Genomic DNA, 60,948 nt, shown 5'->3' on the forward strand with positions numbered 1-60,948 from the left:
CCAAGACAAAGGACAAGCAGCACTCACAGCACAAACCGTATGAGAATTCAGCAAGCACAGACCAGTGGTCATAGAGGATGATACCGTAGTGTGAATTCTTCACACAGCTAAGTACAACATACATCAGCTAGAATCATGCCTGCTTAAATATGAAATACATTAGAAAGCACAAATAAAACTGATAAATTAGTCTGACAATCTTCATGTGCTGACCTCCAGGCAATGTGAAATATATATTTAAAAAATTTTTTTTTTGGAAGGCAGGAGTAGGGCAGCGTCACAGCATCATGTTTTAACAGCCTGAATTTCTGAAATGTATCAACTCCCTTCAGTGTCATTTATTCCACTAGTCATTTTGTATGCCTTGAGCTTTTTTGAAAGAAAAGCCATAAGCCTCCTGAGTCTGTTTTCACTACAGATCATTCCCCCTGCCCCCTCTCTCAGCCTCGTCCCTACCCACAACTATTTTTCTTTATAGTCAGATGTAATAAAATGGTTTCCTTCTCCAGAAGTAACTCATTACCCAAGCAAGTTAAAGGAGGTTATCAGGAAGGCAGTATTACTGCACAGCGACCTGTGAAGGTTATTACTCCAAGAGAGGAGATCATGAGGACAGTACCTGAGGAGATGTCCATGGCAGAGCACAGAGTCCTGTTGCTATGCAATTAATACCTGCTTTTGAACAGGTTTGTTCCTCCATTTCGTTTCTATCCCAAAGAATTGGGATCCAACAGCCTCCCAGTATGTAAGTGCTGCCTCACAGCAGGGTGAGGAAGGGCTAATTCCCCACTGGCAACAAAAGGTTAGGTGTGTGGGCACAGCGACTGGCAGGTCCTTGGTGATAACATCCAGGTTATAGCAGTAGTAGGAAACATCTGCATTTTGGGTTAGATAGGTTAAGCAGAGCTAGCTCTGCAGCTAGGTCACTGAACAATCCTGACATTTTGCAGAGAAAGGAGGTAACCTCGGTTCTGCCTCCAGATAGCTGCAATCTGTATCGCAGAAGGGCCAGGCTGCAAATTAGGCAACCCTAATGGAGAAGAAGGCCCATGTGAGTTGGTACTGCTGAAGGCTAGGGGAGAGCGCGTGGTTATTCGGGCTTGCAGAGCCATTATAGGGCAGGTTACACGCAGACGGTGACAACCCGGTCTTCCTCCCAGGGCCCCACACACTGATGGTGAGGGCACACAGAGAAACAGCCAGGGAACAGGACTTACCGCTCTCACAGGACAACCGGGCAATCAGATGGGGGACTGCTGAGGAACAAGACCTCAACCTCACAACTGTCAGTAATTTTGTGAAATTAGAGCTTTCAAACAATAGATCTAGTCAAAACACATTGACTAATAATTTTGAGATGATGCAAACTGCTTTTTTTTTTTTTAAATGAACTCATTATTCACAAAAAGATTCCACACAGTTCAACTCAGATCCTGGTTTATGAAATGGAGACAACACTTCCTCTCTTCCATTCTTTTTCTGTTTTGCTTTGCCCAGACCACAAGCTCTCCAGAACAAAAGCCATCTCTTATCAGCCTTCTTTCTACATGCATGCACCGCACTTAACCTGAGGACTCCTTAGTCTGACAAGAGCCCCCTTCGTAACTGAAGCAACTTTGTCAAGCCACAGAAATTAAAAGGAAATAAAACAAATCCCATCCATGTTGCAGAGGGTTGAACGCATTAAGAGCATAAATCAAATAAAATAAAAAAAAAAAATCAAGTGTTAAAATTACAATTCCAGTGGCAGAGCTAACTCAGTGATCACCTCTTACAATCTGTACAGTATGTGTTTTCTAAATAATGCATATAAAAACTTCATACTTAACAGAAAAAAATATGGATAAGAAGCACTGTGTAAGTGTAGGGTTCCTTTCAAGTGTGTAGGAAACAGGCAACCCTGCTACCCTGGCCAGAGCTCCCCTAAGTGAGGGGGCAATTTGGGAACACCTTACCCTGGGGATACTGAGTACGACTGGCAGATATTGAGCTCACTTTACCTGCTATCTGAGATAACCTAAAACCTGGCAACTGCATTAGCCCAGCGCTGAGTTTATTATCCTGGTTTTGACTTTTAATTCAGGTTCTGGTTGGCAATACAGGAAAGCTGAATTTTAGATTCCTAGTAGCAGGTCAATAGCAGCATAACTGCATGATGCAAAATACTAAGGTGATGCCAGCTCAACTCTACCACTTCACACTTATACTGCCAAGAGAACTATTGGGGTAGGAAGCATAGACTACTGAGCAGCAAACCACAGATTCAGGCTCAGAGCTGGCTAACAACAGCTACACAGTTCATTTGGCTTAGGGTATGGACAATGTGTACTCATTTTGGCTTTCCGAACGCTGTACAGACATTTCCCAAAGCAGCAAAATGCCAGTTTTGCTTGCATTGGAAGACTTTCCTTCTCCTGGCAGGACAGTGTAAAAACTATCGTATGGAGTTTAATGAAACTAAGAAGGGAAGGCTCCTGGTGGAAGAAAGGATTGCAAAATCTAATCTGCTATAATGGATTAATGCTGTTCTGAAAAACATGCTGGGCTGAGCTTTCAGCCCCTTTCCTCTTAAATATCTAGGACAGCGTTGAAAAATGCATGTGCCACCATCGCTGAGAAATGGACAACTTCTTTCCATTCCTCTTCCATTTGCTGGGTAAACAGGCCAATTGCAGAGTCAGCAGCCATGGCAATTTCTGAATCAATATTTATCAAGCCCTTCTCCAAGTGCTATTTCATGCCTCATTGGTCAGAGAGCATCCTCTCCAAGTGAGCCAGAAAATCCTGACCTTGCAAATGACAGAGGCACTGCTTGAGGAGAGCAAAGGAAAGCAGGTCCCCTAGCTTAAAAAAAAAAAAAAAAAAAATCACAATTCACATGAATATCCTCATGGCATTGCACATTCTTCTTCCACCACTTCCCTTTATCCTATCCCTTCTCTCAGTGGCCACCCTTGAAGCTAACGCTTCATTTAAGAGCCTTAAACAAACAGCTTGTTCATTAGCAAAAATAAAGCTACATAAAAGGGACATTAAAACCATGGATAACCGCAAGGGAATTTGTTTTTTTTTTTTGTCCGTACTTTTAATGACAGAGGATTGATTTCTTCCTGCCCCTCCCCTAGGCACAGAAAATGCTTTCTCAATTATTCCAATCAAGCAAAAACAACCGCAACAATTAGGGGGAACAGACTGACAGAAATAAAGGTGACTGGGGACACACAGATACTATCCTCCATCTTGGCACTCCACAGAATAGACTACAGAGAAACCTGAGAAAGGCCGAGTGCTATAGAGCTACCCCAGAAAATTGTATCACCAAAAATCAAGTATCAGCTCACCAGGGACGTTTGACACGAAGAAAAAAATATAACCCTTCCTAGTGAGAGAAAGTAATTCGTTGTAAGAAACAACTATTCATATGACTCTTTGAAGAGATGAAGTGGTTTCACTTACCAGCTCAACCTCTGAAGTCTTTGGGATGCCTCCAGGGCTCCTTCAGGCAAATTAGCATTAACCATGCACTTTGGTACAGAAAAGATTCACAGGGCCACACCATCTGGTACCACAGCATGTCCCTCTGCTGCAACTTGACATGCCTGAGGTATATCAAGAAAACCACCTGTCTACCTGAATGCGCTGTCAAATATAAACTGAAAGTGAGAAATTGCTCCTGTAATTGCTCCTGAAAACAAACACAAAAGAGGCGCAAACACGGAGGAGCAGAGAGGAGTCATCACTTATTTTTTCTAAAGCAGAAGAAGGAAATGCCTCCTAGCACACAAGGAAATTGGGTCTTTTAGTTTGCTCTGGGACCCAGGCTGAGCAGAGAATTTGACCACCGTAGTTCAGATGCCCTAGGCCTTCTCTGTACAAGGCCATTATTAAAACAAAACAAAAAATAAGAGGAATGAGTTTTTGTGCACATTTTCACCCCACTACTCCCAATTATCCTTCTGGGAACCCTCCTCCTAAATTGGCCTCTCTCTTTATCATTTCCCCCCTTTCTTTGCTTACAAGCTAGTACAAAGCTGTTCTTTTTTCAGAATCTAGCAATACCTGCTCAGTTCTTCTCATCTCTCCGAAAGAGGTCCTCCCAGTTCTTCAGTCACTGACACTTTCGTGAGCTCTCACCAAAAGATCACATCACCACATTTCAAGGAGTACACTACACTCTACGTTTGAAAACGGCACTCTACTCATTCACTCTACTCTTCTTCCGGGGAGGTTTGCCATTGTGCCTCATTTGGATGTCGGCTCCAAAGTATGTAAAGGGACACAGTTTATCACCACCTTGTTCCCTGAGAAGACGCAGCTATCTGTGCAGACCCAAACTCAAAGGCTCCAATTGCCACTTTGCTCCTAACGAGCCTAAGCCCACCACTTCCCACCTCTTTTGCATGGTTTCTCTCACACAGTTTTATTTCTCCAGTTAACCCATGCTTCATATGATTTTCTTTGTCTGAATTCCACTCTATCAACTTCTGTCTGCAGAGAAGGACCTGGGAGTCCTGGTGGACAACAAGTTAAGCATGAGCCAGCAACGTGCCCTTGTGGCCAAGAAGGCCAATGGTCTCCTCAGGTGCATTAGGCAGAGTGTTGCCAGCAGGCGGAGGGAAGTGATCCTGCCCCTCTCCTCAGCCCTGGTGAGGCCTCACCTGGAGTACTGTGTCCAGTGCTGGGCTCCCCAGTACAAGAGAGACATGGAGCTCCTGGATTGAGTCCGGCGGAGGGCTACCAAGATGATTAGGGGCCTGGAGCACCTCTCCTATGAAGAAAGGCTGAGAGAGCTGGGCCTGTTCAGCCTGGAGAAGAGAAGATTGAGAGGCGATCTCATCAACGTGTACAAGTATCTGAAGGGGGCGTGTCAAGAGGATGAGGCCAGTCTCTTCTCCGTGGTGCCCAGCAACAGGACAAGAGGCAACGGGCAGAAACTGAACCACAGGAAGTTCCATCTAAACCTGAGGAAAAACTTCTTCACTGTGAGGGTGACTGAGCATTGGAACAGGTTGTCCAGAGAGGTAGCGGAGTCTCCTTTGCTGGAGATATTCAAAACCTGTCTGGATACGATCCTGGGAAGTATGCTCTAGAGGACCCTGCTTGAGCAGGGGGGTTGGACTAGATGATCTCCAGAGATCCCTTCCAACCTCAACCATTCTGTGATTCTGTACTAAAGGACCTCAGTATCTTTTACAGCCAAGGCACTCTTTTCAGCCTAGCACTCACTGGCAATGCCCAAAGCCATAGGTGAACTTCCATCAAAAGCAGAGAAGACGACTTGGTAACGGAGAGGCCATGGAGAGGGAAAGAAGGAAAGATACAGTGAAGGCTCTTCCTCTGTCACATACTTCCAATGAGACTTTTGGCAAGAGAAACAGCCCCAGCCCATTTCAAACAGGCATTGTGCTGCTTAGTGCATTAACGTTGGTAGATTTACTGATGGAAAAGCCTTTTTTTTTTTTTTGAGGATCAAATCTTTTTGAGGCACCAACTTTAAACAGCATAGTACATGGCAGAAGCATGAAGTGAGCCTTTTGAGTTTGCTATGTTAGCTCAGAGCTCTGGGACGAGGTGTTGCCTCCAGACAAATAAGCCTTACTGACTTACCTTCCCCAGATGATTCAGATACTCTGGCTGACGTACGAGTCCCACCAGTGATATTTTCCTTATTTACAATCATCTTCCTTCTTCACCTCCCTCCTTCCTCTTTGTAAAGGAGAGATTTGCTTTACCTCTCATTACAAGCTCGTGTGTCACATTTTGCTGCCCCCCCTGCCAACCAAGTCCGTCAAACAAGGCTGTTGCATTTGACCTTCACAGTCCACGAGTCAAACAGTACAGTGTGACCAACTTACAATCCACTGTTCATGAGGACATCAGTGATGAGGTTACCCAGACTACCAGCCGACCACATGACTACAGCATCCTAAATAGCTTCCAAATCAAATCAAGGGGAATAATATTTTGGTGACTTGGGAGAGAAAAGCTTTTTGTCTCTCTGAAATTAAGACCTTCTGATTTCAATTTCATCTCCTCTACTGCTGCTGAAACTTAGCTGCTAAAAGCGCAGATGACGTGCATCAATGTCCTCTTTGGGCTTAAGCGAAATTTCGTAACAAACAGATGGAAGGACTTGGCACCGCTCATTCCTTGTGAGCTCTGAAATAGGAGAGCATTCTTCTTGGTCCATTTTCTCCCATCTCAGATAACATCTGGACTGGTCAGAGAAATCTTACTGCAGACACACATTTCCTTGCTGCAGGCCAAACAAGCCTTTGACAGGCACCACATTAATATACACTTTAGTGTTATCAAACAACACTGTAGTAAGTGTGTGGAAATCATATGGCCACATATGGATGTATGCATGAGGGGTGGATACCAGATGGCCACAGCCTATGGACAAGGAAGTTGTGAGCTGGACCCAAATTCCATACCCCTGCTACAAATGAAAACACCTTAAAAGTTATATTATCCATGCTAAGAATAGTCGGGAGGGGGAAGTCGTCTAATCTCCTAGCACATGCATCTTCAGCGCGAGCTCTGAAGAGGTCTTACTTGTAAGATTCCTAGAGGCTTTTTAATGTGTGCACGCACACACATGGAAAACAGGTAACTGAAATGCTGAAAGCAGGCCTGTTGTGGCATATACACCTGCTCTCCTTTATATGCTTTGCTATGACTGCAGCATCATAATAAGTGGCGCTGAGGGGCCTTTCAGAGTGGAGGCCATATACAGAGAGATGAGCTCACCCAGAAAAAACACCAGGAACTGGATACCCTCTTGAACAACCCAGGAGCTGATTGATTTTCAAGTATAAATCAGTGAGCAGTTTTGTGCATTATAGCAAATGACAGACATACAGACTGGAAAATATTCTTTGCAATCTCACTTTGGTGTGCTGCAAAAAGGGAAAAAACAAATCAAAGAGACACATCAGAATAAAACCTGTTAGAAACCTCCTCAGGCAAGGAATACGGCAAAGACTAAAAGCTTTGATGGCATTTAGACTCCTGGTAACACAAATCTCTTCTAAAATAAAGCAGTCTCTAGAATAGATAGATCAGACAATGACAGATCAGTAGTTATAAGTTCATGATCTTTCAGATGAGACATAAAACTAGGGTCCTGACCTTGTGTGATCATTAAAGACCTCATAACACTTTTTGCAAAAAGAGCATTAATCCCACTGGTCTGGAAACAATCCAATTTAGATAACTACCTAAATCAATCTTACAGATTCATCTAAATACAGTACTCTCCTCTGTTCCTCAGGCTAAAATACTGCATGGTATTTCTGTGTGCTGTAATACATGACTAACTGAGTCCTCCCTATTTCAGCATTAGATGAAGCAATCTTTGTGTGCCTACTCACTGCCATTCCTACAAGGGACCTTAATGATTGCTAAAGGACTTGGAGATGCATAGTCCAGTGGATGAGAAATTTATTAGGGACTTCAGCATGGCTCAGTTTTCATGAAACTCTTGCTACATTGGAGTCAGAAATTAGAGCTTCCCAAATTTAGAGTGCTAACAGATATACTACAAACACAGAAGGGTGGAATGCTTATGCCTTTGCCACTGAATAAGCCTGCCCAACAATATTCAAAGAGAGAGAGGGACAAGACAAAGATAGCTCAATGTTACCTGAATAATGGCCACTGAACACATAAACGGTCAGCAAGTGAAATTATAGGCATCCAGACCTATCAATTTCCAGAACATAAGGACAGGGCTCACTGATAGGCATTAAAGGAAACACACAGGTTCATCCTAAATATAATTCCCAGCTTGCATGCAGGATGACTCATAAACATCTCTCTTTTAAAAACTTCTTTGCAATTGGCATCACTGGGGGCCCAAAACTCCTTGGGGAGAAAAGGCTTATTAAATATGGAAAGCTATAGGGGTGGCTCATGGATAGCAGAGCAGAGCAGGAAAAAAAAAAAAAAAAACAGAAGCATAACTTGTACTATTTAGTAATGAGTTAGTCTCCCAACATGGTCAATACTTATCTGATGGGGAATAAAGCAGCAGTAAGATCTCAAAGGCACACACAGTAGTAAAATAGCATGGGATTTTTACTACAGTAAAAATGCAAAAGGACAAATATGTCCATCACCAGAAGGAATAAGCGTCGAGAGATACACATCTTAACTGGGGCATGCCTGCATACACCTAAAAGAATGCTTGGGTGCATCTCGGCAAGCAACAGCAAAGGCTGGCATTTTGAATTGCACTCTCCGACCACAACTATCTGCCAAGGACACTATGTTATTATTTGCAGTTAGATGAAAAGGGGAGTTTGTTATCAAAGAAGTGCTCAAATATAGATACTCACAGCACTTATCTCTCATGATTGGAGACCATCACTCTACTCCCATGAAAATTTAAGAACAGATTCCCTAGGGAAAAGATCAAGGCTAATCTGCAGATGATTTCAGAGATGTTCTCACCTGCACCTTCCCAAAGCAGAGCATCCAAGTTTCCTCAACCAAGAAAGCCTACTAGATTTTGATTTTCCTGGTCTCCACTATAGATTTACCTCGATAGTCTCACTATCTAACAATAAACCAGATATAACTCATGGGAAAAAACAAAGCAGTTTCATTCTAAAGCTCGCTTCTTTAACAAGTATACAGAACAGGAGCATGTGACATTTTTTCTATGAAAAGGTAAAACTTAGTCCACTGAAGCCAGGAGAGCGCAACCTCAGCAGGACTGTTTTATGCTCACGCCTTCTTGTTGCTTTCACGCTGGGAGCAAAGCTGGCAAGCCAAAAAGGCATCAGTGAAGTTTAGCTTTCAGTATGCAGCAAGGAGAATGTGTGAACTTTTTTCAGTTACTGATTTAGCGCAGTTTGCTGGAACAATATGTGGTTACCGAAAATGAAGCCTGAACTAAACCACTAACTATGTTCATCACACTTTAAGAATCTTGTTTTTATAACAATTAATTCTTCAGAAAAGTTCTGTAGAAGACAAGCCAGAAAATAGGCATTCTGTTTCAGGTACAATTTTGAAACACTCACATTTAAGTTCATTGTATTATAAGAAAAAAAGAATTGGGAAAACCTTTCACATCAGAACAGCTCTTAGCCCAGTAATTGGGGTGCTTTGTCGGGGGTCTCCCACTTCACAAGAGACTACCGTAACCTCAGGATGTTGGTCTTTCTGAGGTGGATCATATTCTCTCTTTAGTTTGGAGCAGAAAACCGCATTTTAGAAAGTATTCCTGGCAAGGGTTTAATATGACTATAAAATTGCATTTTCTGTTTAAATAAAGGCCAAGAATTCCCTGCTAGCTACAGGCCTATTGCTTCTTTCTTCCATCTGCAGCAAGCTGTAGAAACGACCAAAATAAATAGCTACAGAAAGCAGTAAGCAAAGAATGCTAGCTCAAAGGAGAACTTAGATTGCATATTGAGAATAGTTTCTTAACCTCAGGAGCAGCCTGGAAGTGAAAGAGACTCTTGCAAGGAGACAATCGGTTTATTGTGCCCAAGACAACATTGACAGTGACATGCTAATTATAGAGGAGCTCTGCAGGCTGCACATGGGCACACCTGCTAGCTTGGCCAGCAGGGCAATGCTAGGCCTTGGTGTCACCAGTGCACGCTGAGAAGGAAAAGGCTTGATTCATGATAAGTAGGACTAATCATCCACAGTCACTGGTGAATGCAAATGCTCAGGTTCTGCCATGTTACCTTTAACTTGCAGATTGTACTATTAGAAAAAATAACGCCCCCTCACCAGGGGCATCTGAGCTTCAGAGATGGCTTTCAAATGTACTATTTGCTGATAAGAGCTCATTGCAAATAAGCATGGTCAGCATGCCCACACTTTCCTCCATAAATATTTCAACTGTTCCTGAAACAGTAAAAGGAAAAAAGGGCCACACAAAAAACTAGCACACTTTACGTCTCATCCCTTTTCCTCCCACTTCCTTTTATCTGCGGACAGGAAGGGGGAGGGCAACGGCAGCCCCTGCCCAAATGATATCATCGATCCAAACCTGATCAGTCTTCTGGAAGGCAGCATGAAGAACAGAAATGAGCCACCATCTGTGGCAGTACAGCTAACGTGCTGCAAGTAAGCTAACACGCGTGTCAGAGAGAAGAGACGCACGATGCTTTTGCAGAGAAGTTTTTGTATCTTTCTACATTTATTTTTGATAATCTATATAAAACAAGTATCAATGTCTGAAACAGCAAGCTGCTTTTTCATGAAGAAATATTAACAACACTCCCTGGCAGTTGCTGCCCAGCACACTTGGGTGGCTGTTGTTTCATCTTCACGCTGTGACACAAATGAACTCCCCAAGCTACAATTCACTACCAGCAACATGATACCTGAAATTAATTCAGAGCTCTTCCCTGTATTCTGAGGGGATCCAAAAACCATCCTGAATTTACACAACAAGGGTAGTTACTAACAAAAGCCTACATGCGTTGAGAAAGTCCACAACATCTTTTTGGAGAAACGCTCATTGATTTCATGAGGCAAAGTAGAAGCGATAATGCTGAAAAGTCACTTTTATGGTGGAAATGGTAACAGGGAGGAAAAGTCACTTGATACACAAGTTTTAGTTTTCCTTTCAGCAGACAGACCCAATAGATTAATCATTAGATTATCAAACAGATCAGAACCAAACTGCACAGTGTGCTTATACCACCTACGGCACAGTCAATCTAAATTTAAAAAAATAAAGTTATAGCCTTCTTTGTTGTAAGGCTTCCAAATGGGATGTCATGCACATTATTTATTAACATCTATCCAGACCTGAGAGATGCAAGCTTCCATCTGAAACCTACTGGCAGCATCTGAAGTCTCCAGTGTAACTACTTAATTACTGATTGTTTCTGCAAACAGAAGCCATAGGAGAATTTAAACGAGAAAGAAATTCCAGTAAAGGACGAGGACAGAAGAGGAAATACAGGGGGGGAACACTGGAGGAATGAGGAGGCTGGGGAGAGAGGGAATCCCGAACAGCAAAGGGGGCCCAGTGAGCACCCCCGGGAGAGCTGAGAGCTGGGGATTCAGCCCCGCACTGCAAGCGGCCCTCCTGCCTTAGGCTGCTGCCCTCCTCCTTCCCTTGGGGAAGCACAAAGCGGCCTTTGGCGTAGCCCCAGAAACGCAGCAGTCACCTCAGCAGGGCAGAGGCCTGAGCAACGCCAGAAAACAGCCACAAAAGGCTCCTGTGGGAAGCTACAGACGTATTTCTCCCCCCTGCAGGAGCACAAAAGCCCCAGCCCCCATGTAATTCAATACAACTAACCTGCTTAGTAGTTTTGAGAGTCCCTTCTGGCCTCCTGGCACGCTGGAAAGCCAATACAATGGGATAAGTCATTTCTTTCCCTCACACTACTGCTGCCACCCAGCACACGCTCCCCAAAGGCTGCTGCTGACCCCTCTCACCGGAGGCTGGGCCCAGGTGCCCCCAGTTCCCGGCAGGCGGCCGAGCCTCACACAGCTGCCGCCCCTCAGCGCGCGAGGCCCCAGGCACATCGGCCACAGGTGGTTTCCCCACCTCTGCCCGGGGACGGAGCTGGGCCCGGAGAGCCGCAGCACCCTGCTGCCACCACCCGAGCCACCGGCCCTTCGAGGGTCAGCGCTGGTCCCACGCGCAGGACCAGAGGTCTCTGTTGTCCCTGAGCTCTTCAAGAGCCCCTCCGCACGCCTCAAAGGCCTCCCAGCGTGCCCCTGCTCCAGTAATAGCCACAGTCCTTCGCGCGGTCCTGGCCCTGACAGTCTGTCTCTGCTACCGCTGGCAGCGGGGTTCAGGCACCCGCCTTAGCCTTGCTCTAGCCCTGCTGCCAGCGCGGCGGCCTCGAAGCGCTGTGTGGGCCCAGGGCCGGTTCAAAGGGGCTCCAGCTGCACTTCCCTGCCGCGTCCTCGGCCCTCGCCGTGATCCCAGTCCCAGTTCTGGGAAAGCACGGCTCACCACTCGTCTCTGCCTTTTCTTCCCTGGAAGGGAAAGGTGTCATTTGGGGAAATGAATAGCACCATGCTCAGGGCAGACTTCCACTGTCCAGGTTTCTCCAGAAAACTTCATTCCAGTCTGTATAGTTTTCCTGGGGAGCTTTGCCCACAGCGAGAGCTTCTTTGAGGATGTGTTGATAATGAGCAACTACTACCTCAACCTCAGCTTGTGCTGTGCTGTAACACGCAAGAGGTGTGACCACGTTTTGACACTGCTAGCGTTTCCAGGTCACATAACCTCCCTTTGGTTGTGGCTGGGACAAGCTGCTACTTTACCGAGCGTCACTTCAAAGGTTTGGTTTCTCATTCATGTTTTAGATTGGTGAGGGCACATAACACGCAAATGTTCCTGGCCTTTCTCATATACCTTTGATTTTATTATGATAGCCAAACACAGTACTTCCCACAAACATCCATTCCCTTGATTGGACTTTGCTAGTTGTTCAACAGACAACTCAGGCTCAATAGAGCACCGCAAAAAAGTTACAAATATATGTATGCCATTACGTCTCATGGACACGGTAAGGGATGGTGCCCTGGCCTCCGGACCAGAGGTCTGCCAACATCTGCTAGCTCTGCTGCAGCAGAAAATAAAAGACCTGGATCCAAAGATGATACAGGTGTAACTCCATCTAAAATTTCTTTTGTTCTTCTTGTGTGTAAGCTGCACACAAGAATTGCTCAGCGTCAGGGCTCTGTGGAGTCTCTCTGTGATGCTGTGCTTGCATTAGCATCTGGTCCTTTCACAAAATGAATCTGCAGTCAGTTTAAATCTGAACCCTTTATACTCTTCTTTTTCTCTTCAGATTGGGGCTGGCAAAAAATCCGTTTGCAGCATTTCTGTGACAGACATTCAAGACTCAAGTTTACCCCCAAAAGGGGGAGGAGGAGAGCACATGGTGACCATTTTGCTCATGCTTACAAAGATTCCTCACTGCACCAAACAAAAGTCCTGAAAATGCCTCCTCACAGTGGGCTCTCTGTTAACAGAAACAAAATGCCAGTTTAAAAAAAAATATATGGCAAAGGCCAATAAATTGCCATAAAGTTATTTGCACAAGGGTAGCAGAAGACCAGCTTTGTGAAAGGAGAGCTTATGAACGTCTGTAAGCTGAAGGAAAACATGCTCCCCCCGCCAATTTGATCATGAGCTAGAGGCATCACTTCCTTGATATTTGTTGAAAGAGTGCTGTAGATCTAGAAAAAAGCAAAAGCTAGAATTAACATGTCTCTCTACTCCGTTTTCTGTCTGACACCAAAAGAAATGCACTTGTCTGACCTGTAGTATATTTATAGACCCAAATCTTGTGGTTTGTTCTATCTGTCCATGACTTCATCAGCAAAGCGTTTAGGGTTTGCCTGATATTAAGTAGCTAGACAGAATGCATTAGTCTAGAGATTGATTATTAAATTCCATTGTCAAACTTAAGTGGTCAATAAAGACAATGGAATGCAAGTGCTTCAACCATATAATGCTTTGTGGGGGTATTACTGTTAGGAAATTCTCAAGTGTGGGCTTCTCACAGTGGGATTTCAGTACTATTTTGATTTCTTCCTTGCCCAACTCTTTCCTCTGTTAGGCTTTGTCCTAGCCCAGTGCATAGTACAGCCAGCTACTGAGTCACCTGTATCTTCTTTAGAAGCTGCAGCCACTCAGCAGAAGTGGGCCAAGGCACGAAATATGAATTTTAACCCAAGGAAATGAAGTGTGCTGATGGAAACACTCTTTCTACCCTTTTAAAATGGAAATAAAGATTCAATGTAATGCAGAAAATTTCTCTCTACTGTTGCCATTACAGTTACGGGATGCATAACTGTGAGAACCCCACAGTATTACCTGCCAGCTCAGCATCAATACTAGAAGGAAGTATTATCTTCAACTCATCTCGTCTCAAAAACCACATTGTTGTTGTCTTCCAGCATAGCTCTTGCTGAATTTGCCCCAAGACAGATTCCCACTGTTCCTACATGGCATAACGCCCATAACGTGGATGGAAGCAAGCATCTTTGAGCTACTATTGGCCAGATGTTGTTTCTTTCTGCTAATTAAAAGACAGCATCCATTTCCCTTTGTCCTCTGATCAGAGTTATTGGGCAGTCTAAGCTGTTCTGAGTTAGAACAGCCCAGAAAGTTAGCGTAGGTCTTATTGAAGCAGGGCTATGTTCTTCTGGAAGCAACCTTAAGCCTTTGATAAGAAGTTAAGAAGTCAACCTTGCCCATCAACCTTTGGGCAGCTCTTCATATTCTTTGTTTTCTCTGTTATTTTGATTAGGATTGAACTGGATTAACAGAAGTGGCACACTTTGTTCCTGCTTCAGACTGCATTCAGCTTAAGGTTTAAGCTTCCGTTCACTGTACTAGTATCTTTCCTAAATGCTCCTGATGGCAAAGCACTGAATGATCCTTAGCGATCAATCACATGGAAAATTGTTAAGTTATCTGCATTTTCTCCAAAAGTACTTAGAGTAATTGAAAATGCATAAAATCCAAACTAGGTGCAAGGTTTTTTTTGAGTCCCAATTGCACTGCAACCTAAAAAGTCTGTATTTAAAATAGATAAAGCAATGCCCTCTAGTGTTCTGCAGAGAAATCTGAAACAAAGCTTCCCAAAGCCTTATTAAAAATTAAAAAAAAAAAAAAAAAAAAAAATCAAAGCACAGCTAAACTTCTGAAAACTCATGGCTGTCATGCAGCCCACTTAATCTGCTCTGTACACAGGTGTGGCCTCCAGAACTATTTGGCATCCTTTTCTTTCTCCCATTGCTGGTGCTTGCAGCTGAATTCCACATCAAAAGATGTAAATATTTTCTGGGCATACACTGAGGGTCTGAGGCGCATCTGGGAACAAGAGGGGCTTTTCAAAAAGAGGCAAAAGCCTGATCCATTTTTCTCCCCAGAGTTCACAAAATAAATGAAATTAACCTCTTCTCTCATCATGCACAAATACCATCTGTGGATAGGATTTTACTATCACCCCACTTGTGGCACATGAGAAGTCCCATAAACCTCCACCCTGCACCTTCCCCAAGCGCACACAGCATTTGGCACTCTGTGTTACTGACCACCACACCAGCAGGATGCTTTTGATTTGAAGAGCTTTCTCACAAAGCAATGTTCCAAAGATGAATGGGTTTCCTTACAGTATGTAGCATTCCCAAGGTATTGATAAATTGCAAGTAGAGCTGTCCAGACTAAGAAGACTTAAACATTAACGACAGTGAGCATTCTTCGTTCCAAAAAGTACAGAATTATCAAAATGTTTATTTACACCTTATACACATTCCAAAACTCAACTTCGCATTGCAAAAGGACAGGAAGGGTTTTTTTTTTGTTTTTGTTTTTTTAAAAATAACTAGAGGTCAGAAAAGCAAGTGGCAAAATCCTTAATGAAAGATGAAAGCTGTTCTTAAATGGGCAGCCAAGGAGTCATTAAATCTCTCCACTCGTTGGTCTTGAGACACTACTGCCAGGTTATCATCCAGACAGAACAAAAACTTGATTGCCTTCAATAAAACTTTTAATCACATCAAGTACTTCTAAAATAATTAAGAAATAAAAAAAAAAAAAATCAATGTTGACCACTTTGTGCTTTTGTTACTTCATAATATTGATCTGCAACTGAGAGAAATCACAGATCAAAAGCCGCAATAGGAAAAAAGATACTAGAATGAAACATAAGCTCTGCCCATGTCCTATTTGAAATAAAGAGGAAAAGAGGTGGAACAGACTGAAGATAAACCAGAAACACTGTCTTGCGACCTGAAGGGGACTGAACGAGAGAACTGCCCTTGCAGAGACAGCAAGCACAGCCGTAGGAGTTGCTACCTTGAATTTTTTTCCAGTCTGGAACAATTTCAATCAGTACAAGCTGTTCAGGGGCCTACACGAATGAGTTCGCTATAGTGTCAAGGAGTAAATTGAGATGCATATTCTTATTAGCAAAGTTCCTCACTCTTACGAGCACATTCACTGGATCAAGGCCGAGACAGGAATGGACTCTTCCGAGGGAAGCTAGCTTGGCCTGTACAGTAGATAAAGAGAGAAGTTTAAGTCTTCAGGCTAGGCATCACCCTGCACCTTCCAAAAGAGTTTATTCACAAGAACAAAACAAATGAACTTTAGCAAGTTCTTTTCAAAGAAGCAACTCCCCTCCCCTCAAGCCTGCCAGACACTCCCAATAGTTTTTGCAAAATTGGGATATGAATGAAACATTGGCCTCAGTAAACTGCACTAAGCAGTATATTCTGAGCTTGAGCTGGCCCTCCTGATGAGCCTTTCAGGGCAATACACTTGCAGCCCTTGTGGTTGACTTAGGATGCGAAGTGGGGTCAATTTAGGAATTTTTAAAATTAAGTTTAAACTTAGGAACTTCCACTTTAAAATTTAAATTATATTCCCCTCTTCTGAGGGGACAATCAATGCACACTCTAGTTAAACAAGCAGGTACTTGGGTTTTTTCCCCCTCTTATAGGGAGCGGTGACTGCTGAGCATCCTGCAAAGAAATTATTTTTTAATCTTGTGACACACAACTAAATTAAGAGAGAAAAGCAAGCAGGTTAGAGACTGTCCAAAAGACAGCCAAGGGAGGATGCACCATTGTATCTACCACTGCATTAGCAACTATTGTTTCTGTTGCATCCTTAGAGGTCTGATGTAAAACATCTGCATGACTGATAGCAACCACAACACTGTCCTAGATAAACTACCTGTTTAAAAACAAAACAAAACCCAATCAAAAAAAAAAAAAAACAGCGCATAGGATCAGCTTTTTTCTTCTTGTGTTGTCATTCTGTTTGCAAGGGGACCATTCAAACAAAGCTCAGGACAAAAAAGCAAGGAAGAGGTCTGCATTCAGAAGATGGAGATGAAGACTGACATCATCTCAAGAACCCACAACATCCAGCTGGAATAAACCAAACAACTTTTTCACGTCTTTCCTTTTATTCAGTCCAATGCCTCCCAGGCACATTTTTCTCATCTCCTCCAGGAAGAAGCAGAAGAACTTGAAGAATGGAAGAACACGTCCCAGCCTTCAGCATGGGGAGGCCATACACATATCTTGTCATATCTTGAGAAGACTTGTATTGTTGTGCAAGGCTAGGTGCATTCTAATAGCGCTTCACTTTGCAGAGACACCAAGATTGTCCAAGCAAGACACCGTTACCTATCTGAAGTGGGTGTTTTTTCATCACTGAAGCATGAACTAAGCTTTTCCATTCTTCCCCTTGGCCCTCCTCTTACACAAGCGCTTTGCTATGAGACTAGCAATGATGCATTCTCCTCCTTTTCTTTCTGCGTCACCATCTGCAGGTACTTTAGTCGCATAGAAGGGAGTTGCTCATAAAGATCAAATCCCAAAGGGCTCTCTGCATTCAGCATTTTGTAGTAGAGAAGGTGCTTTTTCAAGGTCTGAAGAAAGAAACAGCAGCCATCAAGCATGTCTGAGAGGTGTGAATCTAATGTTTTCTCCCCATCTCCCACACAACATAATAAAACACCAGATATTACAACTCCATCATGCCCAGCATGTTTAATTGCATCATCTTCAGTAGAACTGTAAAAGGTGAGTTTCTCTCAAGAAAAATTCACTTTTGGTTTGCATGAGATGTCCCCTTTTGAACGTTAACTCCACCGTCTCCTCAACAGCCCCTCACACTGACTTCTTGTCAGAAGTCCAAAGAGATACATTCCTAGATCCCAGTCAGAACCCATGGGCACTAGACATCAAGGGCCAAGTGACTCAGCACTTTTACATAAATGATGAACTTTGGTATGATAAGGCAGAACGGAAAAGAGGAGAAACTTAGAATCTGTTTGGTTCTTTTGTGGGGGAACATCCAATTATGAGAGAAGGGAGATCCTTGCTGGCCTCCTGTTCATAGTTGCGATCACCTCTAAAACCTCTCACTACCCACATATAATGGTGCTCAGGCAAAAGGCACAGATCTAGAGAACGAGATCTGTGTCATTGGGCTCTGAACACCGAGTTGAATTACAACAAGAACTAGCTAACGGTAGATATAGCCGTTATAGGTCAAAATCCTGCAACTAATCTCCTCTCACTCTCAAATCAGCAGTGTAGATAAAAGCAAATCTCAAAAGCCAAAGCTCTAACAGCACCAAGCCTGTAGAACCAAAGTCTTGGTGGCACACACTGGTCTTTGCAGAGCCTACCTTATCCACCAAGAGCCATGTCTTCTTCAGCATGCTTTTCCGAGCAGCATCACCCTCCTAGGAACAAAACACACACTTTATTTAATGCAGCACAACGCTAGCTTTGCCCATGGGCCGTGCAGCACTCCAGGATGATGCTCTTCTCATTACGATGCTCCAAACAACAACCTGTTCCACCAGAAAGGGCTTGAGATGACCGTCGCTTGGATCTCACACCTCTCCTCCTTTCCCAGACTAGTAGCCTTACGAGACACTGAAGTCAATGGAGTTGTTCTTACATTGCTATCGCTGAAACTCAGCTGAAACCTGAACTATTACATAGAATTGTGCGTCAAACAAAGGTGAAGCGTTAGCAAAAGGAACCAGTGCTGGGGCCAAGGCCAAGGGAAGGCTCCTGCTTGGTTAACTCATGCAGGGAGTAAGTCATTCAAGCAAGAAGGTGATAGGAGAGAGCACCCCACACCTTAGCCTCTGCCTGGGGCACTCAAATCTATCATGAGCTCCCTCACCCTCTGTGCTTCATTCTTCCCTTCTGAACAATAGCTCAAATGGTTGCTGACCTTGAAGGGTTATGTAGGACTGGCTGTCATTAATGCATGCTTTTTAGGGTATACTGAACAAGAGCTGCTGTCTGTCTCATAGGCGGGCGGATTCCACCTGCAGATCTCAAACAGCTGCATCGTCTTCAAAACACACAATCTTTGTTTTCAAGTAAAACACGCCCAGGGGTCAGTAACTGACCACAAGCTGCATTGGACACTTGGGAAGAGCAAGTGCAAAACCCAAAGCTTCTAGCCCAGAGGCTCTGCTATCCATTACCCACCTGTGTGGTGCTATCTTGGGAGAAAATAAAGCTGTTCACATGAGCCACAGCTACCACATAAAGAACAGGGCACCAGGAGTGGCGCAGTGCTCCGGTGACCAGTGTTCGGAAGTAGAGTCGCAGGAGGTTCAGGTTATCCTCAGGAGGGGCAGTATATCGCTCAAGAGGCACGGGGAACTGCAAAAAAAAATCCACCCAGTGACAACATTAGTTTGCATGCAGGAAAGTTCATGTCTTTAGTGTCCCCTTCCCCAAATGTTTAAATGTGGGCTGCCACATAACAGGGTGCACCTCAGTGGCACAACCCCTATTAGGAGCAGGGCTGTTGCTGTCCGTGCTAACTCATGTGACATGCTCTTGACAAAACATCTTCAAGGCCTCTTCAGCTTTACAGAGAGATGTTTTACTGGATACATGACTACAGCCGCTTTTGGCACAGGCAAGAAGAGTGCTTTCGAAACAAGGAGACGGCAACTTCAACTGCACTGCATCCTGATAATGTGTCACAAAGGCTTACATTGACCTATGCGTTTAGCCAGAAAGGGAAAGCATGTATAATATATTCAATGTGCCAGAGTTAATGCAGCTGTTAAGTGACACTTCCAACATTTTTCTGACTTCACTGTCCAGCTTTAAAAAAAAAAAAAAAAAATAGACCAGAAAAGCTTTTAGCATCAACTTACTTCTGGAGAGAAGAGAAGCAAACAAAAATACAATTTTTATTCTCAAGTTTTAGACAAGCTCTCTAGAGCTGAAATTATGTATTTCTCTTTGGAGCATCTTCTTCATGAGATCAAAAACAATTATTGATTTTACTCAACTCAAAAAGTAGATGCCATTTTGTCATTGAAGACTACAACAAACTTCAGTCTTTCAGTACCAAAAAAAAGTATTACTGAAATATTTCCTGCCTGATAGGTTATCTTTAGCTTGACTTAAAACAAAACAAAGGAAAAAAAAAAAACACAGAAAAGTGATCTTGCACAAGTTTTCCAAAACAGAATTTGTTTTCAAGCAAAAAACAATCAAAATACCATCCAAAGTACTCAGCATTTAAAAAAAGAGCATGCGTAAAGCAAGGCATAAAAACCTGCTATGTAGCATATACCACAATTCCAGAGCTGAGGGAAAAAGCACCTGACCTAGAATCAAGGCTTTCGTCTGGAACATGGCATTCAGCCCTGCTCCTCTCTGTACTGGTGGAAGTAGAACAGGGCTGCTGAATAGGGAGAAGTCAAACAGGGAAGGTCTATTGGGACTATCAAGAGAATAGACAGCTTATCATAAGGCAGATAGAAGATCTTGGCTTATATAGCTTAAGAAACAAAGGCTCATCTGGGCATAACAATGTAGTAAAACTGGCCTAAGGGCTTCCACAACCCAAACAAAAACACTGCAGCCACGTGAGGCACAGCACTGACCTCAGGTAACCTCACCCTGCTGGTTCACAGTTCAGTTATTGGAAAAAAAAATTTTGAAAGGTTAACTTTCCATTAGCAAACTTCAGGCTAGATCAGGTATTTTGTCATTTTGCAACTGATACAGAGCTTAGGGCCAGCTAAATTCAGTCTCTTGTGCTCTGCTCATTCAAAAGAAATGCAGTCCTGCCCTTGTCAGATCAAATTTTTTTGCCGAGTGACCCAGTAAAGCAGAACTCCAGTATAAGCAGCTGTGCAAATGCTCAGAGAGGGAAAAGGATGTTCATGCATCAGGCAAGAGACAGTTTAGTATCAGGGAGAGAGAAGACATATTTAAGCAAAAGGTCATTGCCGGAAGAAGAACAGGTGCAAACTGGCCCTTCATACACGTAGGCCATAAGTTAGAAGGTTGTCTGATACTAGACCAAGCAGGGTGTGGGACAGATTCCATTGGAAGCTACAAACAATTTCGCGGCTCCCTCCCTCCACGTATACACACTGTCTGCTCTCAAAACAAAGTTCAAAAGGGTTCTGAGAAGGATTATGTGATAGGAGGCCTGCACCTATGTGGACTGGACTTTGGTTTTCCAGGCTTACAATAAAGCATGCTATTAAAAAAAAAAATTATGTAGAAGTACCAGCAACTGCTGTCATAGCCCTAAATCAAAAGAATATTGCTTTCCATCCTTCCCTTTTCACATTATTCAGGAACAATAAGGACCTTGTAAGCAAACAAACCATGGTTATTCTACTGGATAACGAGGGATGAAAAAGGAAAGGAAGTGCTGGGCGGATGCCCAAATCAAAGTTAGGGAAACACAGTCAGGAGCACAGCATCCCAGGGATGAGAAGTACCAGCTAACTACTCTAAGCCAGGGTTACCTGCTGAAGCGGGACCCTCAGTGCCCTCAGAATACTTGTGTGCTCCCCAAAGACAGAGAGTCGCAGATGAACGCTGAAACGCTTCTGCAGAGGCAGAAGAACAAAGGCTCCAAAGAGTGGATCTCCAAAGGATACACCTTCAAACTGCTCCAGGAGACTTGTATAGAGATCATGGAATGAAGCCAAACCAGGGAGAGGAGCATCCAAGTTCAGGGAATCCAGTGCTTTGGGCTGGCAATAGAGAGAGAGAAGGGCAGCTGTGTAGCAATGGATTGGTGCTTCTAGAAAGAGGTCACCGCCTGTGAGGAAGACACACATAAGCCGTGCAAGTTTGGCAGCAGCAGGGATGCTCTGAAGGGTTTTAGCACGCCAAGTTTCCAGTAACAAGATCCACTGCAAGTTCCAGGTCACAGTGTTGACTAGATCAAGTGGGAGAGAGTTCAGCACAGCCCCCCGCGTTTCTGCACTCGTCACTTTGTTGTAGAGTTTGATAAGGGGAAAGAATGGCCAGTCTGAAGGAAGGATGGGCCCTTTGACTGCAGGAAGCAGCATTGACTGGATGAGGTAATTCTGTCCTTGGTAGGATGCCCGGGAACGCACTAGGGTAGGTTGTAAGTGAACAAAATGAGAGAGGTAACAGGAGCGGATGAAACGCAGATTCTGGTACGATTCTCTCAGCAGGACACCACGGGTAGGCTTGGAAAAAAATGCTGCCAGAGAGCCAGGCTGTGCCAGTTTGGCACTGGTACCCAAGTGCAGGATATCAGAGAAGTCAGCTGCTTCTGGCCCTCCAGCTTTCCCTTCACTGCAAGATAAAAGATAAACATCAGTCCTTTAAAAACAAAAACCCCCAAAAAATCCCACCACCACCAGAAATTCATCTCTATCATCTCCTTGGATCAGGGACAGTGGTATGCACAGAACTCCCAACAGTCTCTGCAGCATTCAGCTGGGATAATACTGAGTCGCTGTAAAGCATCAGCTCTGTTAACACCCACAGGAAATTCACAGAACTACATTTGGAGTCAGCAACACTAAGGCCTTGCCGTGAAAAACCTTCACACAATGCCAGCAGCCTGGTCTGCAGGCTGCAATCCCCTGTCCAGGGGGACAGCCTACTTACCAACACAGCTGTCAGGATACTGAGGTGAAATACTGCATATCATAAAAGGCCTCTAGGCATCAATAAGACCATTCTCACAACAGCAGCTTTGCAGCTAGCACTGGCAAGGTCAGGGAAACACCACAGACCAGACTGGTAACTAGAATTTAGGATGGGGGAGGGAGAGTCAAACCCACATGCCACAATCTCAGATTAGAGACCGACAAGGTCTTGTATTACTTGCCAAATTCTCACAAAAATGGTAGCTCTACAGTAGTGGGGTTTTTTTGTCGTTTTGTTTGTTTGGGTTTTTTCGCAAAAACACTTTCCTTTTGAAAGGAGAATTTTCTGAAGAAGTCTGATATCCCCCTGCAGCACCTTCATCCAACCTCCTACAGGGTGCACCATGGCAAGTTTCAAGAGGATTGTGACAAGCAAAATAAACCACTACCATCTTTTTGGCCAGACGTGAGAGGTTTCACGTTTGAGATCCCCATTATTTCCTTCAGTTCAAGGTGGAAAACACAACTGTTGTCAAAACAAACAGCAAACCAAAACGTGTGTGTACTTGTATATTAAGGATGAGAGGAAGATTTAGTAAACTCTTCAGAGTAGGTCAGGTTTCCATCTACTTTCTAGACTCAGTTTGGTGTTCACTATTCTCAGGACAACGGATGCTGGGCCTTGGTAAGCATCAGTTCTATCAGAGATCAAAGGACTCTTGCCACAGAGGAGATCAAAAGAAATTTGAGACATGTCTCAATATTGCTATGCTGGAGAGAAAGCTGCAGCCATAATGCTGGTCTGACTAGAAGACTATGACTGGAGAGTATGACATTGAGTATCGCAGATTTCAAAACAGGCCCTGTGAAAGGCCAAAAATTATTACAAAATGCTAATGCCAACATCTGCTTTTTCATCCTTTCTCAAGGCTTCCCCTATCCAAAGATCACAAAAGGAAAAAAATGTAAAGCTTACGGAAAAAACTCTGGATTAAAGGCAAGATCCAGTAGGACCTCATGAGCCAGATGTTCACTTCCTGGCAACAGACGGCTTAGCAATGCCATGGCAACACAGTGATGGAGTGAGGCATGCTGGGCATAATCTGGACAAGTGCCTGCCTGTACAGGAAACAAAACCGAACAACAGATAAAAGCAATACACCATTTGTCAACAAGGCAATCATAAGGAGAGGAGGATGAGTGGAGACATGAATCTCATTGGAAAGTAAGAGACTAAGGCAGACTGCAAGAGCTGTCAGGCATGCATATGGAGATCTTTCTCCTTCCCCTGAATGTCCTAGACAGTCAGGCACAGTTCTTGAGTGTACTGCTAAAAAAGTTATTCTCACTCTAGCCCAAAGATAGGCAGAAGCATAATTTTGCCACTTAAAGTATTTTGGATCTAAGTCCCCACATCAATAATCATAAAAGTGAAGATATTATTTGCTGATGGGGCCAGAATGGTGAGACAGCTGGAGAGTCACCCGACTTAAGTCAGGTATGAGAAAGAAAATAGAAGCAAGGACCAGTTGTCAGTTTGACACATTAACGAGTTGGAGAGGCTAGGGCGAAGTGAATTTCTGGATGAAAGAAAAGAAAGGACTAACAACAATACCATTCTCCGAGCCAACGTTAACACAAAGTACTGCAGATGATATTCATGGCGCAATATCCATGCAGATGAGGGTGTTACAGAGGGAGGTCCAGTCTGCCAGCTCAGATGCAGATAATCCTTCAAGCCTTTGAAGTCCAGCACAGAGCTGTACTATAGAGAAATCAGAAGTGAAGACAAATACTACTAACAGTCCCTGCTTGGAAGGAAATAAACTTTAGTCGTCCCCAAGGTCTGCCCCCAACCCTTTCCCATGAGAATACCTGTCGGCTATTCCAAAAAGGAGTAGCCTGATAAATACTCCCTTTTCTGTCTCAGGGCATGCCCATATCCATCATAACCATCCCTTCTTCAAGTAACCAATAGTCACTGCCTACATTTTCCACAGTGCTTTGTAAGGCAGAAGTCAGGGCAGTGGCTTAAGAGTTCTCTCTCTTGTCTGGTAAGGTACTGCTATTAGTGACTGATCAGCTAATTCAACATAAGATTACAAAGGAAAGCTCTGAGAAAGCTTATGGCAGGCACTTTGCCTCTCTAAGGTGTTCTGTCATTTCTTCTTCAGAGTTTGCACTCTTCCATGACACTATTATTCTGAAAATTCAGGGCAACCACAAGTTGGAAGAAACCTATTCAGCCACTATAGCACTCACTCTCTGGTTTAATTTTATCTGCTTCTTCTTTGTTATACCTCCTTCAATGCTTCCCCCTCCAGCCTTTTGGCTAAGGCCAAAAACCAGTTATTCAAAATTTCTCATTCTTTATAAATTCATCCTTTGTGCCTAATTGTTCTTCGCCACCCTGCTCTGAAATAATTCCAGCTTCCCACTGTCAACTGGATATTGAAATACAAAGATAAAAGACACTTTTTGGATCCTAGTCCCACCTATTCTGAAAATGGGGGGTATTTCTCTCTTGCACTTTGATCATTCTAAATCAAAAAAAAAAACAAACAAAAAAAACCACACACAACAATTCTGCCTCAGTCCTACTAACAACACTCTTAAGAGGTTAGCATTTGTATTTTCCTAGGCTTAAGTGTATTGTCATTCACACTGAACTTACAGTGAAAAAGTCAACTCTCACCTTGCTGATCAGCCCTTTGTGAATGTGCGTGATGCTATTGATGAGAAAGAGGAGGGCAGTGAGGAAGGGGAAAGGTGACTTGGAGCCAACTAGGCTCAGGGGAGGTTTGCCTCCAGTACAACTCAAAGACACAATACTGAAGACAGACTCTGGTGCTGGGGCACAGGACAGAGGATTGCACAAAGCAGAACATGGCCTGTGTGAACAGAGAAAGAGAGAAAGATCAGGTCAAAGAGCACTCATCTCACTGAAGATTTCTCTTGTAAGAATGTTGCTATCTGTACCTTGCTACACACTGCAGTCAAATGGAAGCCCCAGGAACTGGGCATGAAAAAAACCTAATGTCACAGTTGGTCAGGTAAGCGCTATTGCCATACAAGCTTATGCCAGTGAGCTGCTGTGATGAATTCTAATCTTCGGCTAAACTCTTCATGACATGAGAAAAATACTGAGGTAATGATGCACCTCTGATGTCAAACATTTAAAAGCATTGGGCCCTTGATTAAATAAAAAACAAACCAAAAATTTCCTATAGGCACATATAATCCAGACTAATAAGGCTGCCCACCCACTCAGGACATTTCAAAAATAAGCTGGCCTTTTGGCTTTGCTTGCCAGTTTATACCTAGAACTGATACTGTAAAAGTGCTGCCTCTCATGAGCCCATGAAAGGCATATTTAGAAAGTCTGTTCAGAAGAACCTGGCTTTAATGTACGTGGAGATGACTGTCTATGCAGACTGCTCTTGGTGTGTGCTCACTCTCTGCAAGGGAAATTAAAACCTTTCATACCAGTACTACTTACAGGGTCCACACCTGGCATACTATGTCTGCACAGGCAAGATCACTACAGCCTGTAGCACGTTGCTAAACAGTAATGGGCAATATGGCAAATCCTGTCAAAGATCCACACAGTTATTTTGTAACAGGTAACTATTTACTCTTTAAATGCACTGCTCTTCCACTGGCATTGCCATGCAGAAGGTGGGTGCTCAGAGCTCACTGAAAGGAGGACTCTGCTCTGTGAAGAGGGTTTCTGATCTGGGACCCAAGGAGCGGCCTGAACTCCAGGCAGCCTCTGTGTATGTCCGGAACACACAAAAGCTGCCTGCACTTAGAGGAAACTGGCCCTAATCTGCCCAGAATGTTCAGACAAGATTGTCAAAATCTTAAGGTGAAGATCAGCTGACCCTTCATTTTACCAGTAAATGTTACAAACCGCCTAGGAGAATTCTTACTGATGGACTTCTACAGCCTGACCAAATCCACTGGTTTTCAGACCTCAGAGATCATCAGAAAAGGGCTAACACGTACCTTTGTGTTGGAAGCTTTGGTGCTAAGAGCTTCAGGGCTCAGTTCTCAGTCATGAAAGAGCATGAGCCAAACTGTTTGGTGAACATTCAAATACTAAGGCACTAGGTCAAAGATTTCAAAGTCAAAGATTTCAAGTGCCATTTCTGTCAGATGCTCTCAGAAGCAGTTGAATCCCTCTCTGACTACAACAAGGGTTAAGCCTTTCAGATTCACTCTCTCCAGAGGATTAATCACCGGCTCCCTCTACTGCAAAAGACCAGAATATCTTCAGTGCAGAAGAGAACTTGAGCTTTATCTCAGGCCCTAGGGTATCCCAAATGTCTGAAAAGACACCTTGGTACATGGCCTTTCTCTTTCCTGCGGGGGCTTTCATGGCCTTTGTGAAGCTTTGCAGGCGCTTAAGAAAGACAGAGTGTACTTTAACTCTTCTTATAAAAGCAGCATCATGCAGACTGTGTGAATGGTACATGTATCTCCCTGACATGAGAAGCACCCAAATTAATCTTTTATGTTTTTCATTTTTGCCACTGAGACCAAAGAAGAATCAAAGCCAGGAGCGACTAAGTCAATTTGGAATTGACATGAAACACAACTGCATGGGAGGGCAGCGTCTGCAGAGATGACTGGAAGGAAGAACTGGAGAACCTCTGTCCGCTCACAGCAAAAAGAAGGGTGGCTGCAGAAGACAGGGCAAGTTGCAGACAGAGTCCTAACACGCTAATTCACACACTTTCAGTATCACACATATGGGGTATATATGTACAGGGAAAGAAATGCGAGGGGGGAAACTGCCTGAAGCAAAACTGTTCTTTGATATAATCTAGGCCAATACTAGAGAATTTCTTTTCTCCGAGTGAGTCCTCAATCCCTGAACCACTTCACTTCTTACATTCCTGACCACACATTATAGTGTGGAAGAGAGGCTTCCTTAGCTTCTGCCTACAACATCTTAGTAATGAAATGATTTTACCTGAGCAAATCCCACATGCTGTGTAGGGCTGGCTGGCTGAGAAGGGGCAGCAGTACCTCAGATGTCAAGTGTTCCAGCTCCTCTAAGCAGTCAATTGGATTAACTGATGGCTGCAGAAAACACAAAAGTAGGCAAAAAGATTGTGAATGAAGGCATTTCAATGAAGGAGAAAAGCAGATTGATCTATTTTCTCTTTTGTTTAAAAGCTCTTTGCCAACCCACATCATCTATTTAGTGATACTGGTTAGAGCCAGCTACAGGTTAGAGCCAGCCTCACCACTGACAGCCTGGAAGCCGAGAGCTGGTGCCCCAAGGTGTCCTCCCATTCAAGTATTAAAATGCTTCTTAGAGAATTCTTAATTGGCCAGAAATAAGGCATGGGCAAAGTTCCCTAAATGAAGACATTCCCTAGCTGGCTAAAGCCCCTTCCCCTCCCCATCTATGGGCTGATCTTCCCATTTAACTTGAAGACAACACAAAAGTGATCAGAACTACCTTGGAAAAGCAGAGCAGCACCACGAGGGTGTGCAAAAAATGTCAGCAGTATAAAATGAGATCGACCTACCCACCAAGTTATGACTGTGGATGAACACTGCACAGAGGAGGATCTGTAGCTTTTAGAGAACCATCCCAATTCTTCTGCCCCTGCTAAGCAATATTCCATGCTGAAGGAACATGCTGGCAATTCTTTACTTATTTTTCCCTTCATTAGAATGCTGCGTTAGGATACAGAAATACTCATTGCCATAACTGTTAAAGAATAAAATTCAGTTTGGCCCCCCAAGGAGATGTTAACCTCAGTTCTGAGTAGTCTAACAAAAGTTTCCCAGGAAGGTCCAAGTAACCATTTTTCTCTAGCTACTATGCCAGTTGATTTTTTTTTGTACTAATCTATTTAAATGTGCTACGTGCAATTTTTTTTTTTAAATCAGATCAGCTAACCACAGTTACATGACTTTTTTTTTTTTTTAAGTGGAAATAAAAATTCTTGAGTCATAAGGCATAATTTCCTAAGAAATTATGTTTGCCAGTCACTCTTCTGGGACGTCTAAAAAGGTTGATGAGGAGTACTAAAACGTTTAAATGGTGACCCTAGTTCTCTAAAGTTCAGCAGCTAATGACAAGCAGGTGAAAGCTACTACCAACCTTTCAGGTATTCAAGATATCTTTGAAAGATGTTGGTGCTTTTCACCACAGCCATTCCTAATAAATTTATTTGTTTTGGGGAAGTTTCAGAGGAGGTGCAGAGGTCTGAATAACTACAGGCATTAAGTTATCAACACAGCTGCTCAGACATGCTAGCTGGGCAGTAAAGCGGAAACTTAACATTTAATTTTCAAACACGAATCTTTATGATAGCTAAAGTATAAGATATCATTCTTCAACAGCATCACATTGACGTGTGTTACCTTCAGAAAATTCACTTTAAAAGATGATCACATACCACAACAGTAAGTGGGTTACAGAATTTGACCTTGAACATCAATGGGGCAGCAGATAAATCTGTATTTATTGCTTGCTATTCCAAAATCATATAGCTTGACCCTCAAAGCTCAGTCTTACAACCAGACTACTGCCACATAACTGTCCACATGGAAGCTCTCAGCCCACAACAAACACATACACGGTGCAACTTTATTCAGCCCACAAAGAGAAAGGATTGCCAAACTAAATTAGGTAATGTTTGCTGCGTGCTATGGGCCTCTGTGGTAAAACAGAGCATTCACAGCACCACCCCATAAACCTGATTGAGACTCTGAGCCCCAAGGAAGAAAGGAAGAAAATTTTTAGCACTGCTAATGTGAAGGGTCAGCAAACTTATCTGACCCTGAATGCTACCCGGCCTAGACATGAAGCGTGGAGAATAAAATTTAGTCCTCAGCTAGATTCCTCAGCTCCTGCCTCTTGTTTTCAGCATTGCTTGTAAGCTCAGGTGTTTCAGAGACTATATGCAAGCTGATGCTGGTCAGATGAAAAGAAAGCCCATATTTTCAGGCTGTACCTGTTGGCTGCAAGCACTGTAATAAACTCCCAAGTAGATCATATAAGTTGTGGTTAGAGGCTGGAGAGCTTGCCAAGTTTCTGTCTGGGATATCTCCTGGAGGATTCTTTTCAGACCGGTCTCAAGAAAGGGCCGTAAGCTTGACACTTGATTCCATGTTACTGGCGGAGGAAGAATCTGTTTGTTATCTTCTGAGCCATTACTGAAACACAATGGGAGAATGGCACGGGATAACAATGACAATGTCTCGGAAGCAATCATCTCTCTAAACCATCGTTTATATTCTAGGAGAAAGAAGTAGCACTAATTCACAAAATAATAATTGAGAAATACTAGGCAGGAGAGGTGAAACATAGCAGAGGGGAAGGTAATAACAGGTATAGCTCATCCATGCACAGCTGACCTTACAGCTGGCTCTTTTAGCCAGCCAAACAGGACTACCTATTGTTTTAGCGACAATGTCCAGTTATGAATAGGTTCCCCTTGGGAGCTCAGTTATACGATGCATCCCCTAGAAGATGCTGATAGACATGGATCTTTTGCAAGTCACTTTGCTTCTTTCCCCTACAGACTGCTACACCATATCCAGGATAAATAAGGAAACAAAGCAGGACAGCTTCGCTCTGCTCTTTTTGGGGAGCCACACAAATGGCTTTCACATCAAGGAACACAGGATTGATGGAAACTTAGCAAGTTCTCTCCTATTCCAGGCGCATCAGCAAAGGAGCCCTTTCACAAATATAAAGGGGCTTTGTCTTTAAGGCGACACCAAACAAAGTAAACAAACAGCACCACCATCACACAAACAACCAAATTCTGCTTAATCTAGCTCCACAGATGTAGGCTCAGCTGTCTGAGGTTTTATGAAGGGGTAAGGACTGCTCTATTATCAACAGCCACAGTCTATTTCCCATGGGACAAAGGCATCACCTTTTTAACCTACAAATTTCGTGTGGCGGAAACATTTTTGGCACAGGTAACTTTCAAGCTGCCTTAGCAACATCCCCATCAATTAGTAGCAAAGGACAGTAAAACTGGCCCTCCCTGGAGAACCCTACACCACTCCTGAGAAACTGCTTCTGTTATGCACCACTTATGTCCAACAGCCTTAAACACTTACTGCTTAAAAAGTGAAGTGAGTAGAGATATTAACTCTGTTCTCAGCCTCTTAACATATCCCCTACCAATCATCTCTCCCTGCCACCTTCCCTCTCTCATATGCCATCTGTCTTTAGGCTAGTCTCTTTGCAGAGATTGATACAAATTCCTCACTCCACCTTTAGCATACTCTGAGTCACACAGCCCTGGGACAGGGATTTTGTTTGGTACACATAATACACAGGGGACAGGGGTACCCCTGCAAGGGCAGTCACTAAAGGGACTTTCAGTGTCTTTTTAGGTCAGAAGAGATTATCTGTTTCCTAAGTCTGTCAGCCCACAGGCAATTCTCAGACCCTTACAAAAGGAACAAACCTGCAGCCCACTTCTCTTAATACTGGCCCATCTTGGTCTCTGCAGAGACATTCTTTGCTCCAAGCCTTAGAGAGGGTTTTTTTTTCCCCGCCTCTGAAAGGGAAGGTGAAAGGAGCTTTTTAGTTCCTTTTAACAGAGTATTTGGTTAACACTGTCCTTCTGCTCCACAGCTGAATGCTTTACTCCTGCTATCAGACCAGACTACCAGGCATACAGCTCTCCATCAGCCTAGATACCACTTCTGACCTTGTGATAGCTATATATATATATATGTATAAAAACACACGCACACATATATATATGTGCATATGTGTGTGTACATATGTATAGGTATACACACATACACACCCTGGGAAGACACCCCACCATGCGAGGATTCATACATTGGATGGTTTACCATCCAAAATGGAGGAAAAGAGAAGCCACAGGCAGGCCTTCAAATTGCAGAGAGGGAAGACAGGACTCCAGCCTCTCTGATAAAGACTGTACTGGTGACAGAAAGAGAGGACCTACCTGCTCTGCTGGGCCTGCAGCTCCGTTGTGCAGCCTGCTGTTTGTGTCACATGTATCAGCAGAGTAACCACTGCTGTGGCTCGCTGGACAGACAGCTCAAGCATAGGGCTCTTCTCATGGTAAACGCCAAGCAACTCAGGCAGGGACTGCAGAATCCTCACCAGCACAGGGTAGAGATCTCTGCAGTACGGATAGCAGAGTGAACCACAATACCCCCACCCTCCCCCCCAAAAAACCCCCAAAATGAACAGACATGGAAAAAAGATGGAATGATGGTATCCTTTCTTTGCCAAATAACAGCTGAATGGGACCTACCTAATACTCTGCCTCCAAGCATTTTGAACTGGATAATCCCTTCGAAGAAAACTTTTATTTTATTCCTGTTTCCCTAGTTCTCAAATTCTTGCCCAAAGTAACCACAAGTTAGAACCATGCAAATTTAACTTCTTTTTCTCCTTAGCGTTATTTAGGATTTTAAAAAAAATATTACATATAATTTTTACTCTTTATTACTAACACCCCTTGACTGGGTTGAAGAACTCTTTACAGCAGTATTTTCAGAAATCCTCTCTTCTGAAATTTAGTACGGGCCTTCCTTTTACTTCTCTTCAGGTAACTCCATAGCTACCTTAAGGGTTCCAGGTCAGTGCAGATACAGGAAGAAGATTCAGCATCTGAGGTAGGTCAGACTTACCCCAGTGCTGACCTTGAAGGTCAAGGACGAGAGCTTTGATTTTGTACTGAACTGAAAGTCGATGCAGAAAGAGTCTGTCTGCTTCAACTTGCCCTACTTAGCATGCATGTTGGTGACTGCTCTCCAGACTGCCTTCAGGTCAGATTCAACCCTACATGTGCTGTAATCAGAGTGTCTTGAGGTCACACAAGCACAGGTTATTTGTGCTTCTAGGGGAAAAAAGACACAGCCCTAAAAAGCTAGGGTGATCTTCCTTAATACAGAGATGAAACAACAGAATACCAGCACTTAAACACAGCAGATAAAAGTATTCATGCTGAGTTCTTGTCTTTTTCTGCTTTTCTTTTAGGAACTGGGAGTTTTACTGCAGAAGGCTGAGGAAAGCGAGGTAAGACTCTCTGAAGGGAGTGGAGAGTGATCCTGGAGATCTCTGTATTACCCCTTGTAGAATAGGACGTCCATTTTCTCTATTGCACCCCCCCACACCCACCATCCTCATTTCTCCAGCTTTGTGCTGTACCTATAAAGGTCACAGGCCTGGCTATAGCCAGCAGCCACAGCCCACAGCCGGAAGGCTTCAGTGCTTAGCCTGATGGCTTCTTCCTTTGGCAGAAGCAGATCCAGCGGGTCTTCAGCTATAAATCGACTTAAACAACTCTTCATTTCAAATTTGTTGAGCTGTAGAACAAAAGCAACGAAACAAAACGACACAGAGATATGAAGCATCACTCCATGCCTCAGATCATTAGTCTCACACACCAAAAAAGCTGCAGTGTTCAGTTCAGCTTATTCTAAACTCCTCTGACGCTGCTCAAATCTGTCTTTAGCTTGTGTGAATGCTTAAGGTGAATGCTACAAAGGGTTAACAAATGGTCAATAGCTATTACGAAAGCGGCATTCCTGGAACGGATGCCTGGCGTTACCAAAATCCTTTCCTAACACAAATCAACTACATCTAAATCATTCCTGACAGTTATTTGTCTAGTCCACCTGCACTCCTGTTTTGAACGCTCTCTACAGCATTTAACTGATATTTTAAATATACACTTATCCTTCTTTAACTAGTCACAAGCAAAACTTTATTATTCAAGTTTATATGTAAAGATATATCTTATGAAAAACACTGTACGCAAAAATACTGAATGGATACTGATCTGCTTTTTAGGAGGTCGTACTAGATGGCTTTCAGCAATCCTCCAACCTAAATCCTTCTATAATTCTGTGTTTATTTTACAAAAAGGATACCTCTGACTATTAATGTTATATGATTATAGGTTTCTGATGCCTTGGAAATGTTCTGAGGTTATTTTAGTCTTGAACTAACCATGATGTGACTCATTTACAGTTCTCTAGAAATAATTTTTACCCTCCCCAACAACAGGATATTTATGGTTAACCATAAGAGAGAGAGCTTCTCTTTTCCCTCTCCCACACATGCAAAAGCTTATGTGCGCTCTGCCTAAGCAAATGAGTTGACAAAGTCCTTTTCACAACACATGGATGTTTTATAGATAGTTAAAAATCCAAACTCTTTAGAATCATCTTGTAGCGAAATCAATGCACAGCAGCAAGAAAGCAAAGGAACTGATGAATCAAGCTATGATTTTTGACACTCCTCCTACAGAACAGAGGGCAAAGTCTAATTTACTTCCAGAGGAGAAACTTTGTTAAGTAAAATAAATCTTAGAACATTCCCATATTGATGATTTCAATTTAGTTTTTGATTAGCTTTCAAACCCATGTTTAAGCGCCTGCCACAAGCTATGTCAGAGCACAACAGAACCAATGCGTGAATGGCAGGAACCTTGTATGCAGTTTTCGCACACCTTGTAAAAACTGGAGATAGAGAGTAAATAAAGTCTGAGATAGAGAGTAAAATTCAAAACATTTTTTTTGTAATGTCCCTAGAGCTCCTTACAGCCTTTAAATATCCTGCTATCCATTATCAGCACCTTTTTCTCTGTATTTTATAGCATGGATGGGTGTTCTCCTGCTGATGTTAGCAATTTCCTGGATGGCAATTTATTAGATGCTATTAACAATATAAAACTGAAAATCCTAAGAGATGCCCATGCACTGTATTGGGTGCTGCTATTGGTAGATATTATGCATGTATAGCACCAATGTGATGACCTATATGAGTGAATACAATTGTCTCTGAAGGGGAAAACCTGTCCAGAAGTGGATAAGAGAGGTTGGAAATACTGATAAGTGATCTCAGAGTTATTAAAACAAATTCATGACAGGAAAGTTCAACTAGGACTGTAAAATACAAAGACAAAACCGTACAACCCCTGGTTTAAAAAGTCCTAAGCTGCAGATCAGTGGAACATGGAAGAGTACAGAGCAGTTCACCTGAAAATATGTTCTAAACATCTACTATTTGCCAGTATCACTGAGCTGGGCCACACGGTGTTGTGCAACTGCATCACGTAGAACAAAAACACTGAAAAGCTTGAGCCAGCTCCTCTACTGGTACAGTGGCAGAAGGCAACATTACTCTGATACCATCAGCAATTCCTTCAAAACACACATATGCACCTTCCTGACAAAAGTTATTTTAGCTTCTTTACTCCACTTCCCATTCTGTCTTCCAAGTGATTTTTAAAGTTTGCCTGCAACTAGCAGAAGACAGCTATGGGATGCAGAGACTGTGGGGCTAGGACCTACACTATGCTCGAACTGTTTGCAAGCCTAGAGTCACAGAATAGATGAGGTTGGAACAGATCTCTGGAGATCATCTAGTCCCACTCCCCTGCTTCAGGCAGGGCCAAACTGAGCAGGTTGCTAAGGACCGTGTCCAGTTTGGTTATGAATATATTCAGGGATAGGAAGTCCACAACCTCCCTGTGCAACCTGTGATAGTTTTGACAGTAGAGGTTTTTTCTTATGCTCAAGTGGCATTTCCTGTATTTCAATTTGTGCCCATTGCTTCTTGTCCTTTCACTGGATCCCACTAGGAAGAGTCTGGCGCTGTCTTCTTTACTCCCTCCCCTCAGGTATTTTTATACACTGACAAGATTCTCCCCCGGGCTTTTTCTTCTCACAGCTAAATAATCCCAGCTCTCTCAGCCTTTCCTCATATGTCAGATGCTCCAATCAATTTTAGTGGCCCTATTGCTTCACTTCGCTCCAGAGTGGGATTGCAGTTGGAATCCTGACCAATCTCTCCCAGTCCCATGTGCATTGGGCATGTCTGAATCAAGCCCTTCAGCTCAGAATAACCTCCAGTTAATTCTGTATGTAGAAGGCAAGACACAGAACATGGGCCTTTGCCATCAGAAAAGCTCTTTCAAGAATCACTCACCAGCCGGGCCGTTGCATTTCGGCCTCCAGATGCCAACACCCTGATGAACTTCATAGCACCGGCACAAGGAACACCATGGACACTGGCGAGTAAACACCCTGGTTCAGCCACTCGGGGATCCCACTGTGTGGGGAGAAATTCCCTGACAATGGTCTCGATCAACCGAGGACAGTCAAGCAGCTGCAGAGGAACAGCAGGCAGCACAAATAACTACAGGGGAACAATACTGGCAGCAACACATGCAGAATATCAGCCTGTCTAATTCCCTTACCATACCTTCATCTGCTCCTCTCCTCCCTTTCTCAAACTTTTTTCCACCATTCCTGAGCTCCTGTACAATGGGAGATTTACCTGGCTGCATGCCTCAGAGGAGTGCCTTGCTATGTGGGTGAGGATATGCAGGATATCCAGGACTACTGTTGGAACAGGTCGTACCACCTCAAGGATGTATCTCAGCCGGTGCTGGATCCGCGTCTTCAAAAGTCCCTGGAAGAGAGGGGGGGGGAGGGGGAATTTCATTACGCTCCTAATGCTTGCTCCTTGCACTGCAGCTGCTAGGAGGCAAAAGCAGATTCAATTCTTCCGCAGAGAAAAGGTTTTTAAATCACCACTGGGGAAACAAAGAGACAAATTTCTGCTGATTTGCCAGCATGCAAGCAAACAAGCAGAAGTTACCTCAAGAGAGCAGGAACATCTGAACTTTTGTTCCAAATTAGACCGCTGGTAGGGTTTGGATACTTTTGTTTTTCAGAGGATGAAACCATGAGTAAGTGACAGGGAACAGGAAAATAATCTTTCTTATAAAGGACAATTAAAACCTAATGTTACTGGAAAAGGTACTCGGGCTCTTTTTTGACCTGCCTATCACTTCCACTAAATTCAGCACTCTTTCTCTAATGCTGACAGTACCTGCTACCTCAGAGAAAGCTGACAGAAACCAAGAACAGACACTTATTCCTATTTTGCAGTAGGAAAAGGGAGATGTAGAAAGATGATGTGATTTTTCCTGGCTCAGAGAACAGACGACCACGATCAGTGACAATACTACAAAACAAATTTAACCAACAGCGTTATGCATTCCTAGTTCTTAGAAAAGGCAACTCCACAGCACCTGGGTTCGGAGCGCAAATACTTTTTTAAAAAAGTTGCAGCAGGGTAACTTTGTAGTTCTAGGCCTGACTGAGTTCAGCTACTGGTTTAAATATTCCTTTTCTGACCGCCTGGAGTAATTGGGTTGTACCAGCCAATAAGCAGGTGTAAAATAGAAGCATACAAAAAATGGACAGCAGAGAATTTTATCCCGAATCTCTTCTGAGCTCAGGCTACTTGGAACAGGTTAAAATCCAGTATGCTGAACCACACAACCATCTCCAGAACCACAGATTGATTTCATCTCTTCTATCGATACCTCTGCTGTTACGTCTTTTAAAACACTGTCAGTGTCACTGAGTAGAACTGATCTGAAATCATGAAGCCACTAAATGAGACCAGATGCCCAGGTAAATTATTGCATCTGCCCAGTGAAGCTTATAACCAAGTGCCATTCAAATACAGGCTCAAGCAGTTCCGGGTAGGTGATGTGATCACAGACTTCTGTGCAGCAGGCAAAAGCAGTTGCCTCAGCACCACCTACAAGGTTGGGTTTGAGAGGACAAAGATGACTACGTTCAGTTCTCATATCAGGAATGTGGAATTAGACTTAAATATATGAGGAATTCCTACTAAAGGTTATAATTTTTTTATCTTAATGATGTAAACATGAAGAATGCAAATATGAAGGGGGAAAGTAGCTACTTTATGCCAAATAGAAAAGGGAACATCAGTGTGCAAGTCTAACTAGTTCAGAGCTATCCAGGCTTAATGGTCATGTCTAAACTTTGCAATAATGCATACAGACACTTTAATAGTGACTGAAGTATTTTCACTTGGAATTCAAGGAAAGTGAGCTTGAAAACCACGTCTTATATGCACTGTTTCAGCAAATCTGGAACAAAAAAAAAAAAAGTGTATCTGCATATATATGTGTCTACATCTATCTCAAGGTCATCTGTACGCTTGTTGCTGATTTCCCCAAAGGAAATTAGAGATGGTTAGTGATACCGAAGCCACAGGTCAAATCTCAACATTTTCAGAGGTCAATAAAATTACCCTTCTGGTAATAGATGACAGCAACATAATAACCGACAGTGAGGGAAGAGTTCTAATGCTTGTTCAGAATGCTCCAATAATGTCCACAGGAAGGTACAAATTTCAACAGCACACACAGCCATTGTGCAGAGCGTATTTTCCTAACAAGATTTCAGGCCTTGCTCTGCACTTACTTTTACAACATCATATCGGGCCACATCTGGATCTGGCTTGTTTTCATCTTTTAATTTTTTGTCTTGAGACTTCTCAGTTCCAGTTAGTTCATCCTCTTCATCTTCTTCTTCCTCCTCATTGTTGGGGACAAAGGGGAATGCAGCCATTCCTTGATACCATGAGAAAGTCCAATCAAGATATTTCTGTAAGGAGAGGAGCATGTAAAATAAAATTTTCACAAAGAAATTATGGAAGAGAAAAATTTTTCAAGAATACTTTTGACTACAGAATGCTTTACTGATTCCCACCTCCCTCCAGGAAAACAGAACACAATACATGGTATTCTAAACGCGTACAAGTAAGAGGCAATGGTTTTTCAGGGAAGTTATTTTAACCTACGACCCACAGACACTTGGGAACCCATGAAAAGCAATTAAGAAAAGTAATTCTATTGTGAGGTGAATTAAATTCACCAGACAGGGAACAGACATGCATCTTATCTGGAAAATGTTTAAGATAAAAATTAAAAAAAAAAAAGAACTCAAGGGCTCTAGAGGTTAAACTCTACATTCATTAGCCTTGTTCCTGTGTCTGGCCCTGTGCAGAACTTGCATGGGTCACAAATAATGAAGAATGGTCATGTTAAATTTCTTATGTTAAAACAAACACTAGCCAATGTATTTATTCACACTTCTCAGCCTTTTTTTCTTCCTCCAACTTCCCTCAGCTTCAGAAAAAAAAAACAAACAAAAAAACCCCAAAATTTTTTTGTTCAGAGTCCATGACATTTTCAAAAACTCTCAAGTTCTAGGGCAGCACTGCAATAAATTAGCTTTCAACTCTGAAGAGAAGGGATTGTGACTAAACCAGACCTATACTTTCCCCACAATGTTTTAGAACATGAAAACTAATTTGTTTATTAACTTTAATCCAATGCTTGTGCTACTTAATAGCTGCTTTAAATTTCCTGATCTGATAATCAGAAATAATCACCCTATTATTCAGAAAAAAAGTGGTAGACTTCAGCTAAAGTTTGAGATTTTCTTGAAACAAATGAAAGATGCCAAGTAGTTGCAAGTTACCAGACATGAAAAAAATTAAAGTTGAAAAGCAAATGAATGGTATAGTCGGAAGAGGCTGGACATAAGGGGATGGAGCTAGGAGTCCATCTAAAATACTGAGTTTAGAACTACAGTCTTCATTCCACTAATGGAGGAAAAAGTCAAGACAGTATCCAGGTCTTCAGAGGAAATAAAACCAGAAAGGTACTTCCCATAGCCATTGACCACTGAAGGAAAAATTTAGGCAACATTTTTCATGTGCTGATCTTCTGTGTATACAGAAGGGATAAACACCGTTTGTCTTACAAAACCCAGCGTAAGAATGTCAACTTCCAACCCTGCCCCTTCCTCACAGATAGATACCTTCTGAAACTCAACGGCATGAGAGTATAGGAAGGACTCTTCCAAATGATGAAATACGCTGACACAGCACTTAGTGCTGCTTTTGGCATACAGAGTCAGCAATCCCTTCTTACATAAGGCACTGCACCACAAGTCTTGAGCTAAGAATACACAGAGCACTGCAGACAGATGCAAATTAAAGTAACATCAGAAGGGAAAAAAGGCATGTTAAAGGCAGTGTTCTCTGGGAGAACACTACTAGGCATGTCGCTTAGAAAAGGAGTAAGATGCGGGAGAAGCTTCCCAATCCTTTATTTCCCTTGCCTCCTCACTAAGGATAGTACTGGTGGCCTGGGAGAAGTTGCAGGAAACTTCTTGAAATCTGCCCACTCTCTCCCCCAGTAGCAGTCTCTTTGTAGCCTGACACACGAGCAGCTCTCATGGAAGGAATTTCAAACACAGGCCACAGCTTGCTTTGCCCATAGTGGTCTGCTTCTGCCCAACCAGGAAGACACACAAATCTTGCTGCTCAAGGTTATTCAGTATCTCTGAATACCCAAAAGAAGCTTCAGCCTTTTGACAGGTGAAAAAGCACCAAGGAGAAAACAGATATGTGAGAAGGGAAAGTGAGTATTTATTAATGTAACAAAAAGCATGCAAGAACAATAGGAAATGGACAATGAGAGGAAGAGAGAATCAGGCATGACAGGAAACAGGAAGACTATTTAGTCACTATCTGTTCAGAAGCAGGAAAATTGCAAAGCAAGAAGCCAACAGCATAAAAAGCCATATTGAAAGAACTAAATACTACACTTATATTCATAGTGACATGATATTGATCATAAAGAACTCTGACGGAAGAGAACCTCAGCAGCCGGCGCTGAATTTGAACTTGGGGAGAGCTAATTCAAACAGGAGAACAGAAGTCTGAATCTCTCCGACTAAGATAACACATGCCTTTGTCCCAAAGTGCAGCAATAGCGTTCTGTTGACCACTAAGCTAACCTGTCCAGCAAGCTTCCTTTGAGCTACTTATCTCATCTTTTCCTTCTGATTCTGGTAACCAGCTCAGTATGAAATCAACACGGGCACTTAATGATTCTCTTACCTCATCATCCAGTGACACCAGCAGAGCTCGGAGAGCAGCAACAGATGCTGCCATGACATTATCCACTGCATCGTCCAGGGAGAAGCGCAGCAAGAAGAGAAACCCAGCATCAAGGAGCAGACGCAGAACACTGCCCTTCAAGGAGGAAGTGAACTCCCCAGCCCTGGACTGAAACATAGGCCATACAGAGCCAGCGTTACAGCTGTCTCCTCTCAACCAGGTACATATCAACATTCTGTGTACTGGTCACTTCCCATTTCAATTGTAAAAGCAGCTAAACTGTGTACTGTCAGCATAACAGGCTGCTCTGCCAGGTAAAAGCTGTTCCCCAAGGAGACTGCAACATTACCTATGGGTGCAGGACACTTTTGAATCATTCAGTCACAAGCAGTGATATGAAAGGGCAAAATAAATGCTTATGATCTCAGAGGCCCTGGAAGACCTACAGTTGCAAGTAATGCAGTAAAACCCGCTTAGATACCATAAAACTGAGCACCTGAGCCACATTCTGAACACCTGCTGTTTTCATTGCACTTAGTCTTCCACACTAGATCTTTGATCACTGACTGATCCAGACTACCCACATTCCAGGGCTGCCCCACATGGCAGGCATCACAAATTGCTGAGCACTCAAATGTGTATGCCAGAAGAGATAGACTTTAAGGAACATTATCTACTACTGCACGGCCCTTGTTTCTGCGTTATGTGCTTCCTCTTCTTCTCTACATAGAGAGAGAGCGCGAGCGCGAGAGAGAGTCGTGTACACGTGTACATGCCCCAAGAGCAGTTACAATGCGCAGTCTTGAACCCACCAGAACACTCACCCTGCTTTACATGCTATAAACATCTCTCTACATTTACAATTCTGTGACTCCAGGGAAACCCAGGAAAAAAGAAAGTTTTAAAATAACTTCATATTCCAATGATATTTCAGCAACTTGCTTCCATAATTCACACCTGGTTTAGGGGACGAAAGTTTCTTTTTTGCTTAGATCAATCAAGCTCTGACTAATCCACAACCATCCCACTATAGTAATAATCATAATAATCACTTTTCCACTAATTTGGAGAGGGAATATGGGGATAATAGCTATTTCCTATACAAGGGGAATAAGAAAATTATTAATTTCCTCTTCTCATCGTTCTAGAAGAAGACTCAACTCCAGTTCCTTATTGCAGGAGATGTTTCTTTCTAAAATTGGGACCTAACTTCTGACTTTACCCCATTCTGCCCCATCTTTCCTCTCAAGATCACTGTTTCTCCTTCTCTGCTTCCCTTCGTGTTAGAGGGAAGGTTTGCACTTTGCCTGAGAGCTAGGTGGAAAGGTGCATAGGTGGAGATAAATATTCGTTTTGCTTTACGGTGTTGGCACTTTGCTATAAGAGTAGGCTGGTTCATTCTCAACCTCCTACAGAACAAGCACAAGCTTCAAGTCATGAAGCTGGCTCAGGCAACAGGAGTGGAAGGGTCATTGCCAAGGATACGTTTGCAACAAAAGTAACCAAAAAAAAAGTTGTAATAACTTGTGTTCAGAGAAATAATGAAATGAAAGCTGCAGCACTGCAGCTGAACAACATTTGGAAACATATGCTTCCAAAAAAACAGACTCTCTGAAAAAAAAAAAAAAAAAAAGTCCCAACACTGTTACCTTTCTAATAGTGAAGAGACTGTAAAAAGAATGCCTCCTAGTGATTTTGCTCACATTGACTGAATAGTCAAAAGCAAATAACTAGTACCAGAGAACGTGAGCCCTAATCCAACAGGAGCTTGAATTATGGGGAGGAATTCCACAGAAAGTCACTTACCTTTTGAACGATACGACCCAAAACCTGTAGAGCCAGGGTCCTCTGTTGAATAACTTGGCTGCGAGACAAATGAAAGAGTTCTTGGAGAGAATAACCAGCCCTCTAAATGGAGAGGGAAGAAAAATAAATACCAGAAGACCAACAGAAAAGAGCTATAGACAAAAACAGGCCCCTTAAAATAAGACCAGCTGTAAAAAACTGCATAACAGGAGAAACTGCAATGCAATGTTGTTTGCTGCTTTGTGTCAATTGCCAGATTGTAGTTAGCAATTTGACAGGAGAAAACTGAACTTAAGAAAAGGAGGCACATGCATCTTCTTCCAACACCACAGATCCTGAATGGCATTGAAAACAAAAAGCAGTAATGGAGTTTTCTGAAAGCAGACAAAGCAGTTAATGCATGCAGACCCACTTCTCTCCAGCAGCCTGTTTGAAAAGGAAATCATCTGTCCACACTTTCCTAAAGTTTCTGTCACTAAAAAGCTTTTTTACACAAAAGGGATCTGATAAATGGAACACAGAAAACTGTGTACTCTTTGCTTTCTGTTTTATTACACCTACCTCTGCCTCCTCTCCATGGTGATGCAGGCCTAAATGAGTAGGTAAATCAGCATCTGCAGGAATCAATTCTCCCTTCAAACTGAATCGAGCTTGCATTCCCTACAATAAAGGGGTGGAAGGAGAGAAAGTTTACTTCTTTTGCCTTCTGCTCCATCCAACGCTTAAAATAACACTTCTTAAATCAACTGCTGGAAGCTGGCAGCTCAAAAATTCCTCAAAATCTTTTAGGATATGCTCTCAATTTTTTTCTCCTTAGCTTTCAGACCTGTTACTCACAGATTACGGTTGCCAGACTCTCACTTCCTAGCACTCTTGAGCACTAGAGACAGGACTGACCGTGGCCCATCCCGTGGAAAAGACTATGGGATCTCTCAGCCTGACGAAGTCTTACAGGCTGAGGAACCAGAAGACTTGTTTATGAGGCCTTCAAAATTTACTGCTGAGAAAGATGAACCACATCCCACGAACAACCTGAAAAAAATCAATTTCTGCTTTCAAACCTTTCTGGTTTTCTTCTGCCGGGGTGGAGGCAAATCTCTCATCCATTCCAACTTCTCGAACTCCACATTATCCATGTGGATCCATTCCTTCTTGGGCTTCACAGGCAGATCGCCTTCTTTGGGAAAGAAAAAAAACGTGGCCTTACCTTCCAAGGCAGAAACTAAGAAAATACTGTTTCCCCCTCTGACAACCTACTTGGCTTCAAGACGGCATCAAATACAGGATTCATGTAAAGAAAGAAGAAAACAACTTTGAAACTGCTGGTTGGCTGACGCATAAACATCAAAGATTTAAAGCTGTTTTAATCTTTCACGAGAGCTAGAAGAGGAAGTAAACAGCACTAATGAAATTCACAGACAAGTCTAATTTGGGAGAAGTTGAACAGAAGTTAGGAGACAAATAAGGCAGAGATCAGAACCTGGGCAGAAAATTAATATTAGCCCTACTTTTGGGAAAGGCAAACTAATATCATCAAAGCAAGAGGAAGGAAAGGAAGAAGGGAGCATGTGTGTACGTGTGAAACAATTCAAAAGAAGCAGCAATGCACAGAGATCAGAGCAAGTTATTGGCCTGGAATTAAGTACGGTTTTAAAGATGCTAGTACAATTTCAATCTAGATACATTGAAGAAAGTGGCAATACTACTGCTCAGGCTTCCATGGCACTTGCATTATTTTCCCTTGTTACAGGTCCCTCTAAAGGTTTGAGGAGATCGACTTACAAGGAAAAGATCAAAACAGCTAAAAATACACACAGCTAGCCTGAGAAAAAGCTCTGTGGGGAAGCTCAACAGTTGAGCAAGAATTTGAAAGGTGCAAGCACTAAGGGAAGAGATATGCTCAATGAGCATAACAGAAAGAGCTCTGACTAGAAGAATTTGAGAAACGAGACATTTATGACTGACATCATGAGACATGCTCTAGGAAAGAGATAGATCAGCTTGTGGAAGAATCTCACAAGAGAAGGGCAAGTTGAGACTTAACTGGAAGCTACCTAAACAGTAGCAAAGGTGAAGCTTTGCTAGTAGGAAACTATCCCATACTGGCTTGAGAAGAGATGAGAAGTCTTAGCTATTTCAAGAGAAATCACACATACGGACAGGAACAGGCACTGTGATCGGCAGACTGAGGGCATGAAAAGCAACACCCTCACTCCCACTGGAGCAAAACAAGCTCAGAATTCCTTTGCACTGCAGCTCTTAATCCTAGTGCTCTAGTCTTCTCTTGCAAGAAACAATGAACCCCATAGAGGTGCTCTTCGTTCATCAGATCTTTTCCCGCAGATAATGGCCTGCAACTCAACCTTTTACTTTCCTCCAATTAGCAGATAAATTTTCAGGAAGAGCACTCATTACACGTAGGATGCAGCTTCACCCTTATGATCAATGTGGCATTGAGTCAGGCAAGGAACCAAGCACAGAGTTATCTTCCCCTGCCAGAAAGCTGTTCCACAGAATTTCAGCCAAAGGCTTAGCACATGTTTTAATTGAAGAGAAGACAAAAAGCATCTGAAACGTAAGGAAGTGGAATGTTTGTGGGTGGTGGGTGCAAAACCACAGGAAATCAAATTTTGTAATTCAACAAATTGTTTGTTCCTTCTCCATTAATCATTAAATTGATAGGGTTGAGTTAATCATTCTATGAATAGGATTACGCATATTACCATCAGCCCCTAGCATTATGATCTTGTCAACAAGAAAAGACAGATACATGTTCCAAGGCACCAGCAGATTGTTCAGTTGCTGAGAAATCCCTTTACAGAAAGGCAAGCTGGCAGTCAGCAACATTTGTCCTGAACTTTTCCAGACTTGCATTATATTAAAGGCTACCAACTAACCTCTTTCCTCTCTGCTCTGCTTTCCCTTTTGTCCCAGTGCCAAGATTTACTTTTCCATTTGATAAGATTACAGTTCCTGGACAAAGGCTTCAGTATCTTGTTTATTAGAAACAGCAGTCTTTTATCTCATTAGAGAGGCAGGTTTGACTTTTGAGCAATCTTGTTCCTTTATGTCATCATCCTCTCCCTTGGGAGATTCAGAACAACCATTTCTGCTGGGTTATTCACGATGAGTTTACTCCCGAGCACTAACAGATGCAAAATCCCAACACTAAGTGGTAATGTAAAATTAATATTTTACCTCTCCTGCTGCCCAAGATGGGCTGCAGGCATAAACTCAGGTGCTGGGAAGGCTTTCCTTGGTTTTGTAGCTGTGTTTCACCTCATTCTTTCTTCGCGATTTGAAATCTCCTGGGAAAATTCCCCTTTTCCTCTCCTGTGCAGTCTTCCATGGGAAGTAAAAGATGTTGTCAGCACACGGCACTCTGAACACTGAGCTACTCCCAAGAGCACCACTACAATCTTGTTCAGTCTTTACAGGCCTAACAACCCACTTCTACCACTCCCAGGTGAGCAAAAGAACGTCACTTAATTTAGTGCTACTTGCGCACTCAATTGTTCTGGAACTAAAAGACAGTCCTTTTGATTAAGATGGATTCAGGGAAAAGTAAAACTTAGGGAGAAACAGTAAAACAACTGTTGAGTGAGGTGTTTTCTTCAAATTTTCCTTCCCCTGCCTGTGTATGCACACACATATACAAATACATACATACATGTTTATACACACATATATACACGCTCACCCAACCTTCTTATCAAGGAAGTGGTAAATGGTTGTTATCTCTCACAAACACCAAGCTGAAATTCAGGAGTGATTCAGAGGCCTCTTTAGTCAGCCTGCATGGTGCACTGGGACAAAAAGACTGCATCAGAAATGAGGATCAAGAGATGAAGACAGCCAGAGAGCAACATGAAAATGCAGGAGAAGCACGCTACTGAGAGAGATACATGTTACAGAAACAGAAGAAAGCGTGGGGGAAAATGAGAATGGGAACCTACCATCATGACAAAGAAAAAGATACGGCTGAAAAGAAAAATGCAGGGAAGAAAGCAACAATGAGAGCAGAAGCTTAAGGAGAAAGTAATTCTGTTCTCTGAGAAACTGCCCTGAGGAGGTAAAGGTTGCTCTAGCTGCCTGGGATAAAGCAGCTTTCTCCTGTGAGCAAAAAAAAAAAAAGCAGGACCAGCACAGGCAGCATCAGTGGCGACTTCCTTAGCATGACTGGAACAAGGGGACAGCTGGCAATTATACGTAGTTAATTAAGCGAGAGGGAAACCTGCCCAAAAATAACTGAGCAAACACTCAAGTCACTTAAAAGGGGGAATAGGAGATGCAAATAATATGCAGAGACATACAGGCAGGCAATCTCAATGGATCCAGTAACCATATGACTGTTCTGACCTTTACTTTTCTGAGGAGACCAAGATCCCTCTTTTGTACTGGTGATACTGATAACTTTGCCTTCTACTTGGAAAGAGGCCAAACCAAATTTTATGAACTGTGAAGACCAATTCTTCCCAGCTCCTCCTAAAGGAGTGCGGAATTACTCCTGCTATTGGCTTGCCTATTTCAATTCCCCAAGGAACGGGCAGCAAAAGGATACTTTTTGCCCTGCCTTCAGAAAGACAAAGGAAAACGAGTTTTGACTGGGGGAGCTCGTAAGCTGCAAGTTAGAGGCTTTCTAGAAGGAGAAGGCAGAAGAAAGGAAGGTATGGAGCGTTTGTGGAAGGCTGAAAATGATACAATACTGAGGTGACATGGGACATCTGTCACGCACCATTTAGAGCATTTAGGATTCTTGTGTGCATGTCCTGACTTTTCATGTGCTTTGTAGCCTAAGCAGGTACTCCGTACAGGGGCAGCCAATTCACTGCAAATGCAGTACAGAATGGAACTTTGTAAGCAAAGCGGACAGGCTTGGGATCTATGTCTGGAGGCTGCAAGCAAATAGATGAAATCACCAGTCAGCCTGAACATCGTTTTCAGATGCAAAGACAGAAAATGCCCAGAGTGAATGAGCACACAGTAGCCACAGGGCTGATGCCAGCTGGAAAGCTAAGAAAAAGATTTCTACTAGCAAGCTTCCACATCTCCATCCTTTTACATGCTCAGTCGCTCCCTTGCGACATCAAAAGATACAAGACGTAAGAATCGACTGCAAGATTGAGTAATAGTGTTCTGTTGCAAAAGGCAACCACTCTGCACAGGTCTTCCAAAAGAGCAGAGAAACACTCTGCCCCTCAATATTTCCCTCCTTCCATAGCATACGAGGACAAGAGCTGTATCCTTTGGAAATCACTGCATGGGCTGAGGTACAAGCCACACAGTGAGGCCATCGGGAACAAGCTCACAATGGGACGTATGTGTGACATGAGCAAATTCACTGAAACAAGATTGACTGACATCTCCATGCTATCTTGCGAACAAACGAGCAACTTTTTTTTTTTTTTTTTTTAAAAGGGGGAGCTACCCAACACCCTCTTGTCCCCAAGAACTCCCCAGTTAAAAGCAACTATTCAAGCAGCAGCTCCATCTCACCACCACGCTCTTCTGCTTCCCTGCTTACATGACAAAATGGAAAAGCAATGGTGCTTACTGTGTCAAACGTTTTCCCTCCAGGGACCTTGGAATGAATCTCAAAAAACAAGCGAGATCTCCCACTGCACAGATCACCTCTGTTACACAGAGTATCACCTTTCTAATCCATGGAGCTCAACTAAAAATAACATGGATGTTCTCACTTGGACCCAAATACAATTTTATTTTTTAATATTGTGACAAAACTGATTTGGATTGTTAACAAAGGGCCACAGAACTCCAAACTGGAATGATTCAAGCACCATACAAACCTTACTTTCATGTTCAAAGCGTTAACAACATGCATTTTGTTTTTTACCTGTGCTTTCTACTTTTTCATTTTCTTCCTTCGTTACAGATTCTTCCATGTCTGATCCCTGTATGGAAGGAGATGCTCCTACACCATGTTGAGGCACAGTTTCCAAAGACTCCTCTGGCCCGTCCCGCTCCTTTTTTAATTCCTTTTTCTGGCCTTCATCACCATCACGTCGTGACTTTAAGAAAGCAACTAAACTGGAATCTGCAAGTATTGACAAAGAGACAGACAGAGAAGTGGCAAGAAATCTCAAAATACTTCATACGCCCAGCTCCTGCTATTTATGTTTTTGCCTTTTCACTTCCATTCCACATACCCTCTCTTCTGTGCCAGCTGTCATTTCTTTGAGGCACTTAACTACTTCATGGCCTCTTGATCACATAAGCTGGGGACAACTGACTGGTGAAATGACACCATAGAAATCACTTATAAAAGTCTTTCAAGGTAAAGCAACGACAAAAGTTTTTATTTATTCTCCTGACTTACAACGGGAAACAGAATTGCTTCTTTCCTCTCACTGCTACTGGCAAGCTACATCCATAGGAGACTATTCATCACGGAGAGAATTTTGGTCTGTGATTTATAGGCTGAACCCAGGTATGACAGTCTGCCTACCCTGCCTGTGGATTGCTCAATGGCATCAATCTAAAGGCTACAAGAATACACAGAAAGGCATCACAAAAAGATTTACCTACTCTTTATTGAATTGCACCAGAGCTGCAGCGTAAGGTCTAGATATTAGCTTAGGAGGAAGAGATTTCTTGTTCCTTCTGAACTGACTCCCCATCCTGACAGTTAATTATGGTCTGACAACATCCAGAAAACGTAAGTGGTCATTCATTTTAGAGGGGAAGGGGAATATTTGGAAGGGGGTGGTGTTTGGAGGACAGATAATATTCCTGTGACTCTAAAACAGGGCAGTGTCAGAACATTATAATCTTAGTTTCAGATCTACCACAGATATCCCACATTTTTTCCAGCAAAGCATATTTTCTCCTTGCATTCTCCATCTAGAAGACAGTGTTGGGATGTTTGTGCCAGAGAGGAACAGGAAGAGCCTGTGCATTGTGTCTAAAGTGTACAGAGATCCCCTGATAAACTATGTCAGGGACGTGAAAAACAACAGTTAGAATATAACAACTACATCTGTTATTTACTCTTTGGAGGACAAAGGACACAAGCTATCCTCTGTACCTGAGAGAAGTCACTCCGAGAGGAAGTGACATTCATGTCTCTGAAACAGTTTAAAGAGGATGCATGGATCAATCCTACACTACTAATTGCTGCACACTCCTTATGGGCAACAAGAAGAACCAGCAATGAGGTCAAGATAATTAATATCATCTATAAGCTTAATCCATAAGGGACTTATGCATCTGAAATGCCATTCATGCCTGAATTTGATGCTAGAGTACCTGAAACAATGAAAACTTCAAAATCACTGGTCTAACACCTAAATTGTAAGTGCCTGCTTTTCTTGAGTACGCAAAATCACTGAAACTAATGCCAGGAAGCTTTACACGGCCCTAGAACATGCAGAGACCTATCAAACACATGACACCCAATGTTCTCCTCTATCCTGTCTTCAACCCTCACTGACAGGCATTCCCAAAGCACTATGCAGACAGGACTCTAGAGACCAGACCCCAGTTAGAAAGCCTGCACCCAACAGGCAGAGGATTAGGACACTTTCTGAAGCAGTGTAACACTAGTTTTAAGATTTTCACCCTGTCCAATACAGATTGGAACTGAAATCTCCCATAAGCCACGTTTCCCCTGAAAACTGACAGTTTTCTGGCAGTCGGGACCAAGTACTGGCAGTACTGACAGTTTTGGCCCAAGTTTTAGGTCCTTTGGAAGGAAAGGCCCGACAGCTCTCTAGCACTTTAGCATTGCTATGGCCATCTTAAGGATGGCTTTGCTTTCTTACCTGATTCAATGAATTACATCTTAGGATGACAATATATGCACACGTAACCAGGTATCAGGTGTGCAAAGTAATGGACCGCATGGACAATCTTATCCCACAGCAAAGGGGAGACAAGATTTGGTCTTAGACTAAGCCCTCTCTCACGGAGGCATAAGCGATCTTAAATCTCTTCACATTTAATTCATACTCGCAAGCTACTGACATGAAAAAGAAACTAGAAGATCTAGATATGCAGTGTACAGGGATCCCAAGCTCTCATCTTCGACCTGTATATTTGGTGCATCTTCAGAGCACCTACATATTAAGCTTTAAAACTTCCATGCCTCTAGGAGGATTCATCCAGGGAAGCACATACCCAACTGAGCCAGAAGCCTCTCTCGCTCCTGCAGGATCTCTTCCTGGGACATGGACTGCAGCTTCTCCAAGTTCTCCTTGTGAATAGCCTGAGCTTCCTGCTCACTCTTTTCATTTCCAAGACCCTCTCCCGTGATAATATAGGGCCGCTGAGAGGTCCAGAAGTCAACAGTTTTATCTAGAAGATCCAGCAATGAAAGTGGTTAGTGACTTAAGTGTCTACAGCTTTACCAACTCTTGTGGATGTTGTCATCACCAGGGCTGTGCAACTTCATTTTTTCACCTTATTAGCTGAATTAAAATAGGGGTAAAGAAGCTTAGTTTAGTTGAACTAAAATTAAAATATTTGGCCTTTGATCCCATGCCACAGTAAAACACCATTTTCAAAATGCCACTATTTCTGTAGGGGTATGCAGGGTGAGGGAGAGATATTTTGTTTCTTTAAAGCAAAGCAACAGAAAGAAAGGGCAAACTTAAGTATAACTCACAACAGATGGGCCAGGGCATTCTTCTGGTTAGTGAACATGAGATTCTTTTCTCTGCTGTGGAGACCTGAACCTACATCTTTTATGTCAGCCGAACCATGACCTAGTAAATATTTGCTGAGCCAGAGAATGAAAATAATTCTGTAATCCCGTTTCTGTTGTGATACAGGATCCATTCTCTATTTTATAAAATATTCAGATCTTTCAGAAGCCACAGCTTAAAGCGCACGCCAATGAACAGAAAACAGCAGGAGCTAACAGATAAATTTCTACTACACAGGCACATTTGCCTCTAGATGTTCTGCATTCACCTTTAAGAGCTGAACATATTACAGTTTCTAGCAGGGGGCATTTTTACTACCTTGAGCAAAAACAAGTCTCCTCTATCGCCTGATCTAAATCCTTTTTTAAGGCTCATTCCATTTAACTCTAGCAGCAGGATAACATGCCGCTTTTATCACACTGAGAGCGAGACCCTCCAGCTGGCCTGTAGCTCGCTGTACAAGGACCTGACTTCACATCTTTATTATCACCTGCCACATTAGCTCTATACAGTGACATGGAGCATTCCAAGGACCCCAGACCAGCAAATCCTGAAAATATCAAAGCTTTGTTCAAACAGCAGTGACCACACTCATCACAACATCAATAATGTCTCATGTCATTTCCAGAGCAGTTCAGTCTTGTGTACCGAGCAGGAAGAGGTAAGGGAGTACAGTGGCCTGGATTCACCAAGCCTCCCACTGCCAACAACTGAGTTGGGAGTTAGCAGACAAATACTTCGTTACTACAAGAGAGAGAGCTACTTCCTTTGCTTCTAGCAATCCTCCTGCAAATCCTCTGCCCCAGAAATCTGGGGGAGCAGGCCAAGCCATTTTATGATCCCTCTGGGTTTTAGAAGTGTTCTTTTCTTCCTTCAAGAGGACTGCAGCTGCAGAGCTGCTGTGTTTCCCTTTGGGATATCTCAGGCAGAGGTATGCACGCACTATTGTACCAGGATACACAGTAAGCAATGTCAGACAGGCAGTAATTGATCCAGACAGTGAATTTGTGGATGCACAGCATGGCCTGCTGGGAGCCCGCTTACTGATGCTCTGACAGGGATCAGGTCTGACCGAAAGCTTACACAAACGGCAAAAATCCTCCAATGCCACCTGACCTCCATTTCAATGCGGAAAAGAGGAGGTCAGGGAAAAACCTAAACACATGGTGGTCCTAGGCAGATAAGACTGCCCAAGACAAAAAAAGCGTGGAGATGGTGGTACCAGTTGAATTGGTTTCATCTCTCCTTGTCACGTTGCTGTCAGACAAATAACTGTTGGAGGCGGCACTGACTCATCAGCAGTGCCTCACAGCATTCCTTACGGAGCAAAGCCACAGGCTCATTGCAGAGGATGTAGTGTTAGAAGACTCAGCTTTCAGCTTCTAGGTAGAAATAAGAACCCGTATCCTAGAGGTCTCAACCATCTTCATCAGGCACAAGGAAAAGAATCCCTTTCCTAAACCTGGGGAAATCGTTGAGGAAACAAGAAAAGCTTTCCATGTGGCAACCAGAGAGGATAAGGAGGACAAGAACCTAAAGAAAAATTCCATTTAGTCCTGTGTGTAACAAAAGGAAACTACTGAGAAAGCTGACCCAATTTTCAGAACACTGATTTGGGTCTCAGTTTCAAATCCCCGTCACACCACAGGCATTCCAAATGATCTTGTGACCTGTAAACTGAGGACAAAGTTGCTTCCCTAATTTAAAGAAAAGACGCACAGAACTTAGTGATTAAGGCCATGCAAATACGATAGGCTAGATAAGCAAAACCTCCTCCACTTACCGACACCGAGGCTGGGGAGGGGTGCCTCTCCTTCTGATCCCTCAGGACCCAAGGTACCCACAGGAACTGATCGTATTTGCACGCACTCGGCAGCAGAGGGAGCTGTCGCTGCCTTTTCAGCAGCTCTTCTTGCTGCGATCTTTTGCGCAAAGATGCTTTTTCTTCCAGATCCCACCTTCACCTGCAAGCAGGGAAATTACACGTGTGTCACCACTCTCCTCTCCAGACTCCCTCGCAAACACATCACTAACAAAGGAAAAGATCTGATCCAAAAGATATCCTCAAGTCAGACTTTCAGACATGACAAAAGAGAAATTGCTGGCAGCCACCTGTCCTTTTCTGTGCATGTGCTATTCCTTTTCAGCATATGGTTTAACACTAGGATAGCGAGACAAAAACCAAATGTTTTTGCTGCCTGAAGAAAGATGGTTAATGAATTCAGGCTAGGCAAATACAGCTAAAGTATCACCAAATAAAACAGTTCTAGCTTTCCTGCTGGTTGGGAACGCTGCACAGCTGAATACTTTGCATTTCTGAGGATAAATGGGGCTGTACTATACTCACCACACGCTTGGAACAGGCTTCTTATAAGGTGATTAGACTGCAGCAGGGTGAAGAAATTTACACAGAAAGAAATGGGCAAGTGATGCTAAAATAATCCTGACTAAATTACTGTGCTGCTTATCCTGGTGAAGGAAAGGCAAGGCTCTGAACAGCTCTTGATGGACAAGGAATCCAAAGCAGACTAAGCAAAAAAAGAAAATAAAAAGAGACTCCTGCATGTCCCCATTCCAGAGAAGAAGCCTGAAAGGCAGCCTGAACACTTACTAGCTGCTTTGTGCACTCCTGCGTCAAGTAAACAAAACTGGTGATTTAAAAAACTAATAAGGAGACTAATAAGGACTAATAAGTCCTTCTTTTTAAAAAAAAAAAAAAGAAAAAGAAAAAGAAAAAAAGCTGTCCTTCAAAATAAGCTACCACCTCAAAGCAACCACTGCTATCAATCACATACCATTTCCCAGCATCTGACTCCCACTCACCCAGCAACTTGTGCTATTGCAGTAGCTAGACTGAGGAGAGCAGCCATGACTTCCCGATTTACAGCCTCAGAAGAAATTGTGTGTCAAAATCCAGGAAGCAAGAGATACCAGTGCAACTGCACTCAAATGTCCTTCCAGTAGGAATCAGGTACAACTGGAGTAAGCATAGACTTACCTGAACCTAATGGGCTAATTAGTACATATTGGTCCTCCATGAAAAATAAGATGGAACAGGATCAGTTCTATTACAAGAGGGCAGATTTGATCTGCCTCAAAGTTAGCTGAAGGCATTGCGTTCTTCCTAAACTGAAAGGATTCCAGTATTATTTAACTGCAGGGTATGGACTGCCTACTTGATGGTAGTTTGGTAGGAAAACTTTCTCCTACAATGAAAAGGTGATGCCAGAGAGATGCTGAGCCAGCTTCTTAATTTCCAGCATGAGAAGTCACTTATTTAGAGCCCTACCACTCACCACACGTTAGGCTTTACTGTGAGGAAGTTGTAATAGTATAAAACAGCCACCCACACTCTTACCTCACTTTTTATCGCAGAGCGGTGAAATGTTCTGGGAAACGGGTCTCCACTTGGCACTGGAATGGTCACTGCTACTGCACTTGTGTCCCGTTCCTGCAGATGAAAACTCAAACGCTATAGAAAGCGCCAGTATAGCCAAGGAAATCTATACCACCTCCCCAAGAGGAGATTGAAAAACCCTCAGCTCTGCAAGCCACAAGCTTTCTGTCTACATGGCTGTCAGGCTTAGAACACCTGGTGCTTATTTACAGCACAAGTAAGGTTATCTTCCAAAAGGCTGGGCTGTCAAGCTCCCCAGAGTACCCAATGAATCAGATAAAGGAAAACCTGGGCCAGTGCAGAGCAGTGAGAACAGCCCCTTTAGGGAGTCCTGAATTTCACCCAAATCCACACTAGAGCATATGCCTGTATGCAAACAATGTGACCAGTAGGCAGTCTGGTCTGAAAAATAGATTTAGGTCTAGGTTTGATTGATAGCAAAAATACTCCCTGAAAGCTCTTTCTTTCAAGGTGCTCCAGGACACTGGCCTACAGTGCTACAACTGCTTCAATATACTGTAGAAAGAAAAAGCAACAGCAGAATCCTTCACCCCTGTCCCCTGCTCAGTTCACAGCATTCAAAAACACTAGATCACCACATAAAACCCAGACATACAATAATTTTGCTGAAGACCGCTGTGATGTGCTGATCGTGACTCTCCAGTCTTTCCTCTGGATCTTCATCCTCAAAGTGGACGCAGGCACTTTTGATTTTGGATTTTTTTGGAGGAGTTGGAGTTAGAGCTGGGGGAACATCAGGAAAATCTGAGGAGAGGAAATGAACAACTTGTTTTTGGTTTTGGTTTTTTTTTTTTTTAATGTTTTATTGCTTTGATGAGACACAAACAAGATGAGGAAGCAATAAGACAATTAAGAGTCCTCTGTATCTGACTTGCACTGGGTAATGGAGAGTAACATGCTCAAGAATTTTATTATTTATGCATTGGCATCAAGGTCTTTTCAAAGAGCTGCATAAGCAGGGAAGGGTACCGAGGCCTGACTGCAAGCATTAAGGGAAGAAACAAGGCCATATAGAATCTAGATAGTGTTCTTGCAGATCATGCTCAGGCACAGAAAAGCACGTTTCTACTGCCAGCTCCGACAGCGAGTGACTTGTATGACCACAAGCAAGTTAAGGCCTCCTTTTCACCATCTATAAACTGCGTTCATATTTCCTTACCTGCAACCAAGCATTGCAGGGTTTAAAATGATGCTTTTGAGAAAGCACCTTAAGCTTTTGAGACTATTAAACACGTGACAGAAACATTATAGTTACTGCTGGTGGAAGAAAATAAAACTGCAGGAAGGAGTCCTGATATGCTGGCTGAAAGCTAGGACTGTTAGCAGAGCTATAGCTCAGAGATATTGAGAATAGGGTCTGGATAGAGGGCAAAACAAGCACTGTGGCAGGGACAGGATAATCCAATGGATGAAAGTCACAGCAAACACCTCTTGCATGGAGGTTGGCAAAGTGCCATAGGCAGGTGATAAACTTAGAGAGAGGCTATGTGTTGTAAGGGCAATTCTGTCGGACGCTGGTAAAATTGGACAAGAGCATTTTCCAACCGGGCTAAGAACAAAGAATACTGCAAGGACACAAACGCAGGATAAAAGCAACAGTAGGTTGAGATGGAATGAGGTGAAGGGGAAAAAGCGCTGAGGAGCGAGGAACGGTGAAAGCAGGGAAAGTGAGGGGGCAGAGAAGCCTAGTAATTTGAAGAACCCCACACAAAGGAAATTACCATCCAGCATGACCACATCCTTGCTGTCCTGTAGCGGTGGCCTCTCAGCATCTCTGCTCCCTTCCTCCCCCTTCCTCTTGTCTGTTTTCTTCACAATCTTCACTGCAGGTGATGCTCTGGCTGCCAGGAACTGGTTTTGGAAGTGCAGCAGGTCTGCCTCGGACTCCCCAGGCTTCGGTCTTGACAACATCCTGCCTTCTTGTTCTTGTGGCCTGGCCCAGCGTGCTTTCACATGGAACCTATTGAACACATGGAAAACTGGGTACAGAACTGGATTTCCTGGGGAGACGATGGGGTCAGCAGGGGAAAGCCATTCATTTTTGTCCCACTCCGCTGTTCCTGTACATACTGCAGCAGCCTGACTGCAAGGTCACCCCAGGACACAACTCATTGTAGCAGAGCCCCAGACAAACTGTTTACCTTGTTCCTCATTGCCAAGCAGCATGCCACCAGACAAGCCAACACCTGGCCTACTAGCCAGTTGGGGGCAGAATGGCATCCATCCAGCAAAAAGACAGCCAACAAGCATATCACTGGCAGAAAGCCAATAACACAGCCTTGGATTGCAAAGCCACAGAAGCATCTGGTCCAGCACAACAGGCTTGAGTTACTCCAATATTGGCACCAAACAAGGAGAAGGTCAGAGGCACAGTCTCACGCAAACCACCTCCCTCCATCATACTGTCTTGTCAAGATCTTAGCATTAGCATCTCTACCACAAAGCAAGAGCCTGTCACACAGACGTGGGCAACATGTTCACTTGTTCACTCTTAACTTTCCTTCACACTTAGGTCTCCCAACTGAAAAAAGGTTTTCTTCCTTATCTAGTCCTCCTACTCGTGTTCTCTCTCACTGGCCTCTTACTGACAAAGGTTACGTTATTTCAAAGCATTTTCACTGAATGCTTGGGTCAGTTCTGGGTTGAAAGTTAAGGGTAGTATTTGTAAATGCTTTCACCTCAGTGCATAGGAGAGCCTACTGGGCAGGCAACTGTTCTACCTCCCGTCTGTTGGACATGAAAATACTTGTGACTACCACTCCCCACCCCTCATTCCCAGAGCCTGGGATCATCAATCCATTTCTCACAGGCAGCGAGTAAAGTGTTTGCAAATACATTTCACACTAATTGAATGACCGATCAGCATTACTGCTGCAGACTTGACACCCTCCCACACTTGTTACTTTGAAATATTTTGTACATATTTGATCTCTTCTACTTTTGAAAGACCATCAATAACTACTGATGGTCTCAACCATTTATTGGACTCAATAACTATTTATTGTGAAGTTGGAAAGGGAAGTGGATATGGATTTTTAAAACTAAGATTATCTACCATATGGTTAGGCCTATACCCAACATAAAATACAAAGCTTGAAGTGAATCTAGCTTGATCTCAAATCAAAACAGCGTTCAATCACTGTGCAGGCACAGCCACTGACCTGAAACCAATGTTTTGTTTCTTTCTTATGCTATTCTTATCCTTTGTGTAAAATATTTGGGGACTATGAGGTAATTCATGAGTCTATTAGCATCCTTTCTTTGTGGAAAGGATGCTAATACACACATGAATTATCTCATGCAGTATTTATGACCTACACTTGGAATATTTATACCTTCTTTAGGGAATCTTATTTTGGACCAAGTTCAGTAAAGATATGATGCTGATCATTCCAAGAGCACTAAATTAAGAAGAGATCCAGGCAGTGTCACAATGCCTTTAAAAATAAAAAAAACAACAACAAAAAAAAAAACCCCACCACCCTACACACAAACAAAAAAGGGCTTACTGTAAAATCACCTGCCACATAAAAGCTGCTGAAATGTTTTTTCCTGCCCCTCATTTTGTGTGAAAAGTGGACAAAAATGCTCAGATTTAAGTATTTTGTGAACCAAATCAAAGTAGATTTTCAGATAGTTTGCGGTTTTCAGGGACTCCATTCACTTCAGAACCTTAAGACTGCTGAAATAGACCTCTTTGCCTGATGCTAGCATCACAAATGAGTTGCTGGATTTCAGACATCTCAAAACACTAGGCTTAACAAAAGTCATCAGCTCTAGAGTCCCAGAGCAACAACTTCCATTTATACTAAGCCTAAGTATGGCACAGACAGCAGCAAGGGGAACTTCCCCATACGCTCCTAACAATAAGACCCTCTCTCAGCACACGAGGGAAGCTGCCTGCCTTCTCAGCTAAGATTGTCAAGGACATCTGTGGAACGTGGCCACTACCGAAGGGATACATCACAGCAGGAAGGGACGTGAGCACCCTGCTATATTAATCTTGCTAATGTCAACGAGAGGCTTAAAACAGCGCAGAAATACCTGGGTTGTCATTGCAGTTCTGACTGACGTTGAAGAGAAGGCAGAAATACAACCCCGCAGTCCAGTTCCCTTCCAACTGCACAGCAAAAAAATATAACTTTTGCAGACAGCTCCTTGTTTGTGCACTCCCATCTTAAGTACACCCACATGCTCTTTATTTATGGAGCTTTCTGCCACAACAGGAGCTCCAATAATCACACTTCAGTTGATGAGTCCCCCCTTTAATGCACAGAAGCCGCACCACACACATCAGAAGCCAAGTGTTTCATGCCCTATCATCATGGGCTTCAAAGTGCAGATGAGGATGGAGCCAGGGTTACTAGAGGTAAACCACAAGGTTACAAGCAAAGCATGTCACTAATCTTTCAGTAATAAAACTCTTCAACACGTGAAAGCCCACACACTTGTCTGACTCTGTGTATTACTTACATCATTCAAAACAAAACCAAATTATATATATATATATATATGTATGTATATATATATATATCTGGGGCCTTGAAATTGCCTTCACTTGTCTGCAGAATCATCAGGCACAAGCAGCCAGCCACACAGTCACTGCCTAAAGAAGTCAGGTGTTGTTCTAGGAACCATGTTCTCAAGGTTCTCTCTCCTACCATGTGAATATAGAGCTCACCCAAATGCAAACAGTTATAAGATGGTAATACAGAGATGGCCATTAGTTTGGTGCACAGACATAAAAGCCTTAAAAGTACTCTTGTAATGTTCTAACTGGGTCTAGAAGTTGCATACAACTGAGGCCTTTGACTTGGTCCTTCTGCATCCCAGTGAGACTGATCAGCTTGAACAAATTGATCAGATATGTATAGTTACTTACAGACAGATAAAACATGAAAACAGCCTCCAGCGGACAAAGAAAAAGGAACATTTAGAAAGTAAACTATCTAAGCACATTAGTGCATAGCAACACTTACCTGGCCATCATGAAGCGCAATTCTCATCCACCAGTGCTCAGAGAAAACATTCAAGAAGTATAACACACAGCTGATCATCAGCACTGACTCCAGCATCCTATGGTCTTGTTACCTCCAATCTTACAACTGGCTACTCAAAAGCTCAACTGCACACCTTTGCTATATGGACAGAGGGATCACCATCTAGCCAGTACAGATAACCTGTTGAGGATACTGGCCTAGAAACACAAATACAGGATCACAAGTGCAGAAAAGCAACATTCAGCATTCTTAACTGCTCTGCAAAGTGATAAGTCTAATATTTGCATTCCACTCTTTCACAAGAATGTTTTCTGTACTTGATACTGTAATGACTGGTAATCTAGATATTCCAGATTAAAGTTGCTACCTTTCTTGTCAATCTGCTATGGAAAGGGCAGGTATTTGTAGAGATGCTCCTCCCAGAAGGAGAACCCAGGCCAAACACTGCAAGAGCATCTCCTCAAAGAGACTCTACCGATCACACTGGTCACTAATACTCAGTGGCTGTTTCTTTGACCTGCCAGCCACAAAGCACATACACGCATACAATGCCCTGCCTTAAGAAACACTGGTGTCCCCAACTCGGCTGATCAGTCTCTGCAGAAAAGGAGCCCCTGCACAGCACAAAAATAAAATCAAAAGCAACAAGCTGCTATTAACAACTTAAAGAACCGAATTGCCCTGAAGCAGCCACAGCGCTCACAGGCTTTCGCTAAATGAGTTTGAAACACGCACGTGGGCTGGGCTGGCCAGGCCTCTCCCCGAAGCGACGGCAGACCGTTACAACGGCCCGTACCCGCCGACGGAGACCCTGGGGGGCGGGGAGAGGCGGGGCCGCTTACGGGTACCACTCCAGCACCGAGGGCACTCACCGAGCCTGACGACACCCGCCGCCGGGCTCCTTTTAACGCCGTTACGGAACCACCGCCCGGGAAGGGGCGCCCGGGCCCCCGGGGGGGGGGTCCCGGCCGCTGCGACCCCCGGGCGGCTCCACCGCGGAGAGGCCCCCCCCCCCCGTTGCCAGGCGACGCGGGACCGGCCCGCGCCGCCGCTCACCTGCACGCGACCCGCCGCACCCGCCGCCAGCACTTCCGCTCTGCCCCGCGGCAGCTACTTCCGCCCGGCAAAGCGTCACTTCCGCCCTCCTCTGGCTGCTCGCTCTCCGCCGGCCGGGGGGGATGGCGCCATTTTCCCTCACCTCGGGGCTGGTCGTGGCCAGCGGCCGCGTTGTGGCGGCGCTGCCCCTGCCACAGAGCCACCAACCTGACCGGCACCCCTGCTGCCGCGGGAAGGTGGTGGTGGTCGGGGGTGGTGCCTGGTGCCGCTGGGTTGGTGCTTGTTAAAGAGCAGTCCTGCCACTGAAGCGTTTCCCGGAATCCGCTGCTGATATGGACTGCCTAAATTTAGATTCTCCCAGGCGTTTTCCTTAGACGTAAATATAGGGCACCTGCCTCAAACAGCATGTGCCTGCCCGTATAGAAATATATTTATCTATGTGTACAATCTGTTGCATTTTATTATTAGAGGATGCTGATGTGCTTGAGACCAGGCGTATTTCAGGAGAACGGATATTTAAAACTACATAAACATGGCTTTAATTTATTATTTGGATCTGATTGTTCATGGATTATTAAAAAATGCTGAGTAATAAAACTGATAGAAACGCTGCCATAGCTTGTAAAAGGAATAATTTTAATAGTGGTTATTCCTTCTAGCGCTTAGTTGCCTTTCAGTGACCTTTCAGTCACCTTTTTTTACCTGGGAGATGACTTCTGTGGTCACGATTATAAATACAGATCAAAAGGCTCAGACCAGAACAGCCCACAGTTTGACCAGGAAGGACTCACCCAAGTGCCCTAATGCTGTAAGGAATATAGCACATGCTTGTCTACTGGAT

General features: G+C 43.3%; 1 protein-coding gene across 6 annotated transcripts; it reads right to left on the bottom strand.

Moving 5' to 3' along the window:
- Nucleotides 1-16,947: 16,947 nt before the first annotated feature.
- Nucleotides 16,948-60,166, bottom strand: RPAP1 (RNA polymerase II associated protein 1). Of its 6 annotated transcripts, none has more exons than XM_068945935.1 (26): nucleotides 60,108-60,144; nucleotides 59,031-59,248; nucleotides 55,773-56,011; nucleotides 54,647-54,795; nucleotides 53,992-54,084; nucleotides 52,417-52,597; nucleotides 50,107-50,283; nucleotides 47,825-48,025; nucleotides 43,032-43,147; nucleotides 42,532-42,630; nucleotides 41,971-42,072; nucleotides 40,165-40,332; nucleotides 37,674-37,856; nucleotides 35,704-35,838; nucleotides 35,353-35,532; nucleotides 32,566-32,723; nucleotides 31,352-31,531; nucleotides 29,366-29,567; nucleotides 27,364-27,473; nucleotides 25,081-25,276; nucleotides 24,001-24,150; nucleotides 23,362-23,504; nucleotides 21,282-22,086; nucleotides 18,982-19,158; nucleotides 18,159-18,215; nucleotides 16,948-17,393 (listed from the first exon to the last, which is right to left on the bottom strand). In XM_068945935.1, exons 2-26 carry the CDS (start codon nucleotides 59,039-59,041, stop codon nucleotides 17,238-17,240), a joined length of 4,368 nt encoding a protein of 1,455 aa, XP_068802036.1. In that variant the 5' UTR covers nucleotides 59,042-59,248; nucleotides 60,108-60,144; the 3' UTR covers nucleotides 16,948-17,237. The 6 variants fall into 6 exon arrangements, with proteins under 6 accessions (XP_068802036.1, XP_009682934.2, XP_068802037.1 ...); XM_009684639.2 differs by lacking the exon at nucleotides 60,108-60,144 and adding an exon at nucleotides 58,096-58,171 and having other exon boundaries at nucleotides 59,031-59,159; XM_068945936.1 differs by lacking the exon at nucleotides 59,031-59,248 and having other exon boundaries at nucleotides 60,108-60,166.
- Nucleotides 60,167-60,948: the final 782 nt, after the last annotated feature.

Source organism: Struthio camelus, chromosome 5 (genome assembly GCF_040807025.1).
Source record: "Struthio camelus isolate bStrCam1 chromosome 5, bStrCam1.hap1, whole genome shotgun sequence".
NCBI lineage: Eukaryota > Metazoa > Chordata > Aves > Struthioniformes > Struthionidae > Struthio > Struthio camelus.

Excerpts from the sequence above, each read along its gene's own strand:
- RPAP1 (XM_068945935.1), bottom strand. Across the intron at positions 32,724-35,352 it reads GAAATGCAACGGCCCGGCTG|CTCAACAAATTTGAAATGAA; the intron begins GTGAGTGATTCT and ends TTTGTTCTACAG. Across the intron at positions 27,474-29,365 it reads ACAGTGCTTGCAGCCAACAG|CCATCAGTTAATCCAATTGA; the intron begins GTACAGCCTGAA and ends TGTTTTCTGCAG.